Below are 72,089 nucleotides of genomic sequence, written 5' to 3'. Positions count from 1 at the left end.
GTGAGAAATGGGATGAAGCTAGGAGAGTACTTGATATGCCTCAGCTGAGCACTAACAATGATAGACAGTTCCTACATCTTCTTGACAAGCTGGAAATCTCACATCCTAACAATGACATGTACATGAATGCTATCAAGACTGAAGTCTCAAGGATCACAGCTGCTTTTGATAGATCCCTAAATGAGATGAGCATTTTTGTATATTATCAGAGTGAAGGATCTTTCAAGGTGTCACTTCATCTGTTTGAGAATCGTTCGTTGTCAGAGATCTGGGTTCTTCTTAACAAGGTAAAAAGAAGCTCAGAATTGAATGAAGTTCTTCGAGAAAGGCTTAAAGAGTTTGCCAGCAGGGTTAGTCCTCAAGTGGTCAACAATCCTCATCAGGTGAGATTCTTTAAGTCTGATTGTCTTCAAATCTGTCAGCTAGATGTACAATCTCTTAAAGACTACTCAGCTAAGCATCTGGTCTGGATGGAACATCATTTAAGAATAGCTGGATATTCATCCATGTTGAAGACTCAAGCTGCTGATTTGATTCAAGCTTATTGTGAAAAGAATGTTAAAAGGTACAATCAGATCAAGAATAAGCTGAAGTCAATTGGAGCTCAACCAGTCAGACCAGCAAGCTTCACTTCAGAAAAGGATCGTGTCTTTGACAAGGAATTGCTTCAAGATTTAGAAGAAGGTGAAGTCAGAAGCGAAGACAACTGAAGTCAATTAGCTCAAAACTCAATGTAATATGATTAGAGCTTTATGAATCAAGATAGTCAAATGTAGTTATTTATTCAGGCTAGAGGAACATCTATCTTGTATTCACTTGTAAATTTCATTTGGAATCTGGAAAATGTTAAATATAATCCAGAACTTTTCTGCTATTTACTTTGCACTACTGTTATATCTTTTTCTTATTTGTTAGTTGAGTTATTCTCTAGGTATTTGTTGTTATTGTTTAACAAGCAAATAGGGGGAGATTGAAAGGCATATGTCATAGCCTGTTCATTTATTCGAGGATTTAACTCAACTCAAATAAGAATGTAATAAGTAAATAGTGGATCTATCATCAGAGAGATCTCACAAAGTAACATCTGTCAAAGAATAAAGAAACATTGTTCATCTGCAGACTTGAAGATTCACTGGAAGAAGTTCAAGAATTTAATCATGCCTCAGTGATATAAATCAAGATCGTGGATTTAATCAAGTGACAGAGATCTCGTCAGGGTATCATTTATTACAAGGATTCAATCAGAATATCAAAGTCAAGACATGAAGAAACGTCACCGAAGTTAGTCACTCATGAACCAGACAGTACATCGAGTGTCAGCATTGAAGTGGCGGAATTGATTCATAAGTCTCAGTGACTTTCAGAAGATTGTCAGAAGAATGGATGCTGCTCAGGGTTAGTATTAATTCTCTATTAATTAATTAAGTCATATAATTTAATTAAGAAAATAAATTATATCTGCAAAGATTAATTTATTGATTAATTGAATTAAATTGATTAATTAATTTAGAATTAATATTAAGGATTTACAAGATTTTAATTGGTTTAAAATCTGCTTAAATTCAGCAAGACAATTCATTTGAACTAGTATGACAATCGGTATGACAATTGATAGTCATACCGAAAGTCATGCCAATACATTTAATTATCTTAGTAGAATTTTTGTTTAGATTAAAATCTGTTATTAATTCAGCAAGACAATTTATTTGAACTAATATGACAATCGGTATGACAATCAATAGTCATACCGAAAGTCTTACTAGCTCATTTTAATTGTCTTGCTAGTTGTAAACTTTGTCATACCGAAAGTCTTGCTGGCCAAAGAAGATTGTCATGCCAGTACATGTTTACATTCGGCTGTTTGATAAAAAGGAGCAGAAGTCTATTATTTCAATATAATCAAAAAAAACAGAACACAGACTAAAGAACAAAAGAAAAAGGAGCAGAAAAATATTTCATCTCATCTGCAACTTCAAGATCAATTTCTAGATTGTAAAGTTAAATCCAATCAACTAGAAATACTTATCTTGTTCTTGTGTATCAATCTAGCGGATTAAAATCCCTAGAACTTAATCTCAAATTGTATTTAGCATTTGATCTTTTAATTACAAAAATAGAAAAAGTTCATGTCGAATTTATTCTAGATTTGTAATAATTGATTTGAGATTAATTCCTTGTAACCGATACCGTAGTTGTAACACCTTTCAAGTTTAATAAAAGTTTTATTTAACTTGAATTTTGTTTCACAATTTTATTCCACATTTTATTCGATTAAAAGGTATTGTTTGCATTCAACCCCCCTTCTACAAACAAATTAGGACCTAACAATAGTAGTCAGGAACAAAGCTAGATTGGTTACTAAGGGCTATTGTCAACAAGAAGGAATAGATTTTGATGAAACATTTGCTCCTGTTGCAAGACTTGAAGCCATCAGAATTTTCTTAGCCTATGTAGCCCATGCCAATTTCAAGGTCTATCAAATTGATGTCAAAAGTGCCTTTCTGAATGGAGATTTGGAGGAGGAAGTATATGTCAGTCAACCTCCTGGTTTTGAAGATCCAAATTTTCCAGAACATGTCTATTATCTTTTGAAAGCACTTTATGGACTAAAGCAAGCACCTAGAGCCTGGTATGACACTTTATCAAAGTTCCTTTTGGAAAATCACTTCACAAGAGGTACTGTAGATAAAACTTTATTCTTTAGAAATGTTAATGGCTCTAGCATACTTGTTCAAATTTATGTAGATGATATTATTTTTGGCTCTACAGATGAGAAAGTTTGCAAAAAGTTTGCCAAATTGATGCAAAGTAAGTATGAAATGAGTATGATGGGAGAACTAAGTTACTTTCTTGGTTTGCAAGTTAAGCAAGTTAGTGATGGAATATTCATTAGTCAAACTAAATACATTTTTGATCTTTTAAAGAAGTTTGATCTAATGGATTGCACATCTGCAAAAACTCACATGGCTATTGTAACTAAGCTTGAATTAAACACTACTGAAAAGTCTGTGGATATTTCAAGTTATAGGGGCTGGTTGGCTCACTTCTGTACTTAACAGCTAGTAGGCCAGATATAATGTTTGCTACATGTTTATGTGCTAGATTTCAGGTTGATCCTAGAGAATCTCACTTAATAGCTATTAAGAGAATTTTCAGATATCTCAAGGGAACACCAAAACTTGGCATTTGGTACCCTAGAGATTCTGGTTTTGATCTAACTGGTTATTCAGATGCTGATTATGCAGGTCGTAGAATTGATAGAAAAAGTACAACAGGAACCTGTCAATTTCTAGGAAACAAGCTTGTGTCCTGGTTCAGTAAAAAGCAAAATTCAGTTTCTACTTCTACAGCTGAAGCTGAATATATTGCTACTGGCAGTTGCTTTGCACAGAGCTTGGGGATGAAAAATCAATTGCTAGACTATGGTTTGCAAGTTGAAAGGATTCATATTGTCTGTGATAACACAAGTGCAATTGCCATCACTGAAAATCCAGTACAACATTCAAGGACAAAGCACATAGACATCAAGTACCACTTCATAAGGGAACATGTAATGAATGGTACTGTGGAACTACATTTTGTTCCAAGTGAGAAGCAGCTTGCAGATATTTTTACCAAGCCACTGGATGAATCCACATTTTGAAGGTTGGTAAGTGAGTTAGGTATGCATAATTATTCTTAAATCTTTATGAGATAATTTGCAAGTTGAAAGCAGTCAGAAATTTAATTAATTATTCAGTCTTGGATGAAATTTTGGCTAAGTCAAAATTTACATCTCGACGGATGGATCATTATCCATCGAGTTTGATCATCCGTCGGAATACTATTTGCTAATAAAAATCAATTATTTTTCTAGAATATTTTATGACTCGACGGATAACAGTTTATCCTCATCCGTCGAATTGTCTTAATCTTAGCCGTTGATTTCCTAAACATTATCAATCGAGTATAGTTACAGTTTGTAAGCATAACACGACAGATAATGGGTGGAATTTTTACAGTTTATTTTTAAACGGCTATTTTAGGTAATTTTAATTGGCTACTTTATTTTACTTTATTATTTTTGGCAGTTATTTTTGAGATAGTATAAAAGCTTATTTCATTTCCATTGCTTTTCTTTTATCATTCTCAAATTATCTGCTCTAATTTCTTTCTCTTTCAAAGCACTTACTCTCTCTCTCTGCAAGCTCTTATTCTCTAGCAATGGCGCCTGTAGTAAAGATTATGTCTCAAACTGGGTTCATTTATGATAAGAATAACTTCACAGCCTTAGTGAACAAGGGGATTCAGCATTCTGGTGACTACCACAAAATGATGGATTTTGTGAAGAACTGCAAGCTTAACAACGCCAAGCTGGAATCACCCACCATCTTTTGTGAAGTTGTTGAAGAGATGTGGACTACTGCTACATACAACTCAACTGATAAGACAATCACACTCACCATTAAAGGTAAGGAATTCTGTATCAATAGTGATATTATGAAAGCATGTTTCAAGATTCCTGATAACACTGTAACCTCACCACACACTGACACTGACATAATCAATATGCTTAATTCCATGAACTATGCTCTTTCTACTTCTAAGTTAAGTGATATTAGGAGATCGGGCATTAGGAAAGAATGGAGTTTTATGTGTGATGTAGTGATAAAGGTCTTTTCAGGTAAAATTAGTAATTTTGATTCAGTCAATATCTCCATGCTTAACATGCTCTACATGCTAGTTACAGATAGGTTCCATAATTTTAGCGACCTTGTTTTATTTGAGTTGGGATTCAAACTAGGAGAGTTAAATAAGAGAGGTAAGAATGTGTATTATGCTAGATTCTTTATGATGTTAGCTAATCACCTCTCTGAGGGAATTGTGCTTGAGAACCCTAACAACAAATTAGATTATTGGGTTCAAGAGAGAAGAATCATTGCAGATTTGAACAGGGAATATCATCACAGAGAAGTGCCACTTTTCTATTTCCCTGTAATGGAAGCACCTCAGGTAAGTGAGGTAAGTTCATCTAATTACTACTATTCCAACCTCGCTAGTTTCTTTGAGTTCTAGTGTAGCTATGGCAATTGAGTCAATGACCCAACAGTTGCCTACCTAAGCTATCAAACCAACAAAAATTTCAAAATCCAAATCAAAGAAAGCTCTATTTGGTATCTCTCAAAAGATGCCAGTTGCAAAATCCACCAAAACCAAAGAGGGGAGTGTGCAGGTGGGTAAGGCAGGTGAGGGAAAGGGTGAACATAAAAGAAACCCTAAGGATAAGGATGAAGAGTTGAGTGGTTCCCAGCCTAACCACACTGCAGTTTCCTGACAAACTGTAGTGCTTAAAAAGGATAAAAGCTCATTTCTAGCTGTATCCTCCCAAAAGGATGTAGCTATTGAACAAAGCTCTCAACCAAAAGCACAAGCCAAGAGGGTTAGGGACACAAGCTCACCCCAAACTTATGCCAGAAAGAAGAAATCTAAAACCCTTGGGGATGCACAGGGTACACACACTGTGCAAACTGGTGCTAAAGACACAGTCACTGCACCTTCACAAATTCAGTTTGATGTGGCTCCAATAAATGTGAAGTCATAGCCAAAATCTCTAGTAATAGAAGCACCTCAAACACCAAACTCACCCACAAACTCTCTGGATATGGATATGATAAACACATCAATTCCTGATTCCCCTTCTTTAACTTTGTTGGGGAAGCCAAAATCTAGTGCAAGTGAGCATTATCTTTTAGATGATTTGTTGGCTCACTTGCCAATTCTTTCAGGAACTGTTGAATCATCTGTGCCTAAAATATCATCAATCAGCACAGAGTCCACAATAGTTTCTATTCCAAGTTCATTCATTTCTACTCTCTCGATGGATATTTCTCATCCGTTGAGTAGTGAATATATCCCGACAGATAAGCTTAACAGCAGTTATCCGTCGGTTAGCAAAATCACTAACCCAATGGATATTCCTTATCCGTCGAGTGTCTCTGCACCACCTCAAATTCATTTATTTCAAGTGCAAAAGAATTAGTGGTTGTACAGTCACTATTAGGATTGAGAGAGAAGAGTGTTTTGAGTGAGAGTCTGGGTTGCTCCCAGGAAAAGGGAGAGGAAATGAGTGAAACTATGCAGTCCATTCCTTCAGGACTGGCAAAAGAGAGTGAGAGGAGTCCCACCTTAGATGGTGAAGGTGAGGGTGTAAGGGTGGGGAGCCAGGGTGAGACCCTGATGCAACAAAAGAGAGAAAACGAGAGAAATGCAGGTATTGGAGCTATAAGGATGGATGTCATTGCTAGTGAGTCAATGAATGTCCAGGATGCAGACAGGGAGGGACTATCTCAGCAACCTCAAGTTGTTATAGATTCCACCTCCCTTGATGCTGAGGCATTTACTCACCCTGTTCCAGCTTATCAACTTCTAGCTGAACAGGGCAATGACAATGCAGAAAAGATGCTCAATCTGGTGCATACCACACAGTCTATGCTAAGAGCTAAGGATGCCATCACAGCTTTGCCCTCTACAGCTGGTGATGTGGACTATGAGACTGGTGGTTCAGCTGATTTCTTTGGTGATGGAAGTGGGGATAGTGAAGATAAAGCAATGGACATAGGGGGAGAAGTAGGTTCCAGTTCAAGATCAGGTATGCCATCATGGGCATTTTCAAAGCACTGTGATGAGCACTACTTCAAGACAACCCTGATCCAACTAATCAATCAGACAAATACTGCTCTTCAAACCACTACAAATGCCAGCACCAAGAAGCTCTTTCAGGCACATCTAGCCTCTCTGCAACTTCAACAAATTCAAGGCTTCCAACATGCTAGGGATGTAAACACCATCAAGGGTGATATTGAGGAGATGAAGAAGGCCATTTCAGACAAGATGGATTCTAAGCTTCCAGAAGCTACAATGCTTGACATCAAGAGGCAATTAAGGAAAAATTATGATCTTGCAACCAAGATAGATGCCTTGGATACAAGAATATCAGCCATGGAAGTATATTTAACAACCATTCATCTTCATCAAGCCCAACAGACAGATTTACTTCAAAAACTGGTGTCTGCTCAAACCTCCTCCTCTAATCAACTTGATGATAATAAAAAGGGGGAGAAAGGACCAAGTGAGGGGGAGAGGCTTCAAATTCAAATCAGTAAAGTAATTGTGCCTTCAATTACTATCTCAAAGCCACCAGTTACAGACAGTATAGATCTGATAAATGCAGTAGCAGCCAACATTAGGGCAGCTGAAATGAAGCAGTTGAAGCCAATCAACTGGGAGAAGATTGATGAGGATATACAAAGGAAATTTGGGCTAGTAAAGGAGCCAGAAAAGTCAGCCATCCATCACTCTCAAATCAAGCAGATTTTTGTGAATGAGATGAGCATGAACTATCTGGAAAGGGGACAGTCATCCTGCATCAAATCTCCAAAGACTGAAATAATTCTGAAACCAAGGGTGAACTATCCAAAATCATCATTGAAGAACCCTTTGGATACTGTGTATGAGACACCTAAGCCTGATGAAAAGAAGCTTTTGTCAAGGTCAATTGCTTTCTACAAAGATCCAGCTGATTCAGCTTTAAAAAAGAGAATTACTAAAGTTTTCAAAAATGGGAAAGAAATTTGTGTAGTGGCTGGGCACCCTCAATTTGCTAAAGCAAAGAGAGAAGAAAAGGCTAGATTGAAGCAGGAAAAGAAGCAAGTTGCTCTAGATGCTAAAAAGGCTAAACAAAAGAAAGAGCAAATTGCTATCTTGGCCAAGCTACATGTTGTAAATTCATCACAACAAATTCCTGCTCAGCCATCTGAAATCATTGAATCTCAAGATCCAAATAAGCAAGTTGAATAACAGAAGAAAACTCCAAGAATCAAGGAATTGGCTAAAAGAACCAAAAGAAAACTGGACATTGTTGATAAGGAATTGGAGAATCAGTTTTCTAAGGAATCCACTCCAACTATAACTCAAGCATCAAAACCCTCTGTGGTATTTGAAGATATCAAGGTGGTGGATCCTTACAGGAACATTCATGGTGAACCTATTGTGCCTAAGGATGAACCAATAGAATGGGAGAACATACTAATTCCTGACTTTGATATGTCAATCCTTAGCAAGCCAAAGAGAACAAAGTGAAGAGTAGTCAAGAAAATGAAGTTGTCACCTCTCAAATCCAAATCTTTAGTCAAAGCTCAATCTAAAGTCAATAAGGGAGATTACATGTACTTGTGTGACATCAAGGAATTCTCTGATCTAAATCTCTATCTAGATGAACTAGAAGAAGTAAGAGGGATTGATGCATACAGAAACCTACCTGAAAGGCTAGTTTTCAAGTACAAGGGAGGAAAGGAGATTCAATGGCCACTTCACAAGATCCTTCAAGAAATCCAAGCTATACTGATTAAGGTTTATTCATCTTTTAAGAAGAACTTTGGGTTCAATGTAACTGCAATAAGATTGGTTCTAAAGAAGATTGAAGAACTGAGGAGTTTTAGAGCTAAAGATGCACTCCCAAAGACTCTAATTATCCCTTACACGGGGAGAAGAGTGCATCTAAGGCCCTACTGGCTGATGGAGTTCATGGTTGACAAAGGAGTGAGAAGATTTTTCAGATTAGAAGACCAATTGAGCATCTCTAGCAATGAGACTCTCTTGGAGATGCAAGAAAAGCTAAATCTCTCAGAATATGATGAACTGGAATTCCACAAATAGCTCAAAAATCAGATAGAAAAAAACAACAGAAAGCTTGGAAAGAGATCCAGATCTTCAAGGAACTAGATAAATCTGCTCAGGCTAGAGGAGCATCTTGAAAATGACTGTGAGCTAAACTTTGTACATTTTGTTAATTGAAGCACTTTACAGTTTTATCTATCTACTTTCAAAGTTGTATTTTTAGGGTGTTTTATTATCATCAAGTTTCTCTTAATTTATGGCTATAATTCCATTAGACATAAATTGGGGGAGATTGTTGTGTATATGTTGTGAACTTGATGATTTCATTAACAAAATACCTTGGTAGATTTTACTTAGTGAATTTGTAGCACTCGACGGATAAGGATTATAGTCCCGACGGATGACTCAATATAGTCCCGACGGATGATGATTTATTATCCATCGAGTGAGTAGCTTATGTAACAATAAGTTTGTAGCACATTTCTGCATACACTTTGTTTAGACTCTGTAAATAGTACTCAAGTCATGTTGACTTTATCTAGATATGCAGAATAGGTTGATTAATTGTACATAGATGATGTCTTGTAATCATGCATAAATGAAATGAAGTCAAGTGCCAGATTGCTACCCGGCGGATAAACAACAATGCCATTCGACGGATGATCGTGAACTCGACGGATGATCATGAACTCGACGGATAAAGAATTCAAATATCTGTTGACAGTGACAACACAGTCACATGCGTCGAGTGTATGCAAATGGAATGTGGTAGCCTATTCAACTAGGTTTTAGAGAACAAAGAAGCATTGCCATTTCCATGCTATTATGAAGATATTCAAAGATGCTGGAATAGAGTAATGAAGCAGCATAGTATTAGACTTGATAGTTTTTGTTTTATTATTGCTTTATAATCTTGGTGATATATAAACCAAGAAGCAGCAAATAGAACAACTAACTAAGAAACTAAGCAACCAAGAGAGAAACATTTGTAAGCTGAATTCTTAGTATTTCTTTGTATTCTTAGTTGTTCATTTGTAAGCAGCTGTGAGCATTTTGCTACACAGAGTTCTCTCGATATATAATATATATCTCTGGTGGATACATTCAAATCCACCAGAAAGTTTTTAAAGACTTGTGTTTTTAATTACTTGTGTTTTGATTCATTTCATGTTATTATTCCGCACTCTGTAAATCAATTCACACTGATATATATATATATATATATATATATATATATATATATTTAAGTTAGAACAATTTTATTTGTGAAAAAGTTTCAAGAATTCCATTCAACCCCCCCCCCATCTGTAATTCTTGTTGCATTGTTAAGGGACTAACAGAGATAAGCTTTTGAGTTTAGAAATAGGTAAGTGTCATAGTCTATTGTACCACATATGCACATTTCTATTACAAGCTACAGAGTTCAAATATGAAGTATCAAAAAAAGAGTGTGAACTGAACAAATTTGAAGAGAGCAGATATAGCCCTTTGCAGGAGTTACCAAGAACCAGAGGCCTCTTCTGAGAAGTCCTGTAAATAACAAGTATCAGTAGTAAAACTGAATGTTCAATGCAGCTGGTGTGTGAGCTTGGTGATGGATATTAGGCTATAGTTGAACAAAGGCACATATAGAACATCATATAGGACTAAATCTTAAGAAATAGGGATTGTGCCAGTGAAAGATATATCAATGTTGTGACCATTTGGTAAAGATATAGTAAGATTGGGTGAAAGAGGTTCTAGAGTAGAGAATAAAGTTTTGTTTGAACACATGTGGTCGCTAGCACCACTGTCAAGTATCCATTCAGTTTTGTTTGACTCAGAAAAATATGCCATATGAGATGAAACAGAAAAAGTACCTACGAAGTTTTCAGAAGAAGTAGCAGATTCTGATTTCTCAGATTTTTTAGAATTCCTAAGCAGAGTCATGAGTTGAGAATACAACTCAGGTATGATAGTTGGTGATGAAGCTTGAGTAGTAGTCTGAGTAGAATTTGTGAGACCAGTAGCATGCTGAGAAGAGAAATCCGGACCTTCAACAGAAGCAACAAATTTATGAAGTTTTGTGAATTTGAAGTTAGCTGGAAACCCATGAAGTTTGTAGAATTTGTCAATAAGATGACCTGGTTTCTTGCAATAATTGCAATGCAGAGATTTCTTGTCAGTTGCAACAGACCTTAGTTGTTAAACCTTGAAGAGTGAATGTTGAGGGCAACAGAATCAGCAATGAAAGGACTTGTAGAATTGATATCCCTTTGGGCTTCCTCTTGAAGCAGCAAACTGTATACATGACCAAGTGATGGGAGAGGAGACCTCATGAGAATAGAACCTCTTATCACGCCATATGACTTATTTAGGCCCATAAGAAATTGAATGACTCTGTGATCCTGCTGAAATTGACTAAGTTCTTGTGTAGCACCACAAGAACATCCACAAGAACAGACAAGCATCAAGAAAAGGGAATCAATATCATCCCATAACATTTTAACCTTTGTGAAGTAGGTAGAGATGTTGTTGTTTCCTTGAGAAACTTTTGTGAGCTCCTTATAAATCCAAATAATTGTGCTCCATTTGAGACACCGTACCATTCTTCAAGCTCAAGCCATATTTGATATGCAGAAGTAGAGTATATAACACTCATACCGATGAATTTTGAGAGATCTCCAAGAATCCAAGAAATAACCATGTCACTGCATCTAGACCAACTCTTATATGATGGAAAGTCAGTTTCAGGCTTAGGCAAAGATCCATCAACGAAACAGAGTTTATTTCTAGTAGACAAAGCAATTAACATGGATCATTTCTAATTTCCAAAACCAGTACCGTCAAAAACATCACTGATCAGTTTCATACTAGGACTGTCAGATGATTGCAAGTGAAGATGATTGTCATAGTCATAAGCAGCAGAATGAGTGTGGAAATGAGTATGATCAAAATTTCTGTGAGTTTGTGAATCAGATTGTGTGTTTTATGTCATGAATAAATCAAGGAAATATGTTTTGATCAAGGGGTGTCATTTAGTAGTACTAGTATAACGATGTCGTTTAGATGTGAAGGAAATTCTGTTTGCTAGTGCCTATGGTAGTTATATTAATGTCCAATAATTATAAGCCACGTGGCTGAGACATTGCCCCAGTATATATGTTGGGGATGTATTCCTGTGAGCAGCATGAAATGAGAACTTGTCTCTTTCTTCTTTTATGTCTTTTAATTTCCAATTTCATTTAGTCTAAACCCTAACTTTTGACATTTGGTATCAGAGCTCCTAGCTCCTTGGCCGCCAATAACCCTTCCAAATTAACCCAGAAAATCCAAAAAAACAAGAGTTACACCATGGCAGACAAAACTAGCTTGCAAAAATGTGAAAGCTCCATTACTACCTTGGCTGATAGGCTGAGTTCTTTTGAAGAGGGCAACTCTTGCACTCAAGAACAGATCTCGGTTTTTAAAACAGAGCTTGCTTCTCTGGCCCTTGACAACAAGGAGGTAAAATGAGGGATTACAGAGCTTACAGAACTGGTGAAGAAGGAGCTATTTCTCAAACATTCAGAATCATCTTCTCAACCTCTGATTTTCTCCTCCTCTGTAAGTCATTCTCCTCAAACACCCACTCATTTTGCCACTCTAAATGACTCTACTAGTGAGATTATGATTAAATCTCGAAGTGTTAATTGGGACGGGTACGTCTCCAATACCACTACTCAACCCTTTGAGCTGAATGCCAGATATGTCAACCCTTTATCTTTACCAGAGTATAGAAACATGAACTTTCACCAGACCCAAACTCCACTCACAAATCCATTTCTCAATGTCACATACCACCAAAACAGCTACGCTTCGTTACACAACTCCACACTCAACCCGTTCGCCTAACCCCTTTACCTAACAACTACTGGGCAACAATCATTTGCCTGCCATATTCCTTTCAACCCTAACCAACCTCCTTTACGAACAAACCAAACCTTTTCTACAACCCCTTACAGTACCACTACCACTGTCTTATGAAATTCGGATGATAACACACAATATAGGCCTCTTAATGGAGGTCAAACCACTTACAAAACCCCCAAACTCGATTTTCCAAAATTTGAAGGTAAAGACCCACGAGGATGGGTTAGTAAGTGCGAAAAATTCTTTCAACTCCATCCCCAAACTGATTTGAGATCCAGAGTGTTGTGTGCGGCCCTTCATATGGAAGGTGAAGCCGATGTTTGGTATAGATGCTTGGAGAGGGAAAAACACAGTTTGTTATGGCATGAATTTGTTACTCTTGTGTGTCATAGATTTGCCAAATCAGGCTATAAAAATTTGGTGGGCCAATTTAATAAGCTTGTTCAAAAAGGGAAGGTGGATGAATATATTTATCAATTTGATGTGCTTCGAAATTATGTTATGGCAGAGGAAGGGTTTCATCGAGAGTCTTATTATGTTGACAATTTTATAAGTGGCCTAAAGGAGGAAATAGCCCAACACTTATATAACCATAAACCTCAATCCCTTCAGCAAGCTAGAGAATTAGCTAGAGGGCAAGAACATTACCTCAACATGTTAGATAAAAGGTACAAATCAGCAACCAATACCATGAAAACACATCCCTACTCAACTGTCAATTACAAAATAGTTTCCTCGTATCCTAAACCAACCACTGAAGCTTCCAAACCACAGCCAGCTCCAACCACTTCTAATGATGGGTACAAAAAATTAACTCTGGCTGAACTGACTGAAAGAAAACAGCAGGGGTTGTGTTTTTATTGTGACCAAAACTTTGAACCTGGCCACAATTGTAGAAAGAAGAAACTGTTCATTATTATGAATGAGGGCACACATGGAACATCTAATTTAGATGAGGAAGGAATTGCTATTAGTTGGGAAGAACCTGCCTTGAATTCAGAAACAACTACTGAAGCTCAAATGTCTTTACATGCCCTTACTGGTTTAGGAGGGGATGGTACCTTGAAGGTACTAGGACAACTTCAAGACAAGGATATCACCATATTAGTGGACACAGGCTCCACTCACAGTTTCATATCCCAACACCTGGTCAAGAAATTGCAAATGAAAACTACTCCTTGCACTAGTTTTCGAGTTGTATTAGTCAATGGAGAACTGCTTGCTTGTAACTCTAAGGTGTCAAATTTACAATGGACAATGGCTGGTGAAATCTTTAAAGGTGACTTCAACGTCATCCCATTAGGGGGTATGACCTCATACTTGGTGTTGATTAGATGTCCCTAATCAGTCCCATCACTTTTGATTATGGAAGTGACTCCATCTCCTTCAAGTGGCATGACAAGATGGTTACCTTGCCTCAAGCAAGTCCTACAGCAAAGGTCCAAGTGCAACTAAATGGTTCCAGTATAAAGGCCTCCCAAGAAGAAGCTTATTTTCTGATCCAAATTGCATCAATAGATGATTCACCAAATCCCGCCAGTAAGGACAAGCTCTCTGCCAATTTTATCTCCCTTCTCAATGATTATCGTGATGTTTTTGCTGAACCCACTCAACTACCTCCGCCCAGATCTCAAGACCGCTATATCCCTCTCAAACCCAACAGCACACCTGTAAATGCTCACCCATATCGGTGTCCCATTGCCCATAGGGAGGAGATAGAGAAAATAACGAAGGAAATATTACGAGCAGGTGTAATCAGAGCAAGCACCTCACCGTTTGCTTCTCCTGTCCTTTTAGTGCGAAAGAAGGATAACTCTTGGCGTTTAGTGGTGGATTATAGAGCCTTGAATGACATCACGGTCAAAAATAAGTATCCTATACCGGTCATCGAGGAGCTTCTTGCTGATATTAAAGGCAGCAATATCTATTCTAAGCTTGATCTTCGTAGTGGCTACCACCAAATCCGGGTTCACAACGAAGACATCTTCAAACTGTTTTTCGTACTCACCAAGGATTGTTTGAGTTCGTAGTCATGCCGTTCGGTTTAACAAATGCACCCACCTCCTTCCAAGCTCTAATGAACGATGTCTTTTCTGATTATCTTAGAAAGTTCGTCTTGGTTTTCTTCGACGACATCCTCGTGTTCAGTGCCAGTGCTGAGGAACACATTAAACACTTGAAGCTTGTTTTTGATAAACTGAGACAACACAGCCTCTTCATCAAGGAAAGTAAGTGTGAGATTGCTCAAAGGCAAGTTGAATATCTAGGCCATATAATCTCGGGCAAAGGAGTTGAGGTTGATGACAGAAAAATTTAAGCCATGAAGGATTGGCCTCGTCCTAAAAGTGTTAAATCCTTACGAGGGTTCTTGGGTTTAACCGGGTACTACCGAAGATTCATTAAAGGCTATGGCATTTTAAGCAAACCCTTGACCCAATTGCTTAAACGAGGACAGTTCACATGGAACAATGAAGCTGAAAATGCTTTCATCCAACTCAAAGAGGTTATGTCCAATACTCATGTACTTGCTGTTCCGGACTTCTCTAAACCCCTAGTTATAGAAACAGACGCGTGCAATACTGGTATTGGTGCCGTTATGATGCAAAATGGTCAGCCTATTGCGTTTTTGAGCAAGGCATTAGGGCCTAAACACCTTGGGCTATCGACTTACAAAAAAGAACTGCTGGCAGTAATCATAGCCACTCAAAAATGGAGATCCTATTTATTAGGCCACCACTTTATTATCCGTACTGATCAAGAAGCTCTGAAGTATCTAATGGAACAAAAAATTACCATTGGGTTGCAGCAAAGATGGTTGTCAAAGTTGATGGGTTTCGACTATTCAGTGTTATACAAAAGGGGTAAGGAGAACATCGTTGCTGACGCATTATCTAGGTTACATGGGGAAGCTGAAAACTTCTCTATAATTCATTACCTTAAACCATAATGGAGGACTGAGCTTGGGGATAGTGTAGTTCAAGATACTGCTGCTCAACAACTCATTACAGAGTTGACAATCAACCCAGCTGTTGTTTCAGGGTTCTCCTTGTCCCAAGGAGATTTGATGAAGGATGGTAGATTCTATGTTGGGGCCTCAACTAACTTACGAAATAAAATCTGCTCAATTTTGCATGAGAGTCCAGAGGGAGGGCATTCGGGAATCAGTGCAACAGTCAAGAGAATAGAGAGGACATCTATTGGCCAGGTTTAAAAACAGACGTGTCCAACTTTATTAAGGAATGCACTATCTGCCAACGCAATAAGGTTGATCACATACACCCTCTGGGCTTCTTACAACCAATTGCCATTCCTGAGGGAGCTTGGGAATCAATCTCCTTAGATTTTGTGGAAGGACTTCCTAAGTCAAAGGGAAAAGACACCATTCTTGTGGTAGTGGACAGGTTTACAAAGTATTGTCACCTTATTCCACTCTCTCACCCATACACTGCCTCCAAAGTGGCTCAAGAAGTCCTGGACAACGTCATCAAGTTACATGGCCTTCCCCAAGTCATAATATCGGATCGAGATCCCATCTTTATTAGCTCTTTTTGGAAGGAATTATTCACTTCAATGGGCACTAAAATCAAACTCAGTTCTGCGTACCATCCTCAAACGGACGGACAAACTGAACGTGTTAACCAATGCATTGAGATGTTTCTTCGCTGTATTGCTGGACACAAACCTACTAGCTGGGCTTCGTGGCTATCACTTGCAGAATGGTGGTACGACACCTCCCACCATTCTGCCATTAACATGTCTCCGTACCAGGCCCTCTATGCAGCACCACCACCTTCTGTAAACTTCAGTTTCTCAAGAACCAAAGATGTGCAGGTGAATGACTTATTACGAGAAAGGAGGGACACCCAATAATTGATTAAGGACAACCTAGCTAAAGCCCAAGAAAGAATGAAGTGGTACTCTGATAAGAAACGTACTGACAGGACATTTAAGGTTGGAGCTGAAGTATATCTTAAATTACAACCCTATCGTCAACAATCTGTCCATGAACGCAGGAACCACAAGTTATCAGCTAAATATTATGGCCCGTATAGAGTTCTCGACCGAATTGGGCAAGTGGCCTACAAATTGAAGCTGCCTCCTTCTTCTAAGATTCACGACATCTTCCATGTATCCCAACTTAAAGGGAAGATGGGTAACAAAAAAGAGGTTCAAACCTCTCTTCCTGGCACTTCAGATACTGGTATAATTGACCCTCAACCAACTGCCATCCTAGATCGCAAGCTCGTCAAGAGAGGCAACAAGCCTGCTGTTATGGTTCTAATCCAATGGGAAAATGGCACTGCTGCTGAAGCCACCTGGGAGCACTGGGAGAAATTCAGCAGACTTTACCCACATTTCAATCCTTGAGGACAAGGATCTACTGAAGGAGGGGCGTATGTCATGAATAAATCAAGGAAATATGTTTTGATCAAGGGGTGTCGTTTAGTAGTACTAGTATAACGATGTCGTTTAGATGTGAAGGAAATTCTGTTTGCTAGTGCATGTGGTAGTTATATTAATGTCCAATAATTGTAAGCCACATGGCTGAGATATTGCCCCAGTATATATATTGGGGATGTATTCCTGTGAGCAACATGAAATGAGAACTTGTCCCTTTCTTCTTTTATGTCTTTTAATTTCCAATTTCATTTAGTCTAAACCCTAACTTCTGACATTTTGTGAGAAAGTGTTTGCAGTAGTGTCTTTTGTATGTGTATTAGAAGTCATTGTGTTAGAAAAACAGCAAGAAAAGACTAGGAACACAAGTTGGCAATTTGACAAACAAATAGTGTGCGATATGATCACGATCACAGATCGAAGTAATCAATGTGTTTTGTCTACCACAAGATCGTGCAAATATGATCTAAACTTGTAGATTATCAATTATCACGTAAATCGATAGAATCAAGTAAGAATTGAGTAAAACTTTTGCAATTAGTATCGATCACGTTGAAGATATAAGCAGAAAATTTGCAGAAAAAATTAACAATCAACAAGATAACTTTTGAAAAATCGATATAATTGATATAGAAATCAAACCTGATCAACACAAGATGAAGATAACAATTATCGTAGCGCCATTGAAATGTGTGAAGTTTGGATAAAGATAGCGGAAGACTAATGGTCATTGTATTTGATCTGATATCATGATATCATGTGAGATTGCAATTATTGTAACAATATTTGTATATACAGTTATGAGGAAGATGAAGGAGAGAGAGAGAGAGAGAGAGTTGCTAAAAATTGTTCTATTAGAATTGTTAGTCGAGAAATGTACCGAGTGAGTTTATAAATACAATCCAAGAAACACAACTTGGCGGGAAAAGTTGTTTTGTTTTCTAACTAACTGTTTGGCAATACAAGAGAAATAAAATCAATTTCAGCTAAGCTAAGTAATAGCACTAAGTAATAGCACCAACATACAATAAGCTTACAGAAGGATTTCACTAGGAATTTAAGTTTGTCCCGGAGCTGTTCAATCATTTATGGATGCCAGACCCAGTGAGCTTGAGTCCTACTACTGTAGATGGATGCAAGCACTGAAGCAAGAGCAAAAATAAGAACAACAGGGAATGTCGTAGAAATACAATCATAGCTATCACTGTCAGGGAATTTGCAATTTGAGCTGTTGATAATGTATATGCATTTGCCAACATACGAAAGGCTGTCTTTTTGTGAAGCATTTTGAATCAAAATACATTACTGAGTTGTTGAGAATATTGACCATTATTTTAGGCCGGAAATTGATAACTACATTCTGCAGAATATATTAACTAAAATGTCAATTGATGTTATCTAGCCCTACATAGTACATTCCATGCGATGGTCACATTTTAATATCATATCATCTTGGTAGACTAATCTTACAGATTGATGTATATAATACCCACGCGGACATACATTATTGTACGGACTAATTCGATGTTAAGGCATCTAGTAGATCAATAACCAAGCTTTGAAAAGTTGTGCTACTGGTATTAGCTAGTCAGAAAGATGTCACAAGCAGGGAGCAGTCATGATATTCACTCGCTATGGTCTTATGGCCGAGGGACTGAGATGATCCCTTGTCCTTCCCAGAACAGCACGGCAAGACCTTGAGATTTTGTTAAATTATACGTATCAGTTATGCTTGGTCGTCTAAATGTATGTTTTCCGCCTAAAACTAGTTATGAACATTTTATTTCACTTTGTATGAAGGATATTGTATCGAATCTGAGTGCAAAGGATAATGTTTCGATTAGTTGGGGTTCAGACACCCGCTACTGGAAATGGACAACCGAAGAAATTGGGTAAGTAGAAAAAAGTTTGGAGTTGAAGTTTCTCTTTTCTTGAAAAATATGATTTCTTTGGATATAGTGTTGTTGATGGTCATAATTTCTCAGAATCTTAAAATGCTGCACTGAGTGTGTTGATGCTGCTCAATTAACTGATGTATACTGGCTAAAACTTGGTGGAAACTATGCCATAAATACTAAGCTAACAGAAGGAATGACTTGCGAAGTGAAGCTGGTGCTTAAATTGTTAAGTGACTGTAACATTGGTGAGCCAGTGACCTTTAGCATTACCACTCCAGATGGATGCAAACGAAAACACAAAGAAAACATGTGCTTGCCAAATTTTAAATTAAACTTATGTTTTGGTGAATTTCTCACTGCTCATACCACTGACTATGTGCCAATAAAAGAAACTCTACTTGATTTTATTTTATTTTTGATTTGTAACTAAAATATGCAACTACGTGCCTCATAGTAGGGTGCTTACTATATTTGGAATAAATCTTGAATAAACATGAGCAAATTACTATATTACATTATGCTATGAACTAATGTTTTACAGGAAGCTGAAAATAGTATTACGATAATAAATATGATAATAGTTCAATTATATTGACACTGACTTCTCACTTTCGAGAGGTGAGACTCTCCCAAATACTCTCAGAATACAATTATAATCAGATAATCCCTCTATGCTAGTCCCCCCATCTGTTATATCCTCATTACAATATTAAATGTTATGAAGTTCCTATTATACCCCTGCTGCTATGTCATTATTTCCCTTATGACATGTTGACCTGTCTTGACGCTGTCTTCTTTTGTAAGTCAATAATATAGGCTGTCTACTGTCATTCCTAGTATTACCCCCGGCGAGAAGATTCACCTTGTCCTCAAGGTGGAAATCAGGAAAGAACTGGATGATATTGTTGGAGTGTTCCCAAGTAGATTCACTTTCTGGCAGACCTTCCCATTTAATGAGCACTTCATGGTCTGTTGCTTGCCCTGCGGAAGAAGTCCTAATTCCCAGTACCTGCTCAGGCTTACTCTTCATCACCATTGACTCTGTGAGAGCAGGGGGAAGCTGGGGAGAGGTAACCAGGTGTCCAACAGCCTTCTTAAGTTGAGAGACATGAAACACCGGGTGCATTCTTGTTGTAGATGGAAGGGCCAGCTTGTAAGCAACATTGCCCACTCTTTGTGTGATTTCATAGGGCCCGTAGTACCTCGAACTGAGCTTGTCAAATGGTCGTCTGGTTAAGGATTGCTGCCGGTAAGGTTGCATCTTAAGATACACATGATCACCCACTTTGAACTCCACTTCTCTTCGACTCAAATCTTCCTGCAACTTTATTCGATGCTGGGCTTGTAAAAGGTTAGCTTTCAAGTCATCGAGAATAGCATCCCGTTCGACAAGTTGATCTTCTAGGGATGATAGAGTTGTACTACCCGGCTGAAACTTGATTAATTGAGGGGGATCTCGTCCATACAGAACTTTAAAAGGGGTGTAGCCTGTAGAGACATGGTACGAAGTGTTATACCAGTGTTCAGCCCATGGTAAATACTTCACCCATAACTTGGGTTGACTCGAAATGAAGTAGCGTAAGTAGGTTTCAACGCATTTATTTACCACTTCGGTCTGCCCATCCGATTGTGGGTGATACGCTGTGCTATGACAAAGCTTGGTACCGTGTAGCTGGAACAATTCTTTCCAAAACAAGGACATGAACACCTTGTCCCTGTCAGATACGATAGTTGAAGGAAAACTATGAAGCCGAACTACCTCCCGAATGAAAATTGCAGCCACTGTAGGAGCAGAAAAAGGATGTTTTAAAGAAATGAAGTGTGCATATTTTGACAATCTATCGACCACAACAAGAATTGCATCTGCCCCATTCGATTTGGGGAGTCCCTCAATAAAATCCATGGAGAGATCTTCCCAAACTTTATCGGGTAACGGCAAGGGCTGCAACAATCCCGCTGGGCTTAAACTAGAGGTCTTTGATTGTTGACAAGTAAGACAGGCCTTTACATATGTTGCCACTTGTTTACGCATGCCCGGCCAGTACCAATTCACAGCCAACCTTTGATACGTTTTAAGGTCTCCTGAATGACCTCCCATCGGAGAATCATGATAGTTCTGCAGAAATTTATTCACAATACAGAATCCTTTGGTAACACTACTCTTCCCTTATACTTTAACACATCATGTTCCAACTGGTAACCTTTAGGGACCTCCCTTCCTGCCCTCAAATCGTTGGTGAGTTGCTTAATAAAAGGATCCTCCTGAATTTGAGGGTAAAGATCAGACCATTTTGGCCCCCCCGAAGAAATTATAGCACCTAACTCAATTGAACCAGGAAATTCACGTGACAACGCATCAGCGACCTTGTTTGAAGTCCCGGGCTTATAGTGAATTTCGAAGTCGAAACTCATTAATTTGTTTACCCACCGCTGGTACTCAGAACCAACTTCCCGCTGCTCTAACAAAAATTTGAGACTTTGTTGGTCTGTTCGGATTATAAACCTCCTCCCCAAGAGATAGTGCCTCCATTTGAGCACTGCCAAAATAATAGCCATCAATTCTTTCTCATAAATAGACTTTAGACGTGCCCTTACACCCAAAACCTTACTAAAATTAGCGATCGGGTGACCCTCTTGTAACAAGACTGCACCTAACTCAAATCCCGAAATATCTGCTTCGATAATAAAATTTTTGGTAAAATCAGGCATGACAAGGATGGGAGCTTGCATAAGGGCCAGTTTCAACTGTTTAAACGCTGTCGTCGCTTCCTGAGTCCAACCAAATTGGTCCTTGCGTGTCTGGTCTGTAAGGGGACGAGCTATTGTAGCATATCCTACAATAAACCTTCGGTAGTACCCCGATAAGCCCAAGAATCCCTTTAATTCTTTCAAATTACTAGGGATAGGCCATGTTTCCAAAGTTTTAACCTTTTCAGGATCTACCGCTACCCCATTCTCTGAAATAATATGGCCCAAGTAAGCGAGCTGGGTCTGCCCAAACTCGCATTTTTTTCATTAGCATAAAGCTGGTGGGTAGTCAAGGTCTCCAAAACCAAGCTTAAATACTCAACATGCTTCTCTTCTGTTGGACTATAAACGAGAATATCATCAAAAAAAACCAACACGAACTTCCGTAAGAAGGGCTTAAACACCGCGTTCATCAATGCTTGAAAGGTGGCCGGTGCGTTCATAAGTCCGAATGGCATTACTAGAAACTCGTAATGCCCTTCGTGAGATCGGAACACTGTTTTAGGAATATCCTCACTCCTGATTCGAATCTGGTGGTACCCAGATTTTAAATCCAACTTAGAGAATAGCTTGGCCCCTTTTAATTCATCCAGCAGCTCATCTATTGTCGGTATCGGGTATTTGTCGGGAACGGTGGCCTTATTTAGAGCCCGATAGTTGACACAGAATCTCCACGATCCATCCTTTTTCTTAACGAGGATGACCGGACTTGAGAAAGGGCTATGAGATTCTCGAATAATGCCCGCATTCATCATATCACGAATCAATGCCTCAATTTCATCTTTTTGTGATTGGGGATATCGATATGGCCTTACGCTAATAGGGTCTTTCCCGTCTTTCAGATTAATCGCATGCTCATGACCACGGTTAGGAGGTAGACCAGGAGGTAATCGGAAGACCTCTGAATGCTACTTTAATATGGGTTTTAGATAAGGAGGCATGTTGTCTTCACCCCTTTTCAAACCCTTGTGTTCCCCCGTGGATGCTAAATGATTGCATTCCACCAAATACCCATCCCCGCCATTCTGAATAGTTTTCATCATCGCCTTGAATGAGATCATGGTTCGGCCTAAAGATGGGTCACCTTTCAATGTCACACTTCCACCCCCCAACTGAAATCTCAAGGTCTGCGTTTTCCAATTAGTTGATACCGTACCCAATTTCTCCAACCATTGAACTCCTAGAATGACATCAGAATTACCTAACTGAAGAGGCAAATAATCTTCTATCACCGTAACCCCTTGCAAATGAAGCACTACTGATTTACACTCTCCTTTCCCCTGCACATCATCCCCAGTTCCCAAGGAAACACCAAAGCTCTTAGATGGAAGCACCGGCAGTCCCAAACTTTTAACAGCTTCTAATGACACAAAGTTATGGGTAGCACCTAGATCGATCATTACTACCACTTTTTTCCCCATAATTTCTCCCATTAATTTCATCGTTTTTGGGCTAGTGATTCCAACTACAGAATTAAGTGAAATTTCTGGCTTGAAATCCATATTTAAATCCAACCCCCCTGTTTTTTCTAGTGTCTCCTCTACTTTATCAGCTTGTTCATACTCCTCTCCCCCATCATCCCCTTGCATCAAAATCACGCTCAATTCTTTCTTCTTACACCTATGTCCTGCCGACCATTTTTCATCACAACGGAAACACTCACCCTTCTCCCTCTTACTTTGTAGCTCTTTTTCAGACAAATGTTTAATTTCTCCAACTGGCCTAGCAACCGGAAGAGGTCCCATACCCCGTGATGGTGAGGAGGAGGTGTGTGAGGAACTTGAATTATTCTTAAAAGAGGAATAAAATGAATTACCAGAATACGAGGATACTGAACTAGCCCGTTTCCCAGCTCCGTAGAGATTTAGCCCACTTCTCAACTTATCTTCAACCTTAATGGACAGGTCCATGGTATGATCAAGGCTTCTAGGCCCAAGTAGGCGAACCTCGGCCTTGATGTCCTCTTTCAGGCCTGTTATAAATTGGCCCTTGGCAATTTCCTCTGGCACTCCCACCAGTGGTGCCATAAGTTCGATAAACCGTCGACGATACTCAACCACATCAGAGGTTTGATGATGGTTCAACCACTGTTCGTATAAGCTGCCAGCAGAAGTCGGCCGAAATTGATGGAGGAGCATGCCCTTTAGTTCTTCCCATCGGCGTATGGGTCTCCTACTGTGTTCCCATTGGTACCATAATAACGCATCACCATCAAGAGATACAACCGCTGCCTCCACCTGTTCATCCTCCGTTAGGCGATAAAACTTGAAGTACCTCTCAGCTCTTAGGATCCAACCATCTGGATTGTTACCTTCGAATATTGGAAGGTCTAATTTCTTGAATCTCCAATTAGGGCTTGCGTTATAGTTTTGGTGAGAGTTTCCCCCAAAATCTTGAAAAACCCTACCCGACCCATACTCTCCGGTTCGACCCGACCCGTTTTCTCTCCTGACCTCACCCTGCAAAGTTTCCATCGACTTGAGAATAGTCAGCGATGAACGCATTTCTTCTTGGAATTTTTCTTGTTCTCCCTTCATCAGATTCATAAAGACATCTTGCATCTCCCTTGAACGAGCAATCCGGTCTTCCAATCGTTGAGTGGTCTTCTCCAACGAATTTGCAAGTTGCTCAATTAGGGTTTTTTGCATTTCTTGAGCGGCGGTGTTTACCGCAATAGTGATTTGTTCTGCCATCGTTGATTGTAGAGTTGTGAAACCCTGCTCCAACAACTCAATACGGTGTTGATTTGTAGGTGGGGCTCCTATGGTGTTCCTCAACCGTATGGCTCTGATACCACTTTGCTATGAACTAATATTTTACAGGAAGCTGAAGATAGTATTACGATAATAAATATGATAATAGTTCAATTATATTGACACTGACTTCTCACTTTCGAGAGGTGAGACTCTCCCAAATACTCTCAGAATACAATTATAATCAGATAACCCCTACATGCTAGTCCCCCCATCTGTTATATGCTCATTACAATATTAAATGTTATGAAGTTCCTATTATACCCCTGCTGCTATGTCATTATTTCCAAAAAAATGACAAAAATAGCCGATTTTTGAAAAATTTAACAAAAATAGTCATTCTGAAAAAAGTGGCCAATTTTGGCCGATTGAATACTCCACTGTCAGTTGGGTATCCCAATTTGTATAAGATACTCCACTGGTAGTTGGGTATTTCATATATGGGATACTCCACTGCCAGTTGGGTATCTTGTATAAAGTGGATACTGTTGGACAAACTTAGTATTTTAGACTAAGTTGTGAATCATTTTGAGACTCTATATGAGTGAGACACATTATGTGTTAGTGGTGTGTATTTATTGGAACGTATTCTTCTCTTCGAGGGGATTCCAACGCATATTAACACGCTCAAAATGAGTAAAAGGTGAATGAGAACTGATGTTCCAAAGTTTTACCTTTTAATATGAAAAGTGGTTTTGTACCACATCGAGAGTAGCACAAACCTATTCCTTAGTTTTTCTTATAAATACCATGTACCACATCGAAAAGAAAAAACAAGTCCTTTCAAGCCTCTCTTTATAAATAGAGTCTTAGGGCACCAGTTTTATTAAGTCGAGGAAATAAGAGTCATCTCTTTCATTCTCGGTCTCTTTAGTATTAAATTTTTCCAATATTCCGGTGATAGTTCTCGGGCTCAGTTCAAGTTCGCTGAGAGTATATTCGATCTATCGATTATACTAGTATCTCGTTTTATCCTGGGAAGCAGGTCGCTAAACACGGATGGTGCGGGGCGAAACTGCTTTAAGGAGACAGTTTTCTGGACTCGAGATTAAATCCAATCTCTGTTTGTTTTCTCAAACCCTTCTCCTAATTTAATTGTTAATTCTCATATGCTTATGTGATTTAAGAATTAACAATGTTTTTGTGAAGTAGTTATATATTCAATATATATATATAACAATGTCTTTATCGTACAAGATTGCTAACAATCTTAAAGCAGTTTTCTTCAATTTTCATACTTTCTTGTGAGTAGACGCAAAAGTCAATTTGATTGTTTAAATTGGATTTATTTATGGGTATATGAGTGGCCATTATTTGCCTCATTAATTAAATTAAATTTAGTGCGTTAATTTCTTTGATCACTTGTTGCCATGTGCTTGAAATTAATATAAATTTGTTTTAAGTGGTGCTTTGTTTAAGCATAACAGGTACGAGGCAAAAGTAAGCACAAAGTTGTTGGATAATTGGTTTCGTATAAGGCTATTGATGCTTTAATGGTTATTGATTTATGATCAACTTATATTCAAGTGGACATATTTGGTGACATCTCTTTCGGGTTGATCATTATAAATTGGTAGATTAAACCCAAATTTATAATCCGTCCATGTTTTTGCTATTAATGGATAGCTTATTATGTTTTGTTAACATGGTGATTGATTTCTTAATTCTGAATTGATTTTGGAATTATTAGTACACTGATACAAGAATCATATATGCTATAGTTTACATGCATGTTTGAAAGTTCATAACATGATATTGCTATGCAATTAAATGATATGGCTACATAAATGTGACCCTTCATGATGGAACTTGATTATTTGGTGATTAATTTTTTAATCATTGTTGAGTGATGATAAGGCATCAATTATTATTGTTTAATCTTTAATAATGGAGTTATATCACAAACTTGTAATACTGGATAGAATGCAGTAACATGTTTGTTGTTAAATAATGTGACGAGGTGGGCAGCTGAAGTGAACCAGATTTACAATTGCTCAGGATTCTCCACATTAAAAAACCTAATGGGCCTGGAGTACAGGTTATGGGTCGGCACATAAATTATATTTTTCTGGTTGGATTTTTCCTCCAGTTAAATAGTAATTTCACGTGTTGGTGTCGGTCTGCTGTGGCAGTGACACACGAGCCTATTATAGTGATCCATGTGATACTTAATACGGCGAATATTGATATCAGTATTTATGCTGAACTTCGGAGAGAATCCGAAAAGTTGTTAACCCTAACGTATCAGTTGATCAAGGATCACTGAATGTGGGTTTATTGAAGATTTATGTTCTTCCTTGGGCCTTTTCTGGTTGTACCAGTAGGTGAGCCATAAATGTAGGTTCGTGTGAACCATGTAAATATTTTCGAGAAATTCGGTAATTGAATTTTTAATGATAAGAACTACGGGAAGTTCTTTTAACATGATATTAAAATCTTATAGGTTTTAATGAATAACGTAAAACCTGCTCAGATGAGAGGTAGTGACACGATACGTGTTTACTGTCTAGTTTGATAGTAAAACATTTGTCACTCGTACTCGTAGTCGAGTCAATATTGAAGCTAAATAGAGAGATGTGTGCTCTATAAACTCAAGGGTAAATCCAACTTAATACAGATAATTAAGATGGTTGTGAATAAATTTGATGATGAATAATCACCGGGCAAATTCTGTTTGCAACGTGAATATTCATGAGGTCGTTGCACCTTACTCGCATTATATAAATGGAGTAGATGCAGGCTTGAGTTGCGCTCTGAGAGAGATGCAAAACGATTGTGATCAGCTCAGACTATCACTGAATTTGAGGATATTAGTTACGAAGGGCTAATCGTTCCTTAAACATGATACCACAGAAGGAAATAATTAAATTTCCTATTAGTTTTGGAATATTTTCTGACATTCTGTAAAATATTAAAATTGTGGGGGTATCTGAAATAGAAAATTATTGAATTTTCTATGAATAGTGGAATGTAATGAAACATTCTTGAAAATAATTGAAATGTGGGGGTATCTCGAAACTTGATACCAATACCTCTGTTGGTAGCATGAGATCCAAAATCAATTGAGATATTTTGGATGGATACATAGACAATGGTTGAGTCTAATAATATCCGATATATGAATCTAATTTTGAGATTCGTAAGAATACTATTACAGAGTTTAGGAATGCTTATGCGATAAGCTAGTAGATCCTAGTAGATCTGTAATTAAAAGTCATCTAAATGAACTTACGAGTTATTGGATGAATGTGAGGATGAACCTGCAGAGAGCAAAAGACTTGGATAATTGCTAGTCCCGAATGTCTTGATAATTTGCTTGAAGGTGAACTCGTAAATTTAATAGAAGCAATGCGCTTCACGTATAATTTCTTGATAAGTGAATATATCAAGAGAAAATTTGACTATTACTGAGAGTCAATAAATCAAGATTTTCTAGCACGTGTACTAGAAAATGGATTGTGCATGTTCTCTCTATGTCCTTTGTGGGGGAAAGGATGTTAAGAAATAGAGAGAGTGGTTCTGTTTGACAGAATCTTGTTTAAAAAAAATATATAGATCTTCTTACGAGATAGAAGCATTAGGACCCAGATGAATTTTTAAATTGGGAAAATATATCTGGGTCTGAAGGAAGTATAAGGTCAGACTGATACAAAAAATATTACAGTCGAAAGTGATGACCTTATATAATTTATGAAATATTCTCGAGTTTTGAGAATAAGGTTCATTAAGATGATACTAAAATTATCGTATTGTGAAATTTAAAAGTGCATCAATGAACATTGAGATGGTCTTTCTAAATAGATATTTGGAGAAATATCTATTTACATGAACCCGAGGGTTGCTCTAGATAAAGCAAGAGTAGAAAATCTGTATTTTCGGTGATCATGTTGAGTGAAACAACATTGACACGAAATAATGGCATATTAAATTTGATATTGCTATGATAAGCAATGGCTTCAAATAAATGACATGGTTGCCATTTTGAGGACGCTCAATATTGGTTGCTATGTGAATAAGGATTGCCAGTTTAAGGACGCTTAAACTCGGTAATGATGCAAACTGAAATTGCTGGTTTTTTGGGACGCTAAAAGCTGGTAATATCAATAACAAGTGAAGCCTTAAGTAATAACTAGTAAAGTTATTTCATAAATATGAAATATGTCAATATGAGATGTCAAACTGATTCAAAATCAGAGAATTGACAAGTGTGCATGTGTTATTTACACATGATATGCAAGTCATAATTGATTGCATGTGAGTGATCTGATCATTACGAGAAGTAATGACAAGAGGATCATCTCTGAAAATCTTGATGAGATTGAAAAGTTTTGATTTGAAGATTACAATCTTCGTGACTTTAAAAGGTTTAGATGATACATGTCACATGTTGGTGATGTGAATTTTGAAGAGGTCAACGAAGCTAAAGTTGTCATAGCTGGAATGGATTTATATATATCCAAGCGTAGATGAACAAGGATCTCTCAAGAAGGATTGCAAGTCTGTTGTACTTTTTAAAATTGTACAAAATTAGACATAGGCTACACAGTTGGTAAACTGGGTAGATGCACGAGTACAATGGAAATTAGTCACTTGGAAGTGATTGCAATGAGATTTAAGGTGTATGATATGTGCTCGTGAGCTTGGACTTCAATACGAAAGATATCTAATTGTACTATGTGAATATAGTATGTAAATTAGATATTTGACTTTAAGAACTTAAAAGTCATTCGAGAATACATTTCACACTTAGCAGTCGTGTCATGGAAATCCTAAACTTAGCTCGATTCATGATGGAATACGAGTCTGGTGCATAAAATAAATGCAGTTAAAAGGCCGAGTAGCCACTTTGTAAGGATATTCCTAAATGACAAGGAAAATGTGTCTTCAATATGCATATATCGTGTAATCAATATGCAAATTGGGAGATCACATTATTGTGTATGAAATGGTATGTCTCACATCTATGATGAGGACATAATACCATTAAACAACTATTCTCAACGAGAATTATCATGATTGACTATGTAAAGTTAAATGATAATGTTTGGATCCACTAACCAGATGGTTAAACTGAGCGAATCTGTTTAAGCCAAGGGAATCTAGTTAGACCGAGAGATAGTTGTCAAATCATCGAGAGGAATGGGCCTTGCCTATTGCTTAACGGCGTCATGGTGGACACCCAACCTTGCTGACTGGAGATCCCAAGAACTTGGTTCAATGGGACAACTAAATCATGATGACCAAATCACTGTGGGGGTAACCCCTGGCCTATTTCTATGATGATGAAACAGTGAGACCCGTAAGGTACGAGGTTAAGCTTTATGCTTTTAATGATCTTTGACGAATACAGGGATTTCAAGTTTGAATACATAATATTCGGTTAAGTAAACGCGGGTTACTCTATAAGATAAAGATCACCTATGTAAGAGAGAAGTATGGCCGCTTCAAAGGAGAATTGCGAGGCACAATTCTTTAGAAACTCTTACAGAACCAGGACGATGTTCCAGGGCCAAAATGGACATAATCATGAGAACTGAATGAGTCAGGAAAGATATAGTGATGAGTATGTCATCGTTTACACAAACGGTCGAACAGTTCAAGGACATCGCGTCATACTGTCTACCAGTAAAGTCGATATACTTATTCGAGCGAAGGTTCAAGGAGCATTCTCTACCTATCGTATGCTATATCCGACCGCCGGAACTATCACCAAGTCAAGCTCCGCGTCTGTCTGTCTATGTGGTGTCTATGTGGTGCGTGCTACTGGACCATCAATCTCATTTGTGGGGGATTGTTGGACAAACTTAGTATTTTAGACTAAGTTGTGAATCATTTTGAGACTCTATATGAGTGAGACACATTATGTGTTAGTGGTGTGTATTTATTGGAACGTATTCTTCTCTTCGAGGGGATTCCAACGCATATTAACACGCTCAAAATGAGTAAAAGGTGAATGAGAACTGATGTTCCAAAGTTTTACCTTTTAATATGAAAAGTGGTTTTGTACCACATCGAGAGTAGCACAAACCTATTCCTTAGTTTTTCTTATAAATACCATGTACCACATCGAAAAGAAAAAACAAGTCCTTTCAAGCCTCTCTTTATAAATAGAGTCTTAGGGCACCAGTTTTATTAAGTCGAGGAAATAAGAGTCATCTCTTTCATTCTCGGTCTCTTTAGTATTAAATTTTTCCAATATTCCGGTGATAGTTCTCGGGCTCAGTTCAAGTTCGCTGAGAGTATATTCGATCTATCGATTATACTAGTATCTCGTTTTATCCTGGGAAGCAGGTCGCTAAACACGGATGGTGCGGGGCGAAACTGCTTTAAGGAGACAGTTTTCTGGACTCGAGATTAAATCCAATCTCTGTTTGTTTTCTCAAACCCTTCTCCTAATTTAATTGTTAATTCTCATATGCTTATGTGATTTAAGAATTAACAATGTTTTTGTGAAGTAGTTATATATTCAATATATATATATAACAATGTCTTTATCGTACAAGATTGCTAACAGATACTCCACTTACAGTTGGGTATCCCATCAGCTAAAGTTGACCAATTTTTCAGAAATTGGTTATTTTTGTTAATTTTGTATAAAAATAGGTTAAATTTGTCCTTCACCCATTATTTCCCTGACATGTTGACCTGTCTTGACGCTGTCTTCTGTTGTAAGTCAATAATATATGCTGTCTCCTGTCATTCCTAGCACATTATTACTACAACATTTGTGAAACACAACTTAAAAAACAAGTGTTGACTCATCAATCTCTCTCTCTCTCATAGACACACACATACAGAAAATATGCAGACATTAACTCTGATTCCACCCACAATTTGCAAAATCAAATCCTCCATCTCTACAAAGGTACTTCATATATCTCATCTTGGTCAAAATCTTCTTTAGTTCCTTCTATTTTTATCATATCTCTAATTACAACCATTGTTTGCTGGTTCTTATTAATATGGGAATCATGGAAGGAAGGCAAAGGAAACAGAGGAGTAGCAGAGACTAATAAACATGAAGTGAAGTTTATGAATATCAAGAAAATGTTGGCTCCATCTTTAATGGCTGCTGCACTACTTACCTTATCTCCAGTTATCAACCCACCAGGTCCTCTCATTTAAACACACACACACACCAATAGTAACATTTTTATAATGCCCACAATTTTCTCTGTAAATTACATAATGCTTTTCTTTCGTATTGTTTGGAAAACTAAACAGTGGAATTGTTACAAGATTAAGAACTGAAAAATATAGAAACTTGGAAATCAGTAGTATATGTGTAGCTCGAGCTTGGTAGTTGTTGTACTATACTTGATAAATTGATGGTGTTAAGTGGTTGTTGTAGAAGTCACGTTACATTACTTTCAACTTTTAAGTCATTAAGTAATCTTTTGTAAGCTAAACCAAGCGAACAATAGGAGAAAACTAAAAATTCAGAAGCAATTTTTACGGTTTCTCAGTTTGTGCTGTTAAAAGCAGTTAATAGATTTGGTATTATTGTGATTTATGTCCTTGGTTAGGGATCAGCCTTGGCTATTTGTTGCATGAAATATGTTGCAACTGAGTGCCTTTCGATCTAAATTTGTTTTTCTTTTAAAGATTTTTAGATTTTTAGTGAATTGCTTGTTGACATTCACTGAAATTAATAAAAATATCAGAATGTGATTGCAGTTTTTACAGATTATGTTATGATACCATGGTATGTTGTATGTTCAAGATATGTGATGAATTAACCTTATCCACCGACACTTTAAGGTCTTCGAGTCAGGGGTAGCATTGGAGGAGCTTAAGTTATAGCTCTAGAGTTCAAACCCTCGGACACTTACACCTTAGTCCAAAAATATGGTTTTCAGATCCAATCTTGAGAGCCTTGTTTGAAAAGTTGGTTATCTGAGTGAAATGAATGAAGGAGTGTTAAAGTTTTATGATGCACTCAATCCCTTATACGAATACCTTAGAGTAGAGTTGGTACTTTAATCTTAAGATATAACTTTAATTTAGCTTGATCACTAAATTCACTTTATTGCCAGTTCATAATATTGGCACTTTTTCCACAACATATATCTGTGAAGGGATCCAGCTTGTGACTGAATAAGAATATTTCTCAAATTTTCTGCCACTGGTCAGTATCTTTTGGACAGACAATTGAAGTACATAGAGGAGCGTCGCTGTTTAATCGAGCTTGCATTGCTTGTCATGTTGGCGGAGGAAACATAATCCAGCCAGTAAGTTTCCTAAACTTTCATACCCATCCTTGCAAAACTACCATTTTGCGCGTTTAAACAACTGCTGTTATCTTACCAGGGTGCAACGCTTTTCCTAAAAGATCTACAAAGGTAAATCAAGATGCAAGCTGGTTAGTTAGTGCTTCCCTAATCAATCTATACATGTGTCTCTTAGATATTCAGCGGAACAATGATTTTATTTGATACCTTTCACCATGATATGGCCTATTTGAATCCTAAACTAAAATAAGATGATTTCGCTGCTCTGTGTTCATACTGCCATTGAATAAATACCCTCAAGTATAACTGTTGGGATTTATAGATGCCCAGAAGTCCACCATGTGATCAGCTGAAAGTACGGAACATGGTTTACTAATATTTACTAAATTCTGCAGAAATGGAGTTGACACAGAAGATGAGATATACCGTGTAACATACTTTGGTAAAGGAAGAATGCCAGTATGTTCTTCATAATTCTGAATGTTTTGAGTTATTCTCTGCATTTTAGATGATACTTAACATCATATGTCTACTTTCTCCAGGGGTTTGGTGTGGATTGTAAACCAAGGGGTCAATGCACGTTTGGGCCTCGTCTTCAAGAAGATGAAATTAGACTTCTAGCTGAGTTTGTGAAGTCTCAGGCTGCTGAAGGCTGGCCAAACATAGAGATTTCTGGAGATTGATATATGTTGGAGCAAGAAAACAATGAATATTTCCTCAAGTTCTGTACCAAATTACCAAGGATAGTAATTCTCCATTTTATTATTCTATGCAAATGTAGGAATGCCAGTATGCTATTATCGAAAGTGAATGTTGTATGAGTTGGAACAAAACACAATATACAACTCTTTTTGTGAGAAGATGTGTTTTGGTCATCATGGAATCGTGATGCCGACATTGTAGTTCTGTTGGAAGTTGAAGCTTCAGCGGATAAGTGGAATTACAAACATAACCGGTGATTCTGCATCTGCAGGGTCCGTGTGAGAATGAAACTTCTGTAACCAATTTCTTCATTCATTCCAGAAACTCTATTGTACTAAACAAGCCAAAAGTCTGTAAAACTAAAACTGAACTAAAAACAATGAGCTGAAGATATATATACAAAAAAGTTCTAACTGATTTTCCCGCTAAAACCAACTGAATGTAAAAGATAGAAAAGACTAAACTACCCTCAAATGAAACTTCTATCTACAAAACAGTCATAACTTCCACAGCCTCCCCTCAAGCCGGACTTGGATGATGACAGACAAGACCAAGCTTGGAAGCCATAAATCTGAGCTGAGCAGCACCAAGAGACTTAGTAAGAAGATCTGCAAGTTGCAGAGAAGATTGAACAAGAAACAGAACAAGAAATTTAGCTTCAATGTAATCCCGAATGAAATGACAGTCAACCCTGAGATGCTTTGTGCGTTCCTGAAACACTTGATTCTCAGCAATGTATTGTGCAGCAGTATTGTCACAAAACAACTGGACAGGTAAGGGTATATGAACACCAAGATCTTCCAGCAAACCATGTAACCAAATCAACTCACTAGTAGCATAACTCATGCTACGATATTCAGCCTCACAGGTACTTTTGGAAGTGGTTTTCTGCTTTTTAGTTTTCCATTAAATCAGAGAATTACCAAGAAACATAGCATAACCAGATAAGGACTTTGCAGAAAAAGTACAAGATCCCCAATCTGCATCACAATAACCTTGAAGCAGAAAATTATTCTGTGAAGAATAAAATAAACCCATGTTAATAGTACCTTTCAGATACTGAAGAACATGCATAGCAACCTGGAAATGAGAAGTAGCAGGAGAGTTTAAGAATTGACTTAGTTGTTGGACAGCATATGAGATATCAGGTCGAGACATGTTCAAATACAACAACTTCCCAACAATCCTTCTATAATTCTCAGGATCTGGTAATAAAGGCCCATCCTTGATGCTAAGATGTAATCCAGTTGGAAAAGGAGTAGAAACCACTTTGCATCCTTCCATTTTAGTATCCTTAAGTAAATCCAAAATATATTTCCTTTGATTCAACAAGATACCAAAACTTGTTCTAGATACCTCAATACCCAGGAAGTAAGATAAAGAACCAAGATCTTTAATTGTAAAAGCACTATACAAGGAAGTCTTGACCAACTGAATATTGGATAAAAGATTACCAGTGAGAAGCAAATCATCCACATAAGCAACCACAGCAGTGAATTGACCATTTGAATCAGATTTAACAAATAAGGAATAGTCCTGCTTGGATTGAATAAAACCCAGATCAATTAAATGCTTACTCAATTCCACATTCCACTGTATGGCTGCTTGTCTCAAGCCATATAAGGATCTTCTTAACCTACAAACCAAGCCAGGAGCTACTATATAACCAGGAGGAGGTTGCATATAGATCTCTTCTTCGACATAACCATGTAAGAAGGCATTATTTATGTCCAATTGATGTAAAGGCCAGTCATTTGCAGCAGCCAAGGCAATGAGAACTCTGACAGTAGTAAACCTGGCAACTGGACTAAAAGTATATTTAAAATCTTTTCCTTTAATTTGTTTATCCCCTCTAGCTACCAATCTAGCTTTACACTTGTTTAAGGTACCATCAGGATTAAACTTAGCCTTATAAACCCATTTGCATCCTATAGCAGATTTGTGTTTTGGCAGAGGAACCAAATCCCAAGTCTGATTTTGTTCTAAAGCCTTAATCTCAGATTCCATAGCAAGAACCCAGTTTGGATCATTCTTAGCTTGAGAATAACAACTAGGCTCATGAATTGAAAGAACCTTATCTAAAGTGGTGAGATAAGCAGTACTAAAAGTAGTCAATTGAGAATCAGTGAATACAGAAAATGCTTGAGAAACATTGTGAGCAGAAGTAGAAGATTTTACAGAAGGTGTAACAATAAACTCATCAAACCTTTTAGGAATGATAGAAGTTCTTGTGGACCTTCTAACAGGAAGCATCAAGGTATGTTCAGAAGAATCAGTATTGATAGAAGAAACATGATCAGGTAAAGAACCAATGACATGATTGTCATGATTTTCAGAAGAAGAAAGCAAATCAATACTAGGAACAGAAGATGTATCAGAATCAGCTATTGGAGTAAAACTATCAGTAAAATCTGAAGTTTCAAAAGATATAGGAGTGGAACCTGTATCTGCATCAGGCAAGGAAGAAACTGAATGTTTATAAGGAAATATATGTTCCTTAAATCTGACATCCCTGCTGTAAACCACCTTCTGATTATCCAAATCAAATAGTTTGTAAGCCTTGTGAGCATATGGATATCCCAGAAAAACACACTTTAAAGCCCTAGCACCAAATTTGTCAGAAGTCTTGCAAGCAGCATAACACAAACAACCAAGTATCATTAATCTTGAATAATCTGGCTCAGTTTTCATTAAAATCTTATAAGGAACCTTCCAGTGAAGCACAGAAGAAGGCATGGGATTAATCAGATGTGTAGAAGCTAAAATGCAATCACCCCAAAACTTGATAGGTAAATTGGCATGAATTCTGATGGCCCTAGCAGTATCAAGCAAATGCCTGTGTTTCCTTTTCACACGGCCATTTTGCTGAGGGTTACCAGCTACAGATCTCTGATGAACAATTCCAAGAGAGGAAAAAAGACTAGTATAAAATTCTTGAACAATCTCTGTCCCATTATCACTTCCGATTGTTTTAACATAGACTTGAAATTGTTTTAAAACATATGATAAAAAAGCTGAAATGATGTGAGGAACCTGTGTCTTAGAATGAATCATGGACGTCCAGGTATATCTGGAATGATCATCCAGAATAGTAAGGAAATAAGAAGCACCAGATAAGGAAGGTGTCTTATAAGGACCCCACAAATCAATGTGAAGTAAATCAAAACAAGCAGATGCCAAAGAAGTTGAATTAGAAAAAGGAAGTTTGTGATGTTTAGCCATCATACAGGCCTCACAATCAATAGCAGGAAGTGAAGTATTAGTAAAACCAGATAAATGTTTGAACTTAGAAAGAGGCATATGACCAAGTCTAGCATGAAGAATAGAAAGAGACTTATCAGATTTGATAGAAGAACCACTTGATGTATTATCAAGAACTGAACAGGCTGAAGAAGCAAAATGTGGTTGAGAAATCTTATTAGATAGAAATTTATATAATCCCTCATGCTTTATACCAACAGCCTTGATTATATTTGTTGTAGAATCATGAAAAGAACAGGAAGAGGAATGAAAATTTGCAATCAAACTATTTTGATCCAAAAGTCTTGCAACAGAAAGCAAATTATGTTTAAATTCTGGGATATAAAAGACATTTGAAAGAATAATCTCAGAATTAAGAACCACTGTTCCAGTAGTAAACACCTGTTTGAGACTACCATCTGGCAAAGCAATGTTAAAAGGCTGTGACAACTGTTGAGTACTGGAAAAAATCTCTAAGGAAATTGCCATATGATCACTGGCACCAGTATCAACAATCCAAACATGCTTATCAGAAGGCAATGATGAAGAGCAAGACGCATTGAAAACAGACAATGTACCTGCAAAACTGGTTGTAGAATCAGAAGGACCATGAGAAGGATTAGAAGCAGACTGCATAAAGTTCAAGAATTCTCTGTATAGAACCACATTGTTGTCTTCAACTGGAAAAGAAGCATCCTGCAACTGAGGATCCAAAGGAGACTCTTGAACATGAGCTGCAAACTTTGCAGGAGGACCTCTACCAGAAACAAAATTAGAACCAGTCTTGCCTTTGTACCATTCAGGATATCCTACCAATTTAAAACATTGATCCTTCAAGTGCCCTTTCTGTTTACAAAAATCACAAAACCTGTCAGGTTTAGGTTTCCTGAAGTCTCTAACTTCTCTTCTTGGATTCTGAGGAAATCTTGAAGCAACTGCATTAACAGAATTCTTGACTGTTAGCAAAGCACTCATCTCTATTGGCTGAGCATTCACAATAGAATTCTGTCTCTCTATTTGCTGAAGCATATGATATACACGATTAACAGTTGGAAGAGGATCCATGCTAAGAATATTGATCTTAGCCTGATCATAAGTCTTATTCAAACCTGCAACAAACTGAATTAACTTCTTCAACTGATCAGCTTCAATGATCTTCTTCAAGAAACCACAAGAACATTTGAGTAAAGCTCCACATGAACAATCAGGAATTGGTTCCAGAACTTGTAACTGATCCCAAACCTTCTTCAACTTGTTATAATATTCCACTATTGAGTCATCATTTTGACAAGTAGACATCAAGGTTTTATGAAAATCATATAACTGTGGAGCATTAGAGTGTCCATAACGTTCCTTGATCTCAAGCCATAAATCTCTTGCAGAAGGAGTGAAAATGAAACTCTCAGCAATTGTTTTATCAATAGAGTTTAATATCCATCCTGTGACCATATAGTCATTACGAATCCATTTCTGTAACTCTTCAGAATCATCAGCAGGCCGTAACAGAGTTCCATCAGTAAATCCTAATTTGTTCTTAGCTCCTAAAGCCAGAACAACACTACGACTCCAATTCACATAGTTATTACCAGAAAACACAATATGACCTAGCTGTGAATTCGAATTATCATTCGAAGATAAGAAATATGTATCATTATAGCTAATTGCAGAGTTGGAAACATTTGTTATGTTTAGAGAAGATGTGGATTGACTTTGAGCTATAAGTGTTTGATGAAATGCTTGAAAGAAGTAGAGTTGTAATCAAACAAAACAGATAACAAAACAACCGTAGAATCTGATATTGATGCAGATTCAATTACGATTTTACAATAACAATTGAAAACCAAGAAGTAAACAACAATTTTAAAATGAATCAGAAACAACAACAAGAAGAAGATGAAGAAGCTTCAAACCAGAAAAAAAACGAGTTCAATGGCGGAAATGAAGAATACGAGAAAATGAAGATGGAGCATAGAACCTGCTCTGATACCATGTGAGAATGAAACTTCTGTAACCAACTTCTTCATTCATTGCAGAAACTCTATTGTACTAAACAAGCCAAAAGTCTGTAAAACTAAAACTGAACTAAAAACAATGAGCTGAAGATATATATACAAAAAAGTTCTAACTGATTTTCCCGCTAAAACCAACTGAATGTAAAAGATAGAAAAGACTAAACTACCCTCAAATGAAACTTCTATCTACAAAACAGTCATAACTTCCACAGTCTGGAAAGGTTGCCGCATAATGTACTGTTTATAAGTGTCCAAACCAAACTTTCGAGGACGATGAACCATAAATCTGACCATGTAAGCGGATTTGTGAGTTGTGATGACAGAAGAGAAGAAAAGGAAAAGATGACATAGCTTACTCAACCTCAACCAAAAGAAGTGCTGCCTTAGACTTATATTTTTGTACTAAATTGACAAGGCATGTTTTGAACTCAAATGATAGTGCAGAAAGACTGAACTCAGATATAAGCACAAGCAAGCACATACGCAAGTCTATCTTGAACATATTAAGGATCAGAACACCACAACCAAAATTACACGGACATGGTCGCAATTCAAATTCATAATATTTGATCCTAACCTGCATTCTTTGCAGAATACATAATTATTCCATATTTTATATATAAACATATATACATATGTTGAGTTCTACACAATTTACTTTGCCAAGAACAACGGACTGCAGGAAATCAACTAGACTAACATCTGCACTATCTATAACATCAATACATTATAATAGCAGCAAAGACAAATTGGGCAGAATGTAACCGACTCTCGGATATTCTATTTAATTTGACAAATTGTCACCATACTAGCAACCAGAAAGATATCCAATGTTTGGAAAGTCTATCAGGCAAAATTGCTGCATTTCCATTTATTCACTTTCGATCTTTGATCACCAGTGAGGATTCAGATTGTTTTTTTTCTTTTTTGTCCCGGTTCACCTAACTGCAATGAGATAGAAATCTCTTCACTTCTACTTGACGCCAGGAGGCTGTTTGATTCTGCATTTTCTTGTTTATTGTTTTGATGCATTATAGATATCCCTGCAACACTTGGAATGAATTGATGTTCTACATTTGTAGAAATCTTAGTACCACCTTCTATGTGAAACTCCTGCGGCATGAATGGTGGCGCAAGCCTGCAAGGAGATGCACTTTCGATTGGAATCAACCCAAGTGGCTCTTTTTCGTTGTATTCTTTAAGTTGTTTCTTCGCATGAGCAGATGACTTTCCAGAAGCCGAATCCACGGCAGCTGTTGAAGCTTTTCTTTGATCTTGTACAGATGCTATTTAAGAACACAGGGAAAAGAGAAGGAAATAAATGAAATCCAAGGGAAGAAGCTATACAAAGTTACAACCTATAAACAGCCAGTATAGAACAAATTCATTATTTTCATTGAACAACTGGAATGAATATTCAGTTCACTGATAATCTGGTATAAGCCATGTAGTGGTGATCTAAAATGTCATCCACTTGCCGAAACAAGAATAAAAAATTAATGGAATAAACACACATACTCAGTCATCATCATATAGATTTATATAAACGAAAGAAGAGAAAACAAAACAGACTAGAAATGTTATAAAGCACAATGTTTAATTATGACATACTCCCTGTGGGAATATTGAGTTCGAATAACAACCCAAACCTAGTGCAATTAGCTGGAAAAGAGGTATAACAAGGCGATGTGATACAAAGAATTAGGTTAAATTTCTAGCTAAATCAATTGAAACTGGGTGTTCACCTACAGTTTCTTAAAGCGTATACTGCCGATTAGAACTATGCTACACTTCTTGCTTTTTAAATTGACTTGACATAAATCTAATGTCTGATAGTGTCCTTGCTAAGAGAGGACAAGAACATGCATACAGATAAAACAAAATGCATTAAGTAGTATAGACTTCTCTCGGGTTAACAAATTTAGAAATACGTGTTATTTAGATTAGATGTACAAACCTTGAAGACCTTCTCTGGTTGTTATGAGATCAAGTTCCAGAAGATCAAGAAGGCGGCCTAGATCAACTCCACTTGTCCAATTCTCTGGAGGTTGGCCAACTTTTAACTTTAACCGACCACGATTAGCTGTCCCACCCCAAATGATTCCAGTAGGCCTGGGTTTCTCACCATTTTGACCTGTAAGAAGAATTAAGCTTCCACTGTCACCTTCAAGATCGAAAGTATTCTGGTTCTCCCCAACTACAAGAAAGTCAGTAAAGAAACAGATCCCTTTCTCGTCATTGTACTCTAAAGCATAAGCCATTATTGTCCCGGTAGTCAAACCTGAGCTTCGTCCTACTTTTACCACTTGTCTGCCGATCAGACTACCAATAGGAGACTGCAAGTCTATGATGTTGACATTGCCAATCTCACCTATGCCCTTTACAGATGTAGATACACTGGATATATTAAAGTCTTCCGCAAAAGCAATGAATGCTCCATCAGCGCGAACAAATGTTTCTGCAGAATCAATAACGTAATTATCATTCGGAAGCAGCAGTGCAAGAGAACTTAGCAACACAAACTTGCTTTAGAATAATTAGTAAAAATGATCGAGTTAAAAAACAACAATAACTAATCAGCTACTTGCAAAGTAAATTTCTTGACAGAAGAAGGAAGATTATGATTTAGTTTAGGTATAAGGTTGTGCACCAATTTGCTCTACTTTTCAGTAACTGAAAAACACATGCTAAACAGAGAACACTGTAGTGCCATCTTCCACAATCTCAATTCAAAACCCATATTTTCAACAAACTTCTTTCAGTGAGAAAAGTAGAGGTCAATTTCCACGGGTACCAGCGTAACAGCATTTGTCTTTTGAGCAATCTTATATTCCAACTGTGCAGTAGAATACTAGAATATACAGTTGCTACGACTAATACATATGTGACTTGAGATTAAGTACCTGGGTTTGTTCCAGCAAAAATGCCATACCACAGATCATCTGTTATGAAAGATGTTGCTCTCTCAACAGCACCCAGATAAACCCCAGGTCCAAGGCTTGGTGGCAAAGGATGAAACATTTTCTGGTTAGGGTAATCCAGGTCAACTGCTACATGCCGATTGGTTAGAAAACCAACCTGTCGATTTCCGGTTCGACTTTTCACAATAGCACCCAAGGTTCCATATGTCTCTTGGCTAGCAACCTAGCTATTGAAGAAATTAACTTTATAAAGACGTTCGACCACCACGAGTAAGTAATGTAATTAACAAAAAACACCATAAATGATTCTGTAAAGTTCATTATTTATTACTGAAACAAGGAATTAGTTAACAGGTGTCTTATATAAGTATATTTTCAATCATTTCCTGAAATAAGATTCTTCCAGAAGCCACTGAAAGACTATAAAGATTATATTGATCAGCAAAAAATGCTTTCCTTCTATTTTGTGACGCCTCACTCTGATATCATGACAACTAAATGATATTTTCATTAATCAACATTACAGATGAAGCAAGCAAATATTTCATAGATATATATCTTGGAAAAGAAGAATGATTATTTCATCAGACTTGTCCTTATCTGGAGTCTGGACAACAGCAAGAATATATACATGGAGTACTGTAGAAGTTATTACTGGTAACAGAAGAAAAAAGATAAATGAAGAAGAAATATGCTCCCTTATCATAAAATAGTTAGCCAGAAAACAATATATGTGTAGAGTGTATACATTGTACTTCTGGCTAATTCATGTGTACGTCTCCTTTATAACCTGAATCTCAAGCACATACACTGTATATACTATTTCTTGGTTGCTAGTAGGTCTCCAGTCTCCCTTCATTATCAAACTTTACCGAAATAATTTAATATATTCAATAGTACAATATCCTAGGATCCTAGCTCATTCCTTTGTAAGTAATGCCATGTCTGCCACTAAAGCAAGTATGTATGATATTAACACCTACTAATCAAGCTTTCATTATTATATAATAATTGCTGCTTTCTTTTTCTTGATGTTTAAAATTGTCATTGGTCAGTATATATTATATAAAAATACTAGTGAGGGGTCACTGTGATTAGCTAGGAATGTATGGGAAAAGGGAAGACCGCATCACCAAGACAAGCAAATGATAGACTTCTTCACTCTATATTTTTGTAAAATAATAATATAATGAGCTTTTCCCTCTTATTCTGAAACTAGATTAATACTTGATCAAGTGAGGGTGTGCTGTAGGAGGCGAGGCTGCTTTAGCTAGTCTTACCAGCAGCATCAGCAACAAAGTCACATAACATTCTTGGTGATTCTTGATCATTATAGGTTCCCCTTCCTATAGGTTATACTCTTACCATAGGAGAAGTTATCATCTAAGACGGAAGATAATACTGAACTACAGAAACAATGTTCTTGCACTAATATGTTAGACTAACTTAGGCACTTCATAATCACGGTGAATATAACTGTACATAATGATAGCCTTCCCCTACACTAGAACTGCATAAATGAAAACAACATCGTGTACGATCTTTCCTTTATTAAAAAGAAATCATGCTTTTAAATAAAGAATGACAAGTACGGCACCTGGGAACCAGAGCCAATGCATGGATCACTTCCACGCAAACCATCTACGAGCTCTGTATAAAATTCTTCCTTTGGAGTTGCTGCAGGTGCACCAAAGTAAGAGAACTCCACAACATCAACATCACACCATACACCTCCAGGTCCCTTCTCAATTGAAAAAATGCGGAAAAATGAACAACAGGACCAACAGCTAATTTTAATTTATTAATTTTAAAAAAGTTCAATTCTTAATTGATATAAATAGCAGTCTTGAGGGTCAACATGCTCCCCACATCACGAATTTTAAAAAGAATGTGCACAGGAAGCTATGATTATTTTGTTTTCTCCAGAACCAACACCAAGTGATAGTCAAGTTTCAGAAATGAACTATAATCCTCCTAATCAGGACACTAACCCAATTTATATACCATAGATCTAGCAAGAAACTCAAGAAAAGACAAAGACGCAGATTTCAAACCTCAAGAGCAGTGGGCAAACATTGGATGTGTTTAAGCCACTGCCTGTTAACTTTGCGAGCAACAAAGACGAGAATGGCAGGTATATTGGTTAAAACACCACGCCGTATTCGGAAGCCAACAGCTGTGCCAAGACTACAACGGCGCAAGATATTGCTATGGAACGCCCTGACTGTCAACACTTCAAGCAAAGTGGTAGCCCGCTGCCCCGCAGGCAGTCCACCAAATGTTTCAGGCAAAACACCCTTCTGTAGGTTTCCAAAGTAATTTGACCTATCTTCAGCTGCATCATTCAACCGGCTGGTAGTAGGCCATAAGAAGTAGGCAGCACTGCTCTCAGAGAACTGACTACTTGATGCAAAAGCTTGGAATGGTGATGGACTACGTGAAGGCAGGTCCAGATGTCTGATGTAGCTTCTTTCCAAATCCAAAGATGATTCCTCTGATGGTGTCGATCCAAAAGGTTTATTTTCTAAATCGAGTCTTGATTTGTCCATTTTCCAGCTCTCTTCCTACAAAAATTACTCAAATTCTCTTAAAATATCACTTACCCTAACATAACAAATCTACACTAAGATATTAGATAGAACTTGATAACGCTAATCATCAAGGATAAGAAAAAAGAAAGGAAACAATGAACTAAAATCACATGACAAACCATAAACATCAATTTTAGAACATAAGAGCTTAAAATATACCTCAAACAAAAACTGGGTGATTCATTAGGGAATCGATAGTAGATAAGAATAGTTAAATTCCAATTTATTATCTGACAAAAAAAATCCAATTTATTATCTATGCTGTATTTCATTCGAACAATGCTAAAACTGTAAGGTACAAGTGTTACACGATAAGTGGCACCTCTAGATTAAGGTGCACGATAAGCAAACAAACTCACTCATTCTGCTCCCGTAAACGAGAAACGCCATCAAACAAACATGAAGATAGATATATCTGACTGATGAAAGGAATAGTCTTTCATTGTTGTTCACAACAAGAAGTAATAAAATTCAAAAGAAAAAAAATTAGCACAAATGGAAAACCTTCATAATTTATGCCACACAAAGTAATGATCAGATTTATTAAGCAAATGTAAACACCAATTTAAGCAATAATCTACTATACATTGCAATCTTATCTTAATTCAATAAAATGCTACACACCCAAAAGTTGTAAAGAATCAAAGAAACATATACAAACCAATGAGAACAAATCCACCTTCTAAACTAAGCAAAAAAAACATGGGCCAGAATAAAAATGTAAACTTTGCATTAAAAAAATATCAAAAACTCACCTTTTAGCAATGGTGGAAGTGTTGAATTAGAAATCAACAGCAAACCCTCTTCAAGATTTTCATATCCTAGCAACCATTCAACATAAAAAAGCTATAAGATCAACTTGTACAATGAAATATTCAAGAATCCAACAGTATGACTACAGTCAACTAGGTGATGATAAATTAAAATAGTAGAAACAGCTATTTTTAGTAAGAAAATTCTATATATATAAACAAAAGATCAATAACACACACTGTGTTGAGGCTTGTATTCTATAGTATCTGCTTGTTTTGTGCAAGAACTAGTCTTTAAAAATGTGATCTTTATTTATTTTCTTGAATAAAAAAGTACCCTTTTTTAATTTTTATCTTTTATGGTGTCACAATCAATACTTTTTTTTATTGGTACTCATTTGGGCCATGACCCTGTTGATGGGGGTGAAGATTTTTAATGGTGAGGGGAGACATGGGCATACAATTATATAAAATTTGGTGGGGTTTGAGAATTTGACGATGGGCCATTCTTATTTGCTCCCCAAAAGTTGCACATACTCTCTTTCAAATAATTCAATTCTTCACCCTCCACTCCTTTTACCTCAAGGTCACCATTTCTCTGGTATGTTTGTTTACACTTTTTTGTGTGAGGGGATCATAATGTGTTCGATATGTCTACGTCATCCTCGTCCCAGACCGTCGTTAATTGTAGTTTTCGATTTGCGTAAAATTTTCTCGAATAAATAAGATCAATACCGTTAATTTTGAGGTTACGTAATTTTATCAGCGCTCCAAATTTTTATTTAAAATTTTCCCTATTCTTAAAGAATTTAACAATTAAATAATTTATCATCGTTAAATATGGATGGACGTGAATCAACGTCCTTATTTTTAAATGTTTAATCTATTATTAATAATTTTGCAATAATGACTTCAGAATACAGTTTACTTTGACTCATCATCTAATGGTTATCATTCATTGCTCACATCTTAAAAAAAAGGTTGTGAATGCTGTAAAATGTTGTTAGAGCATGTCCAATGTTGTGCTAAATATAGTGCTATATTTATATTATAGCACCTAAAACAAAAATCATCAATTCAATGGTATGCTCAGAGAAACTCAGAGAATGAAGACGTTCGTTCTCGCGAGATTTGAGGAGGCCTCTCGTGGAGTAGTTCAGTTATTTCATCATCTTCTTGATCACGCTAATATTCGATAATCATGTTATGCAAGATAACACAAGTTTGCAAGATATACTACATATCTACTTGATCCCAAAAATGTGCAGGCCCTTTTACAATTCCAAAGCGTGTTTGTAATACGTCAAACGCTCTTTCAACATCTTTACGACATGCTTCTTACATTCTTGCAAAATGAGCTTTTTTCCGACCGTTCGGCTCCCTTATAGTTTGGACAATAGTCGCCCATTTTGGATAGATACCATCAGCAAGGTAGTACCCCATATCATATTGTCTTCCATTAATAATAAAGTATGCAGGAGGGGCACAACCAGCACGGAGTTCATCAAACAAATTGGATTGATCAAGTACATTAATATCATTATGTGAACCACGCATCCCAAAGAAAGCATGCCAAATCCATAAATTGTACGAGGCAACTGTTTTTAGTATTATGGTTGGTTTTTCAACGTGTCCGGTATATATACTGTGATAAGCGGTTGGACATTTGTCCAACTGCCAGTGCATACTATCCAAACTACCTAGCATCCCAGGAAATCCACGACTCTCTGCCACACGTAAGAGACTAGCAATATCAGTTGCGTTAGGAGTTCTCAAGTACTCTGACTTGAAAATCTCCACAACCCCTCTACAAATTTTTTTAAGTGATTCAATAACAGTGCTTTTTCCAATCTTTACATACTCATTAATACTATCAGTCGGCGCCCCCGTATGCAAACATCCTTAATGTTGCAGTCATCTTTTGAATACAGGATAAACCAGTAGCACTTGTAGTATCATATTTATGGACAAAGTAATTGTCATGTTGTTGGAGTTCAATTAAAGTTCACTCAAACAGTGGTTTTGTCATCCGAAATCGTTGCCAAAATATTTGGTCATTGAAAATAGAATTTGTAGAAAAATAATATCGTTGTATTCTTTCGTTAGCAGCAACCCTATCACGACGGATGAAAGCTCGACCACTGATGGAACCAACATAACCCTTTTGTTCGTCATTGCTTGTTTAATGTTGCTGGTAGCTGCTCATCAATGCCATTTAAAGTATTGTATGCTTATCTTCATCGGATGAATCATTATCAAAATGTTCTCTTTGAATTTATTTTTTTTAAATTGCACATGAGTAAAAGTTGAATGTGTAGACAGCGGTAACAAGTGAGTATCATATATCATATTAAAAGTTGTAGGTGAAAAAATTGAATGAAGGCTGGTGAAAGTTAGACCGGGAAATTAAACTTTAAATTAAACATGGAGTAGTTGGAAAATGTTAGTTAAATATGAAACAAATTTAGTTAAATATAGAACCAATCATTGGAGACATTGTGCTATTTTAGCACCAAAATGTACTTTTTGGTGCTATATTATAGCAATAGCTACACTTAATATTAACACACGATTGGATTTGCTCTTAGAGAATTCAATTTCATCATCAGGATTCAAAACTATACCTTCCCGTACATACATATCTATACTATTATATTAAAGACGAAACATTAAAAGTTTGGTTGTTCATTGGTCACTCAATTCAGAGCCGTCAGATCAAACTGATGAGAACTGTTAGATATAATCTTAAAAGTTATTAAACAAGAAGTATAAGATTCGAATCCTATCAGTCTTATATTAAAATTATAGTTTATAATATATAATGATAAAAATAATCATGGTGCATTATAAAATTATTATACTAGGAGTATAAGGTTTGAATCCTAACAATAATATATATAAATTATATTTTACCGTATATAATGATATAAATAACCGCGCATCGCGCGGGTTATATACTAGTTAAAATTTAATTAGAAAAGGTTGATTATTCAGTTAGAGTATATTATCTATTTACAATATATTTTATTTAAAAATATAATTTTAAATTAAATTAACTTAATATTTGTTCTAAGTAGTGATTTACATAGTGATCATCTTCAGAAAATTTGTACAAATCTGTGATTTAAATATTCGGTGAATCTTCAACATCAACAATAATACAATGTTACAAACTTCTACACAAATAATATGTTAGGTCTTTATCAGCTTACTGCATTACCAACTCCAAAGCCTCACATTGGAATAGTCGAATAGAGGAAAAGAATAATAATCGTTTTATCATGTTTTCTGCAGCATAATGTTGATTAGGGTGTGTAATCGTAACGAGCCGAGTCAAGCTCGGTTCGAACTTGACCGAGTCTTTAATTTTAAGTTCAAAACTCTGCTCGTAATCAGTTTGGTAGGTGTTGTACAAGACATGCTTGTGTCATAACAAGACTAAGTCAAATTGACAGCCCAAAGTAAGTTGTATGATAATCTAAGTTTGCATTCTGTATTATATCACTTAAGTCTGTAAAAATGAAAATAGATTAGATTGGAGTATTTTTTCTGTAAACAGTCTCAAGCCTATTTATAAACTCTAGAAGAAGATCATGAAGATCATGCCTCAAAGAAAGTGTGAAGAAACTTGGAGTTGAATAAATCTGTTTTGGGAAAAACATTCTAAGTCAAGAAATCTACAAGTCACAGATTTGTTGGATTTTAATCGCAGCGGAGGCAATGTAAAACACTTTTACACACATAAAATCCAAATAAAAACATATAAATCGTGGTAAAAACGAGGGGATCGATTACTAACCTTTAATATGCGATCCAAAAGCAACGTTCGGAGATCCTTAGCAGCTGCTCCTCAAACGTGAAGCACTCCACCGGTATCCACCAAGAAAACGACGTTAAGGAGGAGGAGGAGGAGGAGGTGGAGAGAATTAGGTTTTCTAAAACTTTTGGGTTTTTGGGTTCGAATAAAGATAAGGTCTATAATAGTATATTTATAGGCAAAATTTTCAGCTGAAATTTTCCCATAAATAATATTATTATTATCCCATTTATTATTCTCATTAATAATTAAAATACCTTTTAATTATTAATCATTTTTCTAAACACTTTAGAAATAATTCTCTCTCTTGATTTAGTTTCCAAAAATTAAATCCTTTAATTAATAATATTAAGAACTTTTCTTAATTAATTTATAATCAATTAAATCTCATTTAATGAATTATTAAATTTGCCAATTAATTATTTATTTCATAAATAAATAATTATTAGCCATTATTAATTAATTCCTCCACCATTAAATCATTCTCTTTTTATGGTGTGACCCTGTAGGTTCAATATTAAGCCGGTAGTAGAAATAAATAATAATAAAACTATTTTATCATTATTTATATAAATTCTCTAATTTATTAAATATGATTAATTAATTAATCACATTTATTCTACATCGTGAGGGATACTTCTCAGCATATCGCGACTATCCGAATAATATGAATTCACTTCTTAGAATACCAAGAACCTATTCCGTGAATAGTTACCGTACAATAAACTCCTTCTACCCTACAATGTCCCGATTAAATACAAGGCATGGATCTCGTGTCAAGCCTATCTAATTTAATCACTTGCTTACCATTTACTATGCGTAGTTCTATGCAAATTAGAAACTCCTTTCTAATTTCATTCACTCTGGCCAGAGATTCCTGAACTAGCATAAGTGGATCAGCCTTGAACATTCGCTTCCTTCACTGGAAGGGGTAGATCCTTTATTGATCATACACTATTTTCGTGTACAAATTCCTATACCCAGTAGAGCCCTAATAATTGTCCCTGGAGACTAAGAACTAAATCAAAGCATAGTTCAGTGTACACAAGATGACTATGATGACCTCAAGTCTAAGGATACTTGTACAACTATCACTTTGTGAACAACTGCTGACACGTGAGTGAACTCCATCAGTTGTTCAGCTGTGCGAGTCATGTTTAGTGAACTTATTCTATAATAAGCACCTACATACTAGCTATAGTGTCACCACACAAATGTCTATGAGAACAGACATCCTTCATAATGAAGCAAGCATAGTATGTACCGATCTTTGCGGATTATTAATTACCAGTTAGTAATCCTATGATCAGGAACTATTTAAGTTTAGAGTTATCATCTTTTAGGTCTCACTATTATGATCTCATCATAATCCATAAAAAGCTTTACTCTAAACTATGGTATATCTTATTTAAACACTTAAATAGATAGAGCCCATAATAAAAACAAAACAAGTCTTTTATTAATATCAATAAAATCAAAACAGATTACATAAAAAGTTATTCCTAAATCCTAATACATGATTGGACTTAGGACATATTCCTTTCAATCTCCCACTTGTACTAAAGCCAATCACTCTGGTATCTAATACCCATCTAGTCTTTATGACGATCAAAGTGACTTTCAGAAAGTAGCTTTGTGAGTGGGTCTGCTATGTTGTTATGTGTGTTAATTCTATTTCAATACAATACAAGAAATGTTACCGCACTCCCACTAACCCTTTTGTAGACGCATGGTTCATCTTCGTTTTAATAAAATCAAACTCTTTGATTGTCTCATCGAAACGAATGTTCCATCTTTCGAGAAGCTTGCTTTAAACCACATATGGTTCGCAGCAGCTTACACACTAGGTTTTCATTTCTCTTGGAAAGAAAACTATCTGGCTATTTGCCAGATCTCATAGTCGTAGTAAGCAGCAATCGCAAGTAGAATCCGAACTGATTATAACAGGGCTACAGGTAAAAGTTTTCATCAAAGTCAATCCATTATCTTTGTTTGAATTCTTTTGCCACAAGCCTGGCCTTAAAGGTCTCCACCTGGCCATCTGCTCTAATCATTCTTTTGTATCCCGTATACATAGATTTCATTCTGGATTTCATGGTACTATGCCATTTCTCTGAGTCAACACTACTCATAGCCTCATTATAGGTCACAGGGTCGTCATCATCAATGATCGACAACTCATTGTCATTCTCAATGACAAGGCCATATTACCTCTCAGGTTGGCGAGACACTCTCCCTGATCTATGAATGGGCTGTTCCATAAAAGGTTGTTCAGTCAGAACAGGTGTTTCCGCTTGATCCGTAGTAGTTTGTGCTTCTTGAACTTCATCAAGTTCAATTTTGCTCCCACTGTTTCCTTCAAGGATAAACTCCTTTTCCAAGAAGGTAGCATGTCTGGAGACAAACACCCGATGATCGGTGTAAAAGTAATACCCTAAAGTCTCTTTAGGATATCCCACAAAACTACATTTTACGGATCGATATTCCAGCTTATCTGGGTCAACTTTCTTGACATAAGCTGGACACCCCCAAATCTTAACGTGTTTAAGACTCAGTTTCCTTTCTTTCCATATCTCATACGAAGTTTGAGGAACAGATTTTGGAAGGCACCATATTCAGTAAATATGCTGAGATTTCCAATGCATAACCCCATAGGAATACTGGAAGATTCTCATAGCTCATCATGGACCGAACTATGTCTAACAAAGTTCGATTTCTCCTTTCAGATACCAATCTGGAGGAGTCCACTAGGAGACTATACCATTTACTTTGAGATAATCTAGAAACACTCCATTAAAGTATTCACCACCTCGATCTGATTGAAGAGTTATAATACTATGTTTGGTTGTTTCTCCACTTCATACTTATATTCTTTGAACTTTTCAAAGGCCTCAGACTTGTGTTTCATCAAACACATATCCGAATCCAGATCTATCATCTATGAAAGTAATGAAGTATGAAAATTCACCCATGGCTTGCGTAGACATTGGTCCACATACATCTGTGTGTACCATTCCTAGCAAATTTGCAGTCCTCTCTCCATGTCTACTAAATGGAGACTGCATTGTCACTATAAAGTGAGATTTTCATCATCCATTTTCTTTTATTAGTTTGTTCAATCTGAAATAAATTATGTCACATACATACAGACCATTATTTAAAGTACCACGTCCATAAAAAATATTATCTCTAAGAATAGAACATTCATTATTCTCAATAATAAATGAAAATCCAGCCAAGTCTAACATGGGAATAGAAATAATATTCCTCACAATCGAGGGAACAAAATAACAATTATTTAAAACAATAGTCTTGCCCGTAGGCATATGTAAATGAAATGATTCTACATCTTCAGCAGCAACTCTTGCTCCATTTCCCATCAGTAGAATCACCTCCTCTTCCTCAAGAGTCCTACTTCTCCTTGGTCCCTGCAACAAATTGCAGATATGAGAACCACAGGCGGTATCTAATACCCAAGTAGAAATTTGATTTAATGACATATTCACTTCTATCATGAACATACCTGAATCAGAAGCGGTAGTCTCACTACCCTTCTTCTTCTTCAATTCTGCAAGGTAAACCTTGCAGTTCCTCTTCCAGTGCCCCACCTTGTTACAGTGAAAGTAAACAACTTTGCTCTTGGGGTCTTCAGCTTTTGGTGGAACCGGCTTTTCTTCACCTACTTTCTTCTTCTTGGAAGGGTTCCTCTTCCTTTTCTTAGGATTGGAACCTTCACCAATTAGAAGAACGGAACTCTTCTTAGGGGGAAAATTCGATTCCGCAGTCTTCAATATGTTGTGGAGTTCAGGCAGACTGACATCCAACTTATTCATGTGAAAGTTCACAACAAACTGCGAGAACGAACTCAGAAGCGATTGCAAGACCAAGTCTTGGCTCAGCTCCCCATCCATGGCAAAACCAAGTTATCCAAGACGTTCAATCAAATTGATCATCTTAAGTACATGGTCATTCACAGATGATCCCTCAGACATCCTACAACCGAACAGCTCCTTCGATATCTCATATCGAGCTGTCCTCCCCGCCACATCATACAACTCTTGTAGATGCATTAGGATAGTGTGAGCATCCATATGCTCATGTTGCTTCTGTAGCTCAATGTTCATGGAAGCTAGCATGATACATTGAGCAACATTTGCATCATCTATCCACTTACGATACACAATGTTCATCATTATGTGCATCACTAGCAGGTTCAGTGGGCTTAGGTGAGTCAATCACGTATTCCAGCTTCTCAATCCTGAGAACAATTCTCAAGTTTCGAAGCCAGTCAGCATAATTAGGACCAGTCAATTTGTGAGCATCCAGTATGCTCCTGAGTGATAGTGCAGAAGACATAATGTATATTGTAAATCTGTAAATGATAAACACATAACAACACTTAGCAAATATTCGATTTCATTTTAAAACACTATATGAATCGGGTCTTTATTCATAAGTGCCTCCCACTAGTTTATCTAATTTATTCAACCCCCTACGTGAAAAATTAAGCATTTATAATGCTAGTGGGAATAGGGATCCTACATTCCATTACACAACCCCGGCTGTGACACGAAACGCCATGTAATGTTCAATAGGCAGACAACTCTTGTCAATTACATCTAATGTTATTCCCTAATCAAACTTTAGCCTCTTGAATAATTGAGTCACGGTTGTGGCACGACAAACTCAATATTCTAAGTCAAGTCTAACCCAACATTCCGTACAGTTGAATCAGTCCCCAAAGGCCCACGGCTGTGGCACGTACCGACCTTTAGATTCTTATTCAATGTACACATCTCTATGTAATAGACAAGTATTTCTTATTTCGAAATCAAAGCCCTCGGCTGTGGCACGAAACGACAATGATTTAAAAATAAGAACTACTTTCTATCATGTTGGAAGGCTATGACCGACACAAGCCCGTTGTATCATTGGCCAATTACTACTTGATATTATTTAATTTTAGAGGGATTATATTACGTTACAATCATAATCATATTATAAAGAGATTCTTCCTTTTAAATTAAATATTTCAAATCAATAATCAATAATCAGATGATTCCCAGATCGGGTGGAGCATTGTCAAGAGGCGTCACTTAATAACCCTTTCTTACAGATAGAAATCTGTTGTTGACAGAATCATCCTTTCTCTCATATCGAAAATTCATATTCAATTACGTGTTTCATAAATACAAGAATCTCATGATTGTATTCATAATATTATTATTAAGGTTATGAAACAATTTCACTATACTTGGTTGTCTAACAAACGCCTTATGTTCATTTAAGTTCACCTAAATCTATCATCGCATGATAAACTAAGCATATATCACATATATCAACATGAATAAACATCAAGGTAGGCATGTTACATCATCTATGTATCACATGAAGCATTTAAAAGCAGTTAAAATAGTTAAAAACAACTTTAAAACACTTTCGGAAATATAAACAGTTCAAAACTTTTATATAAACTAAAATTGATCACTCCATTAGATCCGTCTTGGAAAAATGAATCCAACGGTATATTGCACGCCCAAAACGGAGTTACGAAACTCCCAGAAAATCAATTTTAATGTAAACAGTCGGGTTGTAACGCATTACAGGAACGCGTTACAAGCCCTGTAACGCATTCCGGTGATGCGTTACAACCCTTTTAACCAATTAAAAGGTGTAACGCATTCCGTGAATGCGCCACAGGGTGTAACGCATTCCCGGAATGCACGACACCCTTTTTTTTTTCTTTCATGCAGCAGCCGTCATGGAATTCCGTGCCTGACAGTTCTGTACCGTGTCTGTCTTCTTTCCGTGCATACAGACAGATTATTCAGACAAGCAACAGATGTACATATATATACTTACAAATAATATATATATATATGATTTATTTAATTACGAATTTAATAGCAAGAACTTGAAAAATTCATAATAAAAAATCTATACATCATAAAATTATGAAAAAATACCCAGACGATCTACAACACTTGTAGAACCCAGATCAACATTCAAAATTATTCTGAGAAACGATTTCTCATCAGACAAAATTAATCCATGATATAACTTGTAAAAATCATAATTAATTCATACAAACACATAAAATTCTGAAATTTTTACCACAGATCTATATGCATACAACCTATGTTTTGATACCATTGTTGGATTTTAATCACAGCGGAGGCATGGTAAAATACTTTTACACACATAAAATCCAAATAAAAGCATATAAATCGTGGTAAAAACGAGGGGATCGATTACTAACCTTTAATATGCGATCCGAAAGCAACGTTCGGAGATCCTTAGCAGCTGCTTCTCAAACATGAAGCACTCCACCGGTATCCACCAAGAAAACGACGTTAAGGAGGAGGAGGAGGAGGAGGTGGAGAGAATTAGGTTTTCTAAAACTTTTGGGTTTTTGGATTCGAATAAAGATATGGTCTATAATAGTATATTTATAGGCAAAATTTTCAGGTGAAATTTTTCCATAAATAATATTATTATTATCCCATTTATTATTCTCATTAATAATTAAAACACCTTTTAATTATTAATCCTTTTTCTAAACACTTTAGAAATAATTCTCTCTCTTGATTTAATTTCCAAAAATTAAATCCTTTAATTAATAATATTAAGAACTTTTCTTAATTAATTTATAATCAATTAAATCTCATTTAATGAATTATTAAATTTGTCAATTAATTATTTATTTCATAAATAAATAATTATCAGCCATTATTAATTAATTCCTCCACCATTAAATCATTCTCTTTTTATGGTGTGACCCTGTAGGTTCAATATTAAGCCGGTAGTAGAAATAAATAATAATAAAACTATTTTATCATTATTTATATAAATTCTCTAATTTATTAAATATGATTAATTAATTAATCACATTTATTCTACATCGTGAGGGATACTTCTCAGCATATCGCGACTATCCGGATAATATGAATTCACTGCTTAGAATACCAAGAGCCTATTCAGTGAATAATTACCGTACAATAAACTCCTTCTACCCTACAATGTCCCGATTAAATACAAGGCATGGATCTCGTGTCAAGCCTATCTAATTCAATCACTTGCTTACCATTTACTATGCGTAGTTCTATGCAAATTAGAAACTCCTTTCTAATTTCATTCACTCTGGCCAGAGATTCCTGAACTAGCATAAGTGGATCAGTCTTGAACATTCGCTTCCTTGACTGGAAGGGGTAGATCCTTTATTGATCATACACTATCTTCGTGTACAAATTCCTATACCCAGTAGAGCCCTAATAATTGTCCCTGGAGACTAAGAACTAAACCAAAGCATAGTTCAGTGTACACAAGATGACTATGATGACCTCAAGTCTAAGGATACTTGTACAACAATCACTTTGTGAACAACTGCTGACACGTGAGTGAACTCCATCAGTTGTTCAGCTGTGCGAGTCATGTTCAGTGAACTTATTCTATAATAAGCACCTACATACTAGCTATAGTGTCACCACACAAATGTCTATGAGAACAGACATCCTTCATAATGAAGCAAACATAGTATGTACCGATCTTTGCGGATTATTAATTACCAGTTAGTAATCCTATGATCAGGAACTATTTAAGTTTAGAGTTATCATCTTTTAGGTCTCACTATTATGATCTCATCATAATCCATAAAAAGCTTTACTCTAAACTATGGTATATCTTATTTAAACACTTAAATAGATAGAGCCCGTAATAAAAACAAAACAAGTCTTTTATTAATTTCAATGAAATCAAAACAGATTACATAAAAAGTTATTCTTAAATCCTAATACATGATTGGACTTAGGACATATTCCTTTCAAGATTAAGTGTTATAGAGAAGTCATTCGAGAACTCCAGAATGACTTATCGAGAAGTCAAGAAAAGCTTATAGAGAAGTCTCAGAGATATCGACAAGACAGATGAAGATGTAAAGATTGGATATATCGTGCCCGTTTGGGAAATCTTAAAATAAGTAACTTATGACTTAAAATGATTAAGTGCGAAATAAGTGATAAGTTGATAAATACTTATAAGTTCTATAAGTGTTTGGATAAATTTACTTATAAGTCATAATTTTTTTTACTTAAATGAATTAAAACAAATAATTATTAAATATAATTATCTTAGTTCATGAATCTTAAATTAGAAAATATTTAAAAATTTATATTTTAAAATCAAAACTTTAGAAAAAAGTGAAAAAATGAAAATAAGTTGGAAAAAAGTACGTCACTGCCAACTTTCAACTTATCAGCTTATAAGTTGTAAATTCAGCTTATAAGTTGGGTCGACAAACACTCGTCGATAAGCTGTTAAGGGCTTATAAGCCATAAGTGGCTTATAAGTAGCGTGCCAAACAGGCCCATCGATAAGTCAAATTATCACTAGAGATATCAGAGATATCGATAAGTCAAATTATCACTAGAGATCTCAGAGATATCGATAAGTCAAAGTATCACTAGAGATCTCTGAGATATCGACAAGTCATTTCTGCACTAGAGATCTCAGGGATATCGACAAGTCAAAATGAAGACATGAAGATTGGAGATATCGATAAGTCAATTCTACATGCAGAAATTTAGAGACCTCGACAAGCCAAATTTTCTTATAGAGAACTCAGAGGCTTCGATAAGTCGAAATAACTATAGAATAATGAGAGATCTCGATAAACCATTTTACTTATCGAGATGTCGAGTTATCTATATAACAAACTGGAGATCTCGAAGTAAAACTCAAACTACAAAGTGCAAACCAGTTAAATATCCAAGTTTATCAATCAGCAAATAAATCAATCACTGATTTGAAAAGTCTACAAAAGCAGCTTGAAGAGTACAAGATCAAAGGTCAAGATTAACTGACAAAGTAAAGTCACAGACATGCACGATTTGCAAAGATACACTAAGCCAGAAATAAAAAGTTTTAGTTAACTTAAAGTAGGGTTTAGTACATGTTATTACATGCTGTGTAAAACCAGTGTTTATAGTTCTACATAGTAAACACTGGATGCTTTATTTTAGGTAACAAAAATAGATCTAAAAATCTTGTAACTTTCAAGAGAGAGGCTGAGTTCTTAACATATCAAGAACCCATATTTTTTTAGCAAAACACTAGCTTGATTTTTATATAAAATTAAGTGAGTTTTGAAAGATAGTGTGTTCATGTGCATGTTTTATTACTCCTGTTAAAGCATATTATCTCTACAAGACATATTACTTTGTTCATCATTCATAACAGTTCAAAAAGCCATTAAAGTTGTTCAAAACACATTCACCCCTCTGTGTTGTATTCATTACCTAACAGTAGGCTCGAGTTCGACTCGAAAACACAAATTAATTTTTCTAAATATTAACAAAAATTCGAAATATGATCGGTTCGGCTCGAGTTCGATTCGATAATAAATAAATAATATATAAAAATATTAAATATTTATATAAAAATATATTTACAATAAAAAAAATTAATAGAGTCTCGGAACCTTACGAACCGAGTAATTTGAAGCTCGAATTCGACTTGGGTGAAAAATTGAAAAACTCGAGTTCGAGCTCGGCTCGACTATTTCGGAGTTAAATTCAAATTTTTTACGAGTCGAGTTCGAGTAACTCACAAACGGTTTGACTTGTTTACAACCCTAATTTTAATCAATGACCTTCAAACTTAAAAATAGAGGGATAACATTTCGATAGCCTTTTTTTATTTTTAAAGCAAATAAGGGATAAAAAATAAAACTACTCCTTGATGCACCATAAACAACCCTTATAAAAAATCAATGCAACAGTACTTGGTTCTTTCGCATAATTTTATTTTGAAAATTTTAAAAAATGTCCTGAAAATAATATTAAACTAAATTATACAATAATTGGTCCTCCTTACTTTTCGTTTTCCAAGTCGATCATTATTCTCTTTCTTTTTTTTCAATAATGTTAATCATGTTCATTCAACACTCTTCCTTCCAAGTCGACATAGAAGTCAAGTGTCTTCCTTTTATTTCTATCAAACATACAATTATATATCATCAAGTTGACACTAAAAGACTCTATTTGGTATTATTGTTAAAAAAATGTTGTTACAAAAAGTATTGTTGAAAAAAGTATTGTTGTAAAAATTAAATGACTGTTTGGTATTTTTTTTTGATAAGTATTCCATTCGTCCCTTTCAATTGTTTACATTTTTCAGAGAGTGTCTAACACGCATTTTAAGGTGCATATAAATTATAGTTCTGTAATTTTTTTTCAATTTTGTGTTTTTGAATAAAAATTAAAAAATTTAACTTTTATTCAGAAAAAAAAATTGTAAAAATATGTTACATAACTATACTTATATGCACCTTAAAATACGTGTCAGACACTTCCTCGAAAATGTAAACAATTGGAAGGGATTGAGAGAGTATATGTTTTGACGTAAAAAAATAAAAATAAAAATACTTTTGATAAGGTTTGATTGTGAAATCAGTCTCTACTTCCCGCAAAAGCTAAAAAACAGTTTTTTTTTAAGTATGGGGGCACTTTTAAATTTTACCGAACAGTATTTTAACTACTTTTCAGCGAGTCTACAACAACAATAACAACAATACCAAACAGAGCCTAAATCCAGTTCTATATAGACAAAATTTGGAGGTTTAGAGGCACATTTTAACTGAACATTTGGCATGGAATTAACTGACCATTTGTATGATTTAGAGGCTTAAAATTCATAATATATTTGCATCTCATTAGCTAAAAAAAGTCTGAACCTTTGCTAGTCCTGTAGTCCAGGTATAATTATTACATCACGAATACGTACCAAACGAACTTGTGACACGTATTGAACATAAATTTCAATCAAGGGAAATGAAGATGTTTTTTGGGCCCAGCCATTATTATGATTGGCATATCCTGTTTGGACTTTGTACCAGAAGATAACGTCACATGGGGCATATTTTGGCCCATGCACAGCCCACTAAAGAAAATCATTAAGGTTCTCATATTCTACATTTGTACTGCACGCCTTTTTCTAAGCAAAAGGTCCCTGCCTTTCCCCGACTGATATACATTAATTAATCAAATATCTTTTCGTGATGCCCCAAAATAACTCAAGATTTCTGCAGAAGGCAAACAAACACTGACCACCCTTTATATAAAATACTACTGCAAGAAATACAGTAAATCCTACGATAGCCACACAATCACAATGTTTCGTTTTCTGCTCAGTTCCACCGACTGAAATTAAACTTATAAGAGAACTTATGTGAGGTCTTATTGGCTAAAATTAAATGACAAAGAAACTGTAATGAGATATACGAAGAGAACTGCTGGAGTGGGAGGAGGACATGAGGTGAAAGTTACAGGAGACCGGAGAAGATGATAAATAATGTGAGAATGCTAGACCTCGGGGACAAAGACTGAACAAACTTGAATGAGACCGAATTACTGAAGTACTAGAACTTAGAATATACTTGTGGGAAGAAATGGAACAACTAATGAATCTAATGCATATATACACTAGAAACAGAAAAATTTCAATTTAACCGAAAGAGCCTTGTAAAACCAAGCGTACATACAAACTGGTCAAAATATTGATCAAGTAACGTTTCCAGTTTACAAGCTGCTGCTAACACTTTTCAATTGGACAAAAACATAAAAATATTCCGCTCAATGTTTCCCTTGCTAGGGAAGAAAGACAAGTAGAGTAAGCTTGTATTAAATCTAACCATGAGCAGAAAGACACTCATATCTGAAGTATGGCATGAGAAGTAATATCTTCACAGATTTTACCTAGAACTCTACAACAAAAAAAGGAAAGAGGAAAGACCACTTTAAGCAATTGGCATATCTACTTGCACAATGAACCAGCATACTTTAAAAAAGAAGATTGCACTCTACGCCAACTAAACATTAAACCTTCTCCAATTTAACATTTTACAGTGCTTTTCAGAAAATTTCTTAACCTTTTAAGCTCTGCAGACTGCATTCATGTTGAAGATTAATATCTACATTACCAACCTGATGGTTTATATCTGCAGTTTCCTCCCCTTCAAGATTTTTCAGATCAGTAGCGACTCCACTTATAAATGATGGCTGTTCTTGTGCACTGGAGCCGCTCGCTTGGCTGCTAGCAAGATCTTTGATCAATGAATTGGCTTGATTCTCACTTGCCAATTGTAAGCTCTGCACGCCACATCTATGTTCGAAAATGATATCTACATTACCACCAACCTTTATATCTGCAGTTTCCTCCTCTTCAAGATTTTTGGGAACAGCAGAGACTCCATTTATAAAGGAGGGCTGTTCTTGTGCAGTGGAGCTGCTACCGAGGCTGCAAGCAAGATCTTGGATCGATAAACTCGCCTGATTCTCACTTCCCAATTGTAAGCTCAGCGGGCTGCATTTATGTTCGAGAGTGATATCTACATTACCACCAACCTGGTGGTTTAAATCTGCAATTTCCTCCTCTTCAAGATATTTGGGAACAGAAGTGATTTCATTTATAGAAGATGGCTGTTCTTGTGCACTGGAGCTGCTGGCGAGGCTGCTAGCAAGATCTTGCATCGATGAACTCACCTGATTCTCACTTTCCAACTGTAAGCTCTGCAGGCTGCATTTATGTTCGACAGTGATATCTACATTACCACTAAGCTGATGGTTTATATCTGCAGTTTCCCCCTCTTCAAGATTTCTGGAAACAGCAGCGACTCCACTTATAAGTGATAGCTGTTCTTGTGCACTGGAGCCGCTTGCGAGGCTGCTAGCAAGATCCTGGAACGGTAAATTTGCCTGATATTCACTTCCCAACTGGAAGCTACTTTTCTGTTCACTATCATTAGCCCCACTAACAACTTGAAAGTTCATTTCATCAATTTTCTCCTTGACTTCGAATTTTTCTAGAATATCACCTCTTCCATTAGACTGCTCTTTTCTGAAATCCGGTCTAATCAACTTTCTCTTCTTACCTGCTTTACCAACCAAATCATTGTCTGTTGCATCAACTGTTGTCCTAGAAGTCCTATCCATAGTAGTACCAGCAGAATCTTTAAAAACCATTTCATTCAGATACTTGTTCTTCTCACTGCGCCGCTTAAAATCTACAACACGCGTCTCTTTTGGCACGCCATACTCCTCATTGACCAAACAGTCAACATCAGCTGTCACCTCTTTTGTTACCACTGGCTGCTCAACTTGTAATTGATTAAGGTATTTGGACTCCTCTTCACATCGAACATATACATACCTACTTTTTGCTCCAACTGAACCCTTCACCCAGCGATTGTGAGCCTGGTGTAATGAGTCCATAACTTCATCTATCGATGCAAGTCTATCATCTTTATCCTGAATGCTTATTTTTTCTCTTTTGTGCTTTCTGGGAGGCACACTTAATCGAGAAAACACACTAGCTTTAACCACAGGTACCTCTGAATACAATGAACCTATTGGAGCCTCTGAATGCAATGAAACTAGAGGTGCCTCATGTGTTGCACATTCACTGGTTGATAAAGGGAGGAAATTCTCATCAGGCACTTGGAGAGAAGAGAGACCTTGAGCTGAATCCAGAATTTGAGAAGAGCATCGGTATCTTATATCTGGGAATTCAGGATCATAAGGAACAGTTCTATCTGGTGCATCATTAGATGTTAAACCTGATGCGAAATTAGGCTTGATACAACTCTCAACATCACAAGCGTTTTCTATCCTATCACCCTTGCTAAACCTGTAATCATCAGCTACAACAATGTCTTCACTTGAAGTAAAGTAACTCGGAAACACAGGCAAAAAGTCTGGCTCTATAACACCTCCATTGTTATTAACACACTTGAATCTGTCCTCGATCACAAGGGGCTCTCTATCTGCTCCAACCGATCCTAACAGAGAGTTGCCAATGGGTGCAGTTGAGAACCGTCTGTTTAAGAGAAACATGCCATCAACAGCTGAGTTTATAGTGCCCAAAGTATCCCCGCCATAGTCTGTACTTGTCGCATGCCAAGAGCGCCTATTGTCAAGGATCTCACTTTCTGAATCATCGTGACTGGGAAATCTGCCATGATCATCCAATTTTCTCTTTTTAGTACCCATACCAAGACTACGATCAAGGGTTGCTTTACCCTCCTCCAACCTTCTCGAGTAACACAGGTGCAGAAGTGCACGAACCTGCAAACAGATAGCATAGGTGACAATGATTCACTTTTTAGATGCTAGCAGGTAATTGAAAGCCATATGACAGAAACTTAGATACCTGCTGTGCAGAAAGCCCAAAATGGAACTTGTTAGGTGAATAGTAATTTTCTTTTATAGCATCCCGAAACACAGATTCAGGAAGTGGGTGGCATGACCAAATCACAGCAATCTGAACCTGAAAAATCAAACCAATATACCACGCTATTAAATATAACAACAAACAATAGCAGATTCCTTTTTTTTTAAGTAGCAATTACAGATTACTATAGCTACATTAGATATATACCCCATACCATACCTGTGCAGGAAATTGCTTTCCAGACGAAGTAAAAGCACGGGGATTAAGATTCATAGTCCCATCAGATGTAGCCTGAAATACTCCATATAGCTCTCTCTTCTCAAATTCAAACAAAAACAAGATCATCCCAGATTTAACCCTCTTTACGAAGTTAGCCTTGGCCATTGGAAGCCCAAAAATTTTACGTTTGAGGCATTCCTTCTTTGTCGCACTATTTGACATGAAGATTGCCCCAAACTTGGGTACCAAACCCCAACTATCATCCTCATCGAACCCCATTAGATACCTTGCACCTGCCATTTAATCGATATAACATATAATAACAATTAACAAATGATATATTTCATCACTAACTTATGAAAATTAGAACAGATGAGTCATAAAAACAACCGGTGTCTGATTCAATAATGGGGGGGGTGCACAATTATAAACTATACAAATGAGCTTGTAAAATTGAAATGGTGCTTAATATTAATTTTCTGTCTCAACAAGGACAATGTTTAACAGGAAGGAACAACAAAATCACTATCTAGAAGGTACAAAGTTATATCTCAACGTCGCCTTTCTAAAATGTTAGCATTCACGTGGTCAATGAGAGTATAAACAAAGTTATCAAATAAAAGAGTACCTGTAACATAGTCCATGCACAAGTATTGGAAAAATAATTAACATCAAAACAAAGTATAAATATTCTGGTCGAGACCTGCACTATACCCCTCTCTCGAACTATAGTCATTTCTTTTGGTCTTCTATTTAGGGGCAAAAGCAAATACTAACATAAACAAGAACTGAAATGTAAATGAAATATCTGAATTCATATTGTAGTTGAGACGCACACACATAACTCATAATTGATTGTTTCAATTGAATCATAGTTTACTTAAACAACTTTAATGTCTCTACTACAGCAATCCTATTAAACAAAACAACAATTCATTCCATACATATACATTGGCATGAAACTTATTCCAAAAAAAATGATAAATGTTTCATTACTAACTCTAAGAGAATTGGAACAGAGGAAACTATTGTTATGTCGTAAATACAACCATGTCTGATCCAATGGAGTAATACATTTGAAATTATACAAGAGAACTTGGGAAAATAAGGAGGTCCCTAAAATTAATTTTCTGCAACTCGGTCTAAATCAGTAAGGACGGTGTTCACCTGGAAGGAATAAAAGGATCACCGCCTATAAGGAATAAAATTATTTCTCAGTGTTACCTTCCTAAAAGGTTAGCATTCACGTGGCCACCGTGCATTTGTTTCAATTGAATCATAGTTTACTTAAACAACTTTAATGTCTCTACTACAGCAATCCTATTAAACAAAACAACAATTCATTCCATACATATACATTGGCATGAAACTTATTCCAAAAAAAATGATAAATGTTTCATTACTAACTCTAAGAGAATTGGAACAGAGGAAACTATTGTTATGTCGTAAATACAACCATGTCTGATCCAATGGAGTAATACATTTGAAATTATACAAGAGAACTTGGGAAAATAAGGAGGTCCCTAAAATTAATTTTCTGCAACTCGGTCTAAATCAGTAAGGACGGTGTTCACCTGGAAGGAATAAAAGGATCACCGCCTATAAGGAATAAAATTATTTCTCAGTGTTACCTTCCTAAAAGGTTAGCATTCACGTGGCCACCGTGCATTTCATAGCCTATTACCAAACTTAGCATTTACGAAGAACACGTAACATAACCCGCAGGCAAGTATCCTATAATTTATTGACTCCAAAACAAACAAAATACATTCCAATTGAGAAATACAATCATCATTTCTCACGTAAATGTGCATAATTATTGTAAGAATAAAAATGGTAAAATAAGTATATATGTTCCAGTCGAGACATGCTCTCTATCGCTCTCGAATTGTAGTCATATCTTTTGGTCCACTATTAAAGAGCAAACACAAAAACTAGCATAAACAAGAACTGATGTGTAAATGAAATATTTGACTTCATATTGTAGTTGAGACTGCAAATGCAAATGTTCGTTAATAACCGTCGAGTACGGAAGTACACCTGGCTATTCCACATTGCTTATCGATTATAGGCCTGCTAAGTAACAGACAATAGTTCACATAACTGATTGTTTCGATTAAACAACTTTAATGTCTCTACCACCATAATAAAGAGAGTGATCCTATTAAACTAAATGACAATTCCTTCCATACATATACAATGACATGAAACTTATTTCAAAAAATACAATAAATTTCATTACTAACTTTAGGAGACCTGGAACAGAGGAAACTATTGTTATGTGGTTCTCCAGTCTCAGTTTTACTCACATCACGAATGAATTCAAGTACATATTTGAAGAAATTCACATAAAAACAATATGAACTTTATGCAAGAAATAGCTTAGCAAGATAAACAGAGAGAGAAAGTGAGCCAACAATAATGTGCATTCACCGAATGCTACAATACTCACAATGTGGAATAATGCTCCACACTGTGTCCTTTTAACGTTTACAGAAATTTGTTACGCTAACGTACAAAGACCAAAATAACCTCTACCAGCTAATAAACTCTATCCTAACAAGAATGCACAGATGTGATCTTCAGGAAGCCCCATCTGCACACCTTGGCTTTATTTGCACCTGGACACTTCAGTACAGAAAAACGGATTGGCTCATTCAAGATAGAAAACATCTTCATTATGGTATCAGAGTTTGCAATTGATATGCAGAAAAGATTGGAAGATGAAAACTAAATTTAAGGACCTCCTTATCTTCCCAAGTTCATCTCGTTTTTATAAATAACGGTCAAGTATGATACTACACCTGGCTGTTCCACATTGCGGAATCGATTACACACCTGCTAATTAACAAATAATAGCTTGCTTAACTGATCGTGTCGATTAAATTAACAGTCCATTATGAAGAACATATATGTACACAAAATACATAAAAAATCAAAATTACACATAAACAAACATTTCAATACTTGGTAACAATTTACTAAATCATATAGAATGCACATATTTATTAAACACCGAGAGAGAGATTGAGAGAGAAAGAAGGAGAAGAGAGAGAGGGAGGGGGAGAGATACAAAGAGAGAGGGAGGGAAGGGGACAGGGAGGGGGAGAGGGAGAGAGAGAGGGGGAGAGAGAGAGAGAGAGAGAGAGAGAGAGTACCTAGTAAAGATGAAATGTTGTATGCGAATGAGATTGAGAGTAAGGCGAGAGTGGATGAATACGAAGATTTGTTATAATGTGTGTGTGTGTTGGTGAATTGATGAGAAAGCCAGAAAAGAAGGGGGGGAGGTGTGTAGGTGGTGATATACACGAGCCCTGTATCTATAAAAAAGGTTGTATTTAGAAAGGGATTTTTGATGGATACACAATAGTTATTAACTCCCATATAATATACGAGAATAGAAAAATGATTTTTGCCCAATGTGTATATTTTAGTTATAAGCTTAAATGTAATTTTTTTTATTAGATTATTATTGTGTAATAGAGCTGCCATTCGCTAAATCTATATTATAATATTATAAGCAGAAGACCCTCTATTTGGTAGTTACTACTCGGTACAGTTGTTTGGTAGTTACTCGGTACAGTTGTTTGGTACGAAAAGTAACAACCGTCAGATCTAAAGTCAGAAAAATGAAAACCATTGAATACAATAATAAAAATATTATTATATTAATATTTAAACTGCTCTCATGGATTCAGGGTTCGAACCCCGTCCAACTTATTATATTTAAACTTTTATATTTTTTATTTAAACAATATATTATATTATATTATTTATTTTCAGTCAAGTCTCAAATTATTATAAAACATATATCGTTATAATTTATTATATTCTTAAATTTATTTTTCAACTATTGAAAATTATATTATAAAATATATTATTAAAAACTATCGAATGTTAAAAATAATGATGCACGGGTTATAGGCTAGTATACAGTATACTAGTATCGTTCAGATTCAAAACAATGCATATGAAAATGATTAATCGAATTATAAAATCAAATTATAAAATCAGTAAAATCAGATTAATCAGATGGTAATTAATCAGATTAGTTGTGTAGATGGTGATTAATAGATTATAAAATCAAATCAGCAGAATATATTAAAATAATTAATTGGATGATTAATGGGTAAAATTAGTAATTTTTAGAACATGGTCTATAGACGGTAAAGGCCCTTTACATCTAAAATGGTAGAGAAGAAAAAAAAAATCAGATGGTCTTCATCAAGCCCCCGTTTGAAAATGATGTTGTACTGCACTTTGACCCTTGTCCCTAATTTAGTATGTTACCAGAAGTTGTTGAATATTTTCTGATTTGCTGCTGCTAGCCTAATACTGCCAATTGATCTTGACATGAGTCATATTATGACTATAAATTGCAGGATTGGTTCAAAACAAATATCCTTCTGAACGAGTTTCACGCCCTTTTCTCAACCCGTAATACGAAAAGAGATCAAGACGGAGCTTGTTCCACCTCTACCATAACGTATATGCAACAATTTATTTGTCAACTATGACTAGTATTAACCAAACTACACAGCATTAAAATGATATGTAACTTTGCCCAGGTAGAAGAACACATAATGCAAATGAAACATATTCATCCAACTTCAAAGTACATACCAAAGACAGCAATTAGTTTAATTAAGCAAGCCAACCGAAAGTAGTAAAGAGTAACATCTGAATCATAGAATACATCCCAATTCTCAAACTAACAGAGTACTCATTTCTCTTAAACACTTGAAATCAACTAAAGTTAACAAACAAAAGGGGATAAAGCAATAAATAATGACTATAACATCAATATATTTATCGCTGCAAACTCCCATCTGTCCCAAACACGAGCCATTACTCTACTAACTTCTCTACCATCTCTTGGTGCAGTCCTACAACACAAAGTTATAAGCAAGCCATGTTGTCAGGCACCGAAATTAAAACTATAACACAACATATTTCTAATCAAGAGAGGAATTCAAAACTCATGTCTTCATTAATAATGACAAACTTTAACTGATTTCTAACATATAAATTACAGAGTCAGCACTCCACACACTAAAAACTCAAACTTACAAAACTAAAGAAAAAAACATATAAAACTTCCTCTACACAGCCGTACAGTAAAAAATATTCAACTTATGATTCTTTCAGCCATCATTTCACCATCCAGCCATCGAGTAATCCCAGTTTCAATTCTTCAAAAAGTGCATCATCACTGTAATAGATAATGTCAATAATTAGCAAAATTCTCCCGTTTGATTCAGCTAAAAACCAAGAAATAAGTATTTATAAAGTAGCAAGATGTGTGCTTTCTTAAAGAAATAAGGACTTTATTTCTAATTTTGGGTCAACCAACACAGGCTCAAGGCTAATTAATGAAAATTAGCCCCGGAATGAATTGTCAATCACCCGCAATCAAGCAAATAAATCACAACTCAGAAAGAAAATTGACAATAACAGAAGAACATGCTCTGTGAATTGAATATTTTAAATACTGATTACCTCATTATTATTATTATCACTACTGTTATTCTTTTACTCATTGAAGTAGACCAATATAAAATGATATTTCTTGGAAAAAATAAAAATGATAAACAATAAACAACTACGCCAAATAATGTCTTCTCTGTATTGCAAGATTTTTATTCAGTCAGTCAACACATGAACTCTTTGAAACAACGAATAACGAAATGTCAAGTTACTATTCTCGGGTATAATTGTAACTACACAGTAACAATGGGCACTTATATACTCCCACAGTCTCTTCCAATTATTTACATTTCTGAGAAAGTGTCCAACACGCATTTTAAGGTGCATAAAAAGTATAGTTATGTAACTTATTTTTATAATTTTCTTTTTCTGAATAAAAGTTGAATGTTTTAATTTTTATTCAGAAAAACAAAATTGTAAAAAAAAATACAGAACTATACTTTATATGCACATTAAAATGCGTGTCGAACACTCTCTAAAAAATATAAATAATTGAAAGGGACGGAGGGAGTATATAATAACAAGAACATGGCAAATAACCAACTAACGAAACAAAACACGAAGACAATAACAAACTATAAAGACTGTAATTGACAAATAAAGTAAATAAAACTTATCTCTTATCGCTTTCCAAATTCTGATAAGAAGAAGAACACAACAGCTGAGTCGCCAAACCCTTTAAGAGGACTTGACTATTCTTGAAGAGATTATTGATAAAACAGCAACAGATCAATCTGGCCACAGAACCAACAATGATCAACAGCGACTCGCACCTCAGTTTGCCCAAAAAACCTATGCAACTCATATATGTTTGCGAGGTAGGCACCGAGACTTGTGTCATTTTAATCTCAAGTATAACTCTCAATATATAGTCATCTCAAGTTTCTTTTCTTCTATTTTACTCGATGTGGTACACCAAGTAACAAAACAGAAAAGGTAAACAAAATAAGTTTTCCTTATTATTTATATTATATCCTGATTAATTAATATTAATATTATAAAATATATTCAGAGTATGATTAAAATAATCTTTACTCAATATATTTTATATTAATAATTAAATAATCAATATAAATAATTAAACTTGTAATAGAAAAGAATAATATAAGAGTTTCCACTAACACTAGGCCACACAAGCATTCCACTTATACTAGTAGTTGTAAACAACACTAACACAAGATGCTATATAAACTCAATATCTTTCTTTTACAATACCAATGTGGGACAAAATCCTCATAACCCATTTCAAACAAGCAACTTTGTCTCAATATATTCATGGATTCCACTAAGAAAATATCTTAGATCCAAATATGAAAGTTTAAGTCCTCATATCAAGGAACAACCTCTAAGTGTTAGTTTCCGGAAATCATATCAAGAACATATATAAAATATGCCTCAAATTTTCCATTTTCTAACAATCCCCCACAAATCCATAATTAAATTGCATACCAAATTTTATCATGACTTGCTTTTCAGAGTCGGTACCCTCCCGGGTTTGAACCCTCCTAAGTCCTCTACTTCGATGGCTACCGGATACAGATGGAATATTTCACATTGAATCTTTATCCGTTGGGTGTAACCACACTCCATAGACGACGACAAGTCAAAGGCTATGGTGCCAATCTACGGCTTTGAGACGTTAATGGTCATGTCTCGATCCTGTTCGTCAAATGTTTCGAGGAATAACCCTTTCCTCTAATTGCGACCACACAATTACATTCGCTTAGCTGGGCATCTCCAGAGATGTACTGCTATCATCTCGTCAAACGACTTGACCCCATTCAGAGTTCAAATAACTCTTGCTAACTAGCAGTTCAAGTACCTCTTAAGTTTTATAGGGGATCGACTCAGATACATAAGTATCTAAATGTATATGGTAGAGGTACTACCAATTCATCCTTACAACTTGTTACTACCACATTGAATACACTTCGAGGGATCTCCTCTCAGGTGTATTAGGTTCCCGCTGTTGATAAATTATGATGGGTTACCAGTCTCATCCCCAACCTCGACTTAAGGACTATAGCATGCTCAATCCCTTTAGTCAGCGGATCAACTATATTATCAAGAGTTCCTATGAACTCTATAGCAATAATCCTATCAGACACAAGGCTCCTTATAGACTTTAGTCTAACTTGGATGTGTCTCTTTGTTTTAGCATTATACTTTACACTTCTGACTTTGTCGATAGTTGTACGGCTATCACAATGAACAGAAATGGCAGGAAGCGGCTTGCTTACTACATGTAACATACTCATGAGTCCATTTAACCATTCAGCCTCCGTCCCTGTGGCATCAAGTGCACACAACTCAGCCTCAAAAGTAGACCGGGTAATCAAAGTCTGTCTAGAAGACTTTCAGGACACTGCTCCACCCGCAAGGGTAAACACATATCTAGTCACTCCATTGGAACCAGATTTCTTAGCTATCCAACTTGCATCACTGTACCCCTCGAGTACCCCCGGAAATCTTCGGTAATGCAAGCCAAGGGAAATAGTTCCCTTCAGATATCTAAGAACTCTATCCAGTGCCTCCTAATGAGTCTTGTTTGGACAGCTTGTATATCTAGCCAACTTAGACACAGAATAAGAAATATCTTGCCTAGTCACATTAGCAAGATATTGCAAACTCCCAATAATCTAAGAATACCTTAACTGAGACACAGGAACTCCTGAACTATTCTTGACTAAGGCAACTTTTGAATCATATGGTGTACTAGCGATTCTACAATTTGAATAACCATACTTCTCAAGTATAGATTTCTCTATATAATGAGACTGTGACAAAGTTATTCCATCAGTTGACTGAGTCAACTTGATCCCAAGAATCACACTAGCTTCACCCATATCCTTCATCTCAAAGTGCATCTTCAAGAAATTCTTTGAAGTTCTCAAAGAAGTGCATCTTTTACTACCAATGTTTGAAGTTCATTCCATTGAACTTCCCAGGTTTATCAGCATGTACAACAGGCACAGTTGGCATAACATGTGCAGCATGCACCGCATGTGTGACAGTTGGTACGTGCATTCGTATTACAGGTGTATGCACACCAGTAGGCACCGCATGTATAATCGGAGGAACGAATCCTGCCAATTTCTATCCAAAGGGCACACTAAACTGTCCAATGACAAAGTGTCCCACAAGCATACGTCTCGAAGGCACATGTCCAACAAGTGTCTGGCCTCCATCAGATACTACGATCTGTGTGTTACGATTAGGCACCGGTTGGTGACCCCCATCAGATGCTACAATATGTGCATTGGGCCCAGCCTTTGTGTTTGTTGTGCAAGACATGCTTGTATTATAAGAAGACTAAGCCAAATTGACATCCCTAAAAATTAGTTGTACGATAATCGTAATTTATATTTTGTACTGTATTACTGTTAGGTCCCGAATTATTGTAGAAGAAGGGGTTGAATACGATAATCACTAAATTAAAAAATTCTTTCGAATCTTTTACGGATATAAAATTTAGTGCTCGGTTAGTGGTTTCGTGTTCTTGAGAGGAATAATGTTTGGAACAATAAAACGAGGAACATAAGATATTCGGG

The 72,089-nt window shown here is 36.2% G+C and overlaps 5 protein-coding genes across 6 annotated transcripts; 2 read left to right on the top strand and 3 right to left on the bottom strand.

Moving 5' to 3' along the window:
* The first annotated feature begins 16,452 nt into the window (after positions 1-16,452).
* LOC141673411 (uncharacterized) lies at positions 16,453-16,914 on the top strand. Its single transcript, XM_074480156.1, has one exon. It carries the CDS (start codon positions 16,453-16,455, stop codon positions 16,912-16,914), a length of 462 nt encoding a protein of 153 aa, XP_074336257.1.
* Positions 16,915-31,052: 14,138 nt separating this feature from the next.
* LOC141670403 (cytochrome c6, chloroplastic) lies at positions 31,053-33,567 on the top strand. Of its 2 annotated transcripts, none has more exons than XM_074476228.1 (6): positions 31,053-31,208; positions 31,322-31,454; positions 32,477-32,574; positions 32,654-32,685; positions 32,970-33,033; positions 33,117-33,567. In XM_074476228.1, the coding sequence occupies exons 1-6, from the start codon at positions 31,146-31,148 to the stop codon at positions 33,255-33,257; spliced, it is 531 nt and encodes a 176-aa protein (XP_074332329.1). In that variant the 5' UTR covers positions 31,053-31,145; the 3' UTR covers positions 33,258-33,567. The 2 variants fall into 2 exon arrangements, with proteins under 2 accessions (XP_074332329.1, XP_074332330.1); XM_074476229.1 differs by having other exon boundaries at positions 32,970-33,016; positions 33,117-33,253.
* Positions 33,568-39,058: 5,491 nt separating this feature from the next.
* LOC141672163 (protein NARROW LEAF 1-like) lies at positions 39,059-45,117 on the bottom strand. Its single transcript, XM_074478669.1, has 7 exons — positions 45,033-45,117; positions 44,796-44,861; positions 43,504-44,013; positions 43,047-43,190; positions 41,432-41,672; positions 40,486-40,986; positions 39,059-39,814 (listed from the first exon to the last, which is right to left on the bottom strand). Exons 3-7 carry the CDS (start codon positions 43,996-43,998, stop codon positions 39,435-39,437), a joined length of 1,761 nt encoding a protein of 586 aa, XP_074334770.1. The 5' UTR covers positions 43,999-44,013; positions 44,796-44,861; positions 45,033-45,117; the 3' UTR covers positions 39,059-39,434.
* A 1,013-nt stretch (positions 45,118-46,130) lies between these two features.
* Positions 46,131-46,710, bottom strand: LOC141673409 (uncharacterized). Its single transcript, XM_074480154.1, has 2 exons — positions 46,691-46,710; positions 46,131-46,599 (listed from the first exon to the last, which is right to left on the bottom strand). Exons 1-2 carry the CDS (start codon positions 46,708-46,710, stop codon positions 46,131-46,133), a joined length of 489 nt encoding a protein of 162 aa, XP_074336255.1.
* Positions 46,711-60,436: 13,726 nt separating this feature from the next.
* On the bottom strand, positions 60,437-66,376 carry LOC141672813 (uncharacterized). The gene is made up of 4 exons (XM_074479491.1): positions 66,210-66,376; positions 63,052-63,344; positions 62,812-62,928; positions 60,437-62,726 (listed from the first exon to the last, which is right to left on the bottom strand). The coding sequence occupies exons 2-4, from the start codon at positions 63,328-63,330 to the stop codon at positions 60,528-60,530; spliced, it is 2,595 nt and encodes an 864-aa protein (XP_074335592.1). The 5' UTR covers positions 63,331-63,344; positions 66,210-66,376; the 3' UTR covers positions 60,437-60,527.
* Positions 66,377-72,089: the final 5,713 nt, after the last annotated feature.

Source organism: Apium graveolens, chromosome 7 (assembly GCF_009905375.1).
Source record: "Apium graveolens cultivar Ventura chromosome 7, ASM990537v1, whole genome shotgun sequence".
In the NCBI taxonomy this organism is placed as follows: Eukaryota; Viridiplantae; Streptophyta; class Magnoliopsida; order Apiales; family Apiaceae; genus Apium; species Apium graveolens.
Note: the sequence above shows the minus strand (reverse complement) of the source record. Positions and strands in the feature narration are given on the sequence as shown.

Coding starts and splice junctions, on each gene's coding strand:
- LOC141670403 (XM_074476228.1), top strand. CDS start 31,146: ATGCAGACATTAACTCTGATTCCACCCACAATTTGCAAAATCAAATCC. Junction 31,455..32,476: donor TCCAGTTATCAACCCACCAG/GTCCTCTCATTT, acceptor GCCACTGGTCAG/TATCTTTTGGACAGACAATT. Junction 32,686..32,969: donor TTCCTAAAAGATCTACAAAG/GTAAATCAAGAT, acceptor TAAATTCTGCAG/AAATGGAGTTGACACAGAAG.
- LOC141673411 (XM_074480156.1), top strand. CDS start 16,453: ATGAAGTGGTACTCTGATAAGAAACGTACTGACAGGACATTTAAGGTT.
- LOC141673409 (XM_074480154.1), bottom strand. CDS start 46,710: ATGACTGCAACATTAAGGAT. Junction 46,600..46,690: donor ATGACTGCAACATTAAGGAT/GTTTGCATACGG, acceptor AAAAATTTGTAG/AGGGGTTGTGGAGATTTTCA.
- LOC141672163 (XM_074478669.1), bottom strand. CDS start 43,998: ATGGACAAATCAAGACTCGATTTAGAAAATAAACCTTTTGGATCGACA. Junction 40,987..41,431: donor TTTTGCTGGAACAAACCCAG/GTACTTAATCTC, acceptor TTGATTCTGCAG/AAACATTTGTTCGCGCTGAT. Junction 39,815..40,485: donor AACCAGAGAAGGTCTTCAAG/GTTTGTACATCT, acceptor GTTCTTAAATAG/CATCTGTACAAGATCAAAGA.
- LOC141672813 (XM_074479491.1), bottom strand. CDS start 63,330: ATGGGGTTCGATGAGGATGATAGTTGGGGTTTGGTACCCAAGTTTGGG. Junction 62,929..63,051: donor GAAAGCAATTTCCTGCACAG/GTATGGTATGGG, acceptor TTGATTTTTCAG/GTTCAGATTGCTGTGATTTG. Junction 62,727..62,811: donor TTGGGCTTTCTGCACAGCAG/GTATCTAAGTTT, acceptor ATCTGTTTGCAG/GTTCGTGCACTTCTGCACCT.